At 35.2% G+C, this 72,089-nt stretch overlaps 2 protein-coding genes across 2 annotated transcripts; one reads left to right on the top strand and one right to left on the bottom strand.

Moving 5' to 3' along the window:
• Positions 1–35,803: 35,803 nt before the first annotated feature.
• Positions 35,804–36,139, bottom strand: LOC126728453 (VQ motif-containing protein 1-like). The gene has a single exon (XM_050434268.1). The coding sequence runs from the start codon at positions 36,137–36,139 to the stop codon at positions 35,804–35,806; it is 336 nt and encodes a 111-aa protein (XP_050290225.1).
• A 5,854-nt stretch (positions 36,140–41,993) lies between these two features.
• LOC126728452 (cullin-4-like) lies at positions 41,994–45,158 on the top strand. Its single transcript, XM_050434267.1, has 8 exons — positions 41,994–42,197; positions 42,728–42,842; positions 42,956–43,038; positions 43,127–43,180; positions 44,479–44,585; positions 44,684–44,774; positions 44,823–44,954; positions 45,081–45,158. The coding sequence occupies exons 1-8, from the start codon at positions 41,994–41,996 to the stop codon at positions 45,156–45,158; spliced, it is 864 nt and encodes a 287-aa protein (XP_050290224.1).
• Positions 45,159–72,089: the final 26,931 nt, after the last annotated feature.

Genomic DNA, 72,089 nt, shown 5'->3' with positions numbered 1-72,089 from the left:
TTTCTGTTTTTCCCTCGATCTTTTTGTGACTGTTCATTGTCTTTTTATTCTGCACTTTCCCTTTCTCACCGTGCCTCCATTGTCGATCTCCATTGTTTGCTTCTTCTCAGCTAAAAATCGTCGACTCACAGGTATGGTTCCTTGTCTTGCACTCTAATTTTCCTGTTGTTATGATCTTCCCTCTGGATTATTCACTTTTGAGTGTGGGTTTTGTGATGATTTTGCTGTCATAGTTGTCCTTTCTTAGCTTATGGTAACCTGTGTTTCTGGTTTTGAGCTAAGTTATTTTGTTGGCTGTGTTCTTCATCATGTGCTTAGCTAGGGTTAGCTAATTTTTGTCTGATCTGTTGTTGCTATCATATTTCACGTTGATCTTGTGTGGTATCTTGTTGATGTGGTGTTTATTTTGGTCCCTTTACAGCTGTTTTTGTGGGCATATTTGATCTCTCTTCTGTGTAGTTCTAATTTGGGCCTTTGGTGTCCCTCATTGTTACTTTCTGACCATACTCATCCAGCTGTTAGGGTTTCTTCATTGTTCCTACATTTTCACTAACCCTCTGCTGATATAGTCTGTTGGATTGTGTTTTTGTCATTTCCCTTGTTTATAATACAGACTGGTCATGTCTCCATTCAAAAAGGCTGCTGTGAAAGGAGGTTCTTCCAAAGGGAAGGAACCCGTAATTGATGTTGATGAAGACACACCTCTCCCGAAAGTGACTCGCTCTTCATCACAGCGATTCGATCCCACTAAGTTCAGATCCTATTCAGCATATCAGTCATATGAGAACTTCTTTCTTCATGCCACACCACTACTAGAGAGAGCGGTGGATCTGCCTTCACTTCATAACACTGACATCCCGATATGCTTTGCTCACAAGGATTGGAATTACCTTCTCTCGGATCCGGATATCGTGTATGAAGAGTTGGTTAAAGAATTTTATGCTAATGCAATTGTGGAGGGAGATGAACTTAAGTGCTGGGTTCGGCAAAAGAGCTTTTCTGTTTCTCCTACATACCTGGCAGAAATTCTTCACATCAACAGACCCATTTTTCGTCATTCACCAGTCTATGATGATCTATGTCCTGATGAGGAGCTTCTTAAACAAAGTCTTGGTCAAGACTTAGAGTTCTCACCCAATGGCAAATCCATCAGTGTTTCCTCCCTTTCTCCGAAACTGCGAGTGCTTACAATTGTGATGTTTCACAATTTGTACCCTTTATCAAGTACTGGGTATATGAATCTCGGACGAGCTTTGTTTCTTCATGATCTGGTCTCTGATGAAGAAATCGACATTTGTGCTCACATCTTTCATGTTCTGCGCAAAACGGTTCTTCGCAGTGAGTCTCGGATCTGCATTCCTTTCTGCAGTCTCATTTCACGGATCTTGAAGCTCAAGGGGATCTATCCAACGGCTGATGAGTCTCCTATCCCCAAACCGAGTCCGATCAACATGCGTACATACAATGCAAGTGTTGGACATAGTCGGAAGAGAGCCAAACCAGAAACTTCTGCATCTCACAGTGACTCTCAGTTCAGCAATCTCTCCCTCGATGAGAAACTTGATCGCATTGTTTCCTCTGTCCACGAGGTGAATACAAAGATGTCTGGACTCACTGCTTCTCTACACCATCAAAGCAACCGATGGGATATGAAGTTTACTTCTCTTCAGACTCAGTTGGATCAAATTCAGAGAAAACTAGAAGAGGATGACTAGTCTATTCCATGACAAAAAGGGGGAGTGATAGGCATAATCAGAGGGGGAGGATATTACCCTAAGGGGGAGTGTCACTATCTAAGGGGGAGTGTCTTTATTTTTTTAGTTTCCTTCTTCTCTTTAAGCTGATATATTATGTTTTGTAAAACTGTTATTCAGGTATTTGTTGGTTTGTACCCATATGCTTTAGTAAGCTTTGAGGGTTTATGTTTTATGCATAGTTTGTAGGCCTTGTGGTATGTACCATGCTTAAGTGCAGCCTTTATGCTATGTTGAAATCAGTACTTTAATCTAAATGTTCTGCATTGTGATTGTTGTACTGTCACTCTTGTGCCCTTGTAGGATTGTTCCTAGATGCATATGCCTTGTGTGCTATGCATTGGTTGAGTGTTGTACATACAAGTGTCTTGCCTTGTGCTTGTTAACTTGTATGTCCTTGTGTTCATTCCAAGTGTGAATGAACACTGTGATCACTACCTTGTGGTGTTCACTTGGTTGATCAAGCCATGGTTTGTTCATTAACTCCATCTTATGCTTGATCTTATATTGCCTGTTTCATATACATTTATAATTTTCTGCTTACAATGATCATGGTGTATTGTTGTGTTTCAGGAGTTTATGTTCATATGATTCAAGTGCTTCACAGCTTCTAGAATTAGGTGTGAGTGAGTTTTGATCAACTGTTCCCAACTCACATGTTAAGTCTAGAGTCTGTTTTAGGGTTTTGTCACGGAATAGCCAAAGGGGGAGATTGTAAGGTTGAGTTTATTCAACCATCTAATTGGCTTTATTCCGTGCCAAATTTGCTTGTAATTCAGCATTTAGTAACCCTGTATTTAGGTGGGATTGTTGTAAGGGTAGTGAGTGAGATAGTGTGAAGATTGCTCAAGAGTGTGCAAGAAAACAGAGTGTCGCGGCTGGGACTCGCGACTGGACTCGCGGTTTCAACCCGCCAGAAGATGCACACGTGCCAAGCATGCTGGAAGATGAACAGTCATGCTAGCTGGAGCACTACAGGACAAAACAGGACAACTGGCTATACGGTTAACTCGCGACTGGAACTCGCGACTTAGTCAAGCCGCGAGGTCAAGCCGCGAGCCACCCCTGTTTTGGAAAAACCTGACGTTTCGCATTCCACTCTTCTTTAGTATAAATACCCTTTTAACCCACGATTGAAAGAGAGCTTCCAGAGAGAATTTTGAGAGAGAAACCCTAAAGAAAAACCAGATTGTTTCACCCACAATCTCTACCTTAGAGTCTCATCAAATTCCCTCACTCTCTTCCTCTCCATTGTCAAATCCTTGAGAGGCCTTTATACCAAACCTGGTTCTCACCATTATCATCCCTGTGAGACAGTCGTTTGGAGTTCTGGGAAGCAGTTAGGAAGGAGCCAATATTCATTGGTTGATGCTACGGTGAAGTAGCGGAATCCGGAAAGCTAGAAAAGAAAAAGGTTCGGCGCAACCTCGTTGGAGCAAGAAGCTTGGAGGGCTTAGGTGCACTGGGTAGATTAGGCTTGGAGGGTCTATTGCTGTCCTTGTATCCCAACTGTATTTTCTAGTGGATTGATTACCGCTTGGAGGGCGGCGGAGAGGTTTTTCGCCGAGGTCTTCGGTTTCCTCTTCGATAACAAATCTGGTGTTATCGCTGTGTTTGCATCTTCCTTCCTCTCTATCTCTGCCTTTACATTAATCTGCTGTGGTTTATTTTGATGTGGCTTAGATAGTTGTTTAATCATTTCCTTGTTATAGCATATGTTAAGTTTCCGCACACTAGTTGTTTAACATATTGCATGTGTTGATTAAATTGGTTTTTGGGGGTCTAAACGTTCAAAAGTGTTTTTGTACACGTTTTTGAACTTTCAGATTTTAACACAAATGGGCAATTCATATATTGCATAAACAACTGGATCACGAAGAAATCACCTTTGGGAGACAACACCTATCTACAATCAAATCAAGCATGTCTTCCAAAAGGAAGGTGCACCTTCTCCTTAATCTAAGTCACTCTTCTGGCCAATTACTAAGAGTGCCCACACTTTTTTCTTAGAATAAAACCATATGCATTAAATTCTGATGATACATGAAAATCAATAGGCTAGAATGCTTCAAGCTATGATGATGGCTGTGAATCCTAAAAAGAAAAAAAGAACTATCAAAGGTGACCGGTGTTATCCAGCTAAGGATCCTCTGATGGTTAAGTCAGTTTTCTCTCTAAGACACAAGGATGGAAAATAGTGAATGGTTAGAACTTACCTTGGGTGAATGAGACTTGTTCTTTTTATAAAGAGTTAGAAGTGGGTTTACTTGTTCGGATTCATCACCATCGTGGGTGATGTGAGAAGTTAGTGGAGAAAATGGGTAAATGGAGTACGTGGGGCGTATTACAAGGAACTCCTTCCACGTTTTAAGAGTAGTACATCATGGTTAGATCATAAGGAAGTTTATGAGAAGTCCTTTTATAGATTTCACCCAGTGTTGTTTGGTCGTCCTTATGTTTGCACTATGGACGACCTACCTGGACCTATTCTTAAGGGACTTGTATTGTTTCCTAAGTGCAATGTTTTTGTTATCCTTTTCTTAAGGTATCTCTGGACATGGTCAAGTTGTAGACGCAATGACTGTGGACGATCATCATGGACGAACATCTTTAAGTTAGTCCCCATCAATTACCCCCTTGTCCTTGTGTCATCCATGTCATTATCCTTTCCTTCAGCCATCAATTATTTATTAAAGGACTAATTAGGGGATGCGCTGTGGCTTCACCAATGCATCATGATGCTTAGACATCAAGTTTTTGTAACTAGCCACCCTCAGTTCTGCATCCATCCTTCTCGAAGCTGTTTTTCATTCTCCTCGTTGTTATAATAAGCCACCTTGTATCTAGTTAGACCAACCTCCACGGGTATGACTGCGTCACTTCGATATGCCAACTTAAAAGGAGTCTCTCCAATTGGAGTCTTTACTATCATTTTGTACACCCAAAGGACGCTGGGTAGTTTGTCCAGCCATATCCTTTTTGCTCCCTCAAGCCGAGTCTTGATGATCTTTAACAAGGATCGATTTGCAACTTCAACTTGTCCATTGGCCTGTGGGTGGGAGGGTGAGGAATAATGATTTTTGATCCCCAATTGCTCACAAAAGTCTTTGAAAGGTGTATTGTCAAATTGGCGTCCGTTGTCTGAGATAAGCACCTTAGGAATTCCGGAGCAACATATTATGTTCTTTCAGACGAAGTTTCTAACATTTTGCTAAATGATTCTTGCCACGGGCTCTGCTTCCACTCATTTGGTAAAATAATGAATCCCTACCACTAAAAACTTCATTTGTTTGTCCTAATGAGAAAGGGACCAAGGATGTCAAGTCCCCAATGGACAAAGAGCCAAGGGGCCACCATTGGAGTAAGATACTCTGAGGGTTGCCTAGGTATGTTGTTGTACCTTTGACACTTATCACATACTTTAACACAAGCTTTAGCATCTGCTTGCATAGACGGCCAGTAATATCCTGCGCAGACCATCTAATAGACAAGGGATTTGGCCCTTGAATGGTTTCCACAAGCCCCTTTATAGATATCTCTTAGGACATAAAGAGACTTGTCTAGATTCAAACACCATAGGTAGGGTTAAGAAGAACCCCTTTTGTATAACTCCCCGTCCATAAGGACAAACCTCGTTGCCCTCACCCTTAGCTTCGTGTTAGGATTAGTGCCCTTAAATCCTATTGTATGATGCTATATATGACATCATGTATGACTTAATGTTGCAATTAATAAAGTTGTTTTGTTATTATCTAAAATAATGGTAACATGAATATTTGGATATTATCATTTAGTCTATGAGATGCATAGTATGTGATTTTGTTAAGTTCTAAGACTTTAGGATCTAATGTATTAGAACTTCAATTTGTATTGTATTGGCAAATCATGATCAAAATATAGAGTCTAGGTTTAGGCTTGCTCAAAGTGTGTTTACTTGTAAAATTGGAATCGAGTGATTGCAAAAATTATTGGACTTAATCTGCAAGGCTCGATCGATCGAACCACGTGCAAATTTATTTTTTTGCAGAAATTCCAATTCAGTCCAAGCCCGTTGAAGTGTAAGGTTTTGTGTTTTACTCCAAGTATAAAAGGAAAAACCCTAGCTATGTTTTAGAAGTCTTTTTTGAGTTGTGTGTTGAATTCTGTGAGATCTAGAGGTGTTTACCTTCATACACACACTTAGGGTTATCAAGATCAAGATTCATGTCAAGAACTTGGTGATCTCTTCAATTGTTGCACAAAGAATTTTAAAGAAGATCTGAAAACTTTGAGTGGAGTCTTAAAGTCACAGGTAGAAGAACTTGTGGTTGCAGTGGATAAAAAAAAAAGTAGTTTATGGACTCGGAGTTGTCACATGGTTGTGGTAGTAAGTTTTCTACTTGAGGTAGCAATAAGATGTTAGTGATCTAAGTCTTATTATACAAACTTCAATTCTTTCATAATGGATCTGTTTTACCTTGAGAATAGTTAGGTTAAATCCTCCTTAGGTTTTTTACCAGTTAGGTTTTCCTGGGTTATCATATTGTTGTGTTCTTTATATTTCCACATTATTTACATTATATGATTTTATTGTGTTAACCCAGAACTGAATAATTTATCTAAGTAATCACTTGGCTAAATAACTAGGTTAAACAACTTGCGTTAAGGGGTCTAAAAACATACAAGTGGTATCAGAGTAGATTAGCTCTTGTGTTTTTAGATCTTTTGATCTAAGAGTTGATCCTTGACCCTTGTTGTCATGGAACACGGTAACTCTCTTGTGATCCCAACACACTTTGATAGGAACAACTATGTCAACTGGAAAGTAAGGATGAAAGCACTCCTAAAATCTATTGATGAGAGAGTTTGGAATTTCGTTGAATATGGATGGGGAAAACTGACTACTCCTGTAAGTGAGTGTTCAACTTCTCAAAAAGAGGTAGTCGCTTTTAATAGCAAAGTCATGAATACTATTTTTAATGTTGTTTCTATGGAGGAATTAAAGAGAATCTCAAATGTTGAGGTTGCTCATACTACATGGAATATTCTCCAAACTGTGCATGAAGGCACAAAGGCAGTTAAGATTAATAAATTACAGCAGTTAACTACTAGATTTGAAAGCATTAGAATGTCTGATGATGAGTGTTTTGATGAATTCTATTCTAAACTTAATGATATTGTTAACTCTGCTTATAATTTGGGTGAAATCTATGATCAACCTAAGATTGTTAAGAAGATACTTAAATCATTGACTGAGAACTTTAGACCCAAAGTGACTGCCATTACTGAAAGCAAGGATGCGGACTTCATCCTTGTTGATGAGCTTGTAGGATCGCTTCAATCCTATGAGCTAGACCTACCTAAGACAAACAAATTCAAATCAATGACTCTTAAGTCAGTTGATGATGTTCATGAGAATGAATTTGATGATGAACTCTCTTCTATAGAGATTGCATATCTTGCCAAGAACTTTAGAAACTTTCTAAGAAATAACAATAGAAGGGCAAGAGGTAAAAAAAAATTGTTGAACCTAGGAATTTTAAGAGGAATGAACCCATTAAAGTGAACAATACTAATAAATCTAAAGAAAAAGTAGGTCAAACCTCTAGTAATTTACTTGGTCAACAATGTTTTGGTTGTCAAGGATATGGTCATGTGAAATTTGAATGCCCTACATTCTTGAGGTCAAAGGGTAAAGCTATGGCTATAACCCTTAGTGATGATGAAGTTTCTAATCATGAGTTTGGTAGTGATGAGGATGGAAACTTCATTGCTTTCACAGTTACAACTATAGTTGATGGAAGTGTTGTTGTTGAAGATAACCCTTCTGATGGAGAACTCTCTAAGTGTGATGATTTGCAAGAAGCTTTTAATAAGTTATGCAAGGTTGCTGCAAAGGATGCAATGAGTGTTACTTAGGTTTAAAGAAGATTGCCTCCCTTGAACTTGATAAGAAAAACTTGTTGTTCAAATTGCTTGATGCTAATACTTTGATTGATAAGGTGAAGATTAAAAACATATTGTTGCTTGATAAGATTAAGAACTTGGAACTAGAATTATCTATTGCTAAAGAACAAACAAATATGTCTGCTAGTTCTAAACTTGATCACATGTTGAGTGTTCAGAAGTCTCCCTTAGACAAATCTGGTCTAGATTTTGTAGATAGCATCTCGGTGTTTGAAACTCATTCCATAAACTTTTTTTCTTCTTCTAAGCCTCCCAAGAGTGAAATTTCAAACCAGCAGAAGTTACATCACCTCCTAGGAAGATTAGGGTTGATCTTAAAGAGTCTAAGCCTAAAAATCCTAACCTCCCTAAGGATAAGTTGCATGATAAACCTTTGTGGGTTTGTCATTTTTGTGGAAAGGCTAGGCATATTCGCCCAAACTGTTTCAAGTTGCAAGTTGCAAAGTGAGCAAATATGCCAAAAGTACCTGTGCCTCAAGCACAAGATCCTATGGTACTTATTGGTGAATTGGTAAAGGCTTCAAACCTTTATACCAATCCTAGAATTGCTCATCATTCTAATATGAATAATAACTTCAATGATAAAGTTGCATCTAAGAAGTTTTGGATGCAAAAGGCTCAATCTAATTGAGTCTTTCTGACATGGTCCTTGTGCTTTATCTCAATACTCTTTGTGACCATTCTTCTTTTGATGTTTTGTTTTCTTTTTGCTTTTAGGATTAACATTGTGTTACATTCATGGATTTCATGATAGGTTGTTTTTGCTATTCCTTTTAATAATAAAAAAAAGGAGGGAAGAGAAATATGTTTTGTATTATATATCTTGGATTTGTAATCAAGGTTAGCTTCTTATCTTTACATAACATGCTTTTGTATCTTGTTTATCTTGGATGAGCTTATTTTTACTGCACTTTGCTAGTTTTAGCTATGGAGTGTATGTTGTGTGGGAGTTGTTTATAGTTTTTAATCACATGATCTTAATTTTGAAGTCACATGCTTTTGATTGTTAGGACTTGAACTTAATGAGAAAGGAATAAATAACCATCTCATCATTGTTTACTAGTCAATCATGAACACCTTAGTGCATATCATAAGATTTTGTGCTCAATAAAGTGTAGTACATGCACAAAAAGAATATAAGGTGTAGCTTCGGATTAATAATAAAATTAGTGTGTACATTATTGAGCTATAATAAAGATGACACAAATGAATAAAATTGGTGTGTACATTATTTGGATAAAATATCAATTTCACAATGAAATAAAAATTGTGTGTACATTATGAGGCAAAATAAATAACTAAATAAATATATAAAATTTACATGATTGCAAGCTTGTTTTTTAGGAGATGTGAAAGTTATATGATGTAACTCTTTAGGTGATAGTCTTTTTCAAACTTATGTGATGAATAATTGTGATTAATTACTATCTACATATCACCTCACATGTATCTCATGTCATTACTAGCTGCACACACTACACAAGTTATTCTTTGCTAAACTTAGTATATGATATTGTGTGTGAATTTGTTTTGGCCATCCAAGATTATATGTTCCTTAATTTTGATGCAAAATATGTTTAATGTTTGAATTGTTGAGGACAAAAAGGTTGAAAAACTTGTTTTTGGAAGATCTGGGTTGAATTCATGTGTTTTTGAAAAAATTTTAAACTCATAATCATGCATTTCATTCATGATATATGTTGATTTGAGTGGTTTCTGCATAAAATTTTATCTATTTTTCAAAACTGTCACTTTTCCAGATTTTCGATCGATCGAAGCTATTGCTCAACCGATCAAAATTGTGACTAAAATATTGGTTTGAATCTGCCTGGCTTAATTGGTGCTCGATTGATGCTCGATCGATCGAATCTCAATTTCGACCAATCGAATTTCGAAAGTTGAGTGTTTTAAAAAGGTTTTCTCACGTGTTCTTCATTATTTTCAAATCTTTTCAAACACCTTTCTCATTTTCTCTCCTCTACCGATCCAAACTAAAAATAAAATAGTCGTTTTCTTCCACAAATCTCTCCAAGATTTTTGTCTTCAAGCACTAGTAAGTCATTTATACCCTTTCTTTTTTCCATTTAATCACTTGTTTCATGCATTTTCTTTGAAAAATTCGAACATAGCATCTTAGGGATTTTTGTTATGATTAATGGGTTTTTGCTCCTAGATGATTTAAACATGATCCTCATGCATTAATTTGATCAATTTTGTGATTTGAAGAAAATTGAAATTTCTAGGGCTTGGAACTTTGTGAATTTGGGGATTTTGTTCAATTGGGCTTAATTTGGTAAAATTGACTTGTGTTATTGATAGATTAATGCATTATATGATGTTTTCTAACTAGTATAATGGTTAACTGTTCAATTTGGTTGAATTTTCTAAATTGGGTTTTTTAAATTTGGGGTTTTTGGACTTAAACTCTTTGTTCAAGTCAATTGATGGTTTATAATGTATAATTGAATAAATTTCAATGCATTAGAGCATGCATCATATGTGCATTCATCACATGCATCATATAGATTGTTATTTATTGAGATTTTTGTGCTTTAACCCACTCTAATGCAGTTTGCCCTTGGTATTTTCTTTGTTTTTGTTTTTCCTTTCCTTTCCAACCCTTATCATCATGGTTAAGAAAACTAGAGCCATGAAAACCATCACTCCAAGTCACATTGGAGTTAGAGTCTTATTTGTTCCCTTTTGGTCCCACTCCAAGTCATATACTAGAGCCCAATTGGAATGGCCCAAAAGGTTAGCCCAATTAGATAATTAGTTATAAGAAGAGAAACATACAGAATTTTGTAAGAGAATGAAATGGTTTGTATGTGAGTGTAGGACACTCTCTAATTCTCCCTTGAACACATACATATAAACTAATTGAGAAACCACACTTCTTGGACACAAGTGGAAATGGAGTGAAGATTAAAAGTGTTCCCAAATACTTCCAATCTTTGCTTTTGAATTTCACTGCACCAAGGTACGCTCTCTTGTTCTTATATTCTGAAATTTACATAGTACATGTTATCAATTGTGAATGAAGTCGATCTATTAATTTTCTGCTATGTATATTTTGTATGCGATACAAACATGTATTTTTCCAACTCTTCCTTGCTTCTTCCTTATCCTCTGGGAGGAGTCCGTCTTTAAGATAAGAGATGATTGGAGTAGTCCAGTTGGATACTCCGTCTATCTGAAGTACTTTTGGAATGTCAATACTTGGGATGTACTGGATTTTGATTTGATCACTCATTTCATTTGCAGATGCCTTCTTGACTAGGACGTCGGCTTCCATATTATCCTCCCTTGGTATCTACTGAAATTGAGCTGCTATGAAGCTTTTGATGCACTGCTTAACTTTACCCAAGTACTTCTTCATCTGATCCTCCTTAGCTTTACATGTTCCATTTATTTAGCCTATTATTAATTGCGAATCTCCTTGGACGAGAACAAAGTCTGCTCCAAGTGATTTAGCTAACTCTAAGCCCTGTAGCAGACTTCATATTCAATTTCATTACTGGTTGTCTGGAACTGTAGATGAACTGCATACTCTAGATGATCCCCTTCTGGTGAGTGTAAAACTATTCCAATTCCTTCTGCATGCTGGGTGGACGAGCCATCCACATGGATGACCCACTGCTTTGCCCCCTAGTCTTCATCTTGCTTACTACTAGCAAGAGTGAATTCAACAATAAAATCTGCTAGGACCTGAGCTTTTATCGTTTTTCTTGGTTTGTATCACACATCAAACTCACTAAGTTCTACTACCTACTAGATTAGTCATCTAGCGGTCTCCAGCTTGTTCATGGTCTTCTTTAGTGGGTGATTTGTCAGGACGTTGGTTACGTGAGCTTCAAAATAAGGTCTAAGCTTCCTTGCTACTATCACTAATGAAAATGCAAGCATTTCGATGATTGGATATCGTCCTTTTGCTCCCCTTAAAGCTTTGTTGGTGTAGTAGACAGGCTTCTGTATCTTTCCTTCCTCTCTGATCAAGGCTAAACTTACTATGTGAGGGGATATTGCTAGGTAGAGATACAACTCTTTTCCTGGTTTAGACGGACTTAACAAAGAAGTTGAAGCAAGATAAGCCTTCAAGTCTTCAAATTCTTGTTGTCACTCGTCCTTCCATTCAAATGCTTTTCTTAACACTCTAAAAAATGGTAAACATTTGTCAGTAGTTTTTGAAACAAACCTATTAAGGGCAACTACTTGTCCAATAAGGCTCTAGACATCTTTGACGTTCTTTAGGGGCTCCATGCTCAGAATTGCTTGGATCTTATTAGGGTTTGCTTCGATCCCTCTCTGCGAAACCATAAAACCAAGGAATTTCCCTAACGCAACTCCGAAGGCACATTTGCTTGGATTCAACTTCATCTTGTATCGCCTAAATGTATCAAAGGTATCTTAAAGGTTGTCCAAATGCTGCATCTCCATCACGCTCTAAACCAACATTTCGTCCACATATACTTCATTATTTTGCCCAATTTGTGGATGAAACATATGGTTAACTAACCACTGGTAAGTAGCTCCTGCATTTTTCAAACCAAATGGCATCACTTTATAACAAAACAAACCTTAGCTTGTGATGAAGGATGTTTTCTCCTGATCTACCTCGTCCATCTTAATCTGATTGAACCTTGAGAACAGTCTATGAAACTTAGCAATTGGTGTCCAACTGTTGAATCCATCAACTAATCAATGCGTGGAAGAGGATAGCTATCTTTTGGACAAGCCTTGTTTAAATCTGTGAAGTCCACGCACATCCTCCATTTGCCATTAGCCTTTTTTACCATCACTACATTAGCTAGCCAATCATGGTAATAAACTTCACGTATGAACTCCGCGGTGACCAACTTATGGACTTCTTCCTTGATGGCATTATCTCGTTCTAGGGCAAACACCCTCTTCTTCTAACGAACAGGCTTGTAGGACGGGGACACATTTAGACGATGAGTAATCACACTTGGGTCAATCCCAGGCATGTCTTCATGGCTCCAAGCAAACACATCTATACTCTATTTAAGGAACCCAATGAGTTCTTGCTTCGTTTTCTCCCCCATACTTGTTCCAATCCTGGTAAACTTCTCTAGGTTGGACTCATCCAATGGTACATCCTCCAATATCTCAATTGGCTCAGCCAATATTCTTCTTTCTTCAATGCTCATTGTTTGCATCTGTTCGTCCATGGCCATCATTGCTAAATAACATTCTCTAGCTGCTAATTGATCTCCTTGTACTTCTCTAATGCCATACTTTGTTGGGAACTTAACAGACAAATGATAAGTGGATGTTGCAGCTCTCCAACTATTCAAAGTTGGTTATCCAATAGTGGCATTATATGAAGATGAACAATCTACAACAAGGAAATTCACTTCCTTATTGAATTGTTGTGGGTAAGAGCTAACCACAACCGGTAGAGAAATGGTGCCTACTGGTAAAACTTTCAACGCTACAAACCCGATCAATGGCACATTTATTGGATGAAGTAACTCTTTGTTAATCCTTATTTACTGGAAGGCTGGATAGTAGAGGATGTCTGCTGAACTCTCATTATCTATTAACACCCTTCTAGTTGTACAGTTTGCAATTGTCAAAGTAATGACAATCGCATCATCATAAGGATGGTGAAGTCGACTTGCATCTTCGTCCGTAAAAGTAATGGTTGGTTCATCTTCTCTGATCATCCTTGGTGGTCGTCTAGTTATTTGAATATTCTGGACTTCTCGTAGGTAGGTCTTGGCTTTGGATGAGCTTCCTGTTGATGTAACTCCTACAATGATCCTTATTTCTCCAAGTGGTGGACGTGTTGATTCTTCTGCTTTACCTTTCATTGGCTGTCTCTCATCCTTGTGGTCTCGCTCAAGAAAATTCTTTAACTTTCCTTGCTTAATAAGAGCTTCAATCTACTGCTTCAAGTCATAGCATTCGTCTGTATCATGTCCATGGTCACGGTGAAAACGACATTACTTGCTTTTGTTCCACTTACTAGGATCTCCTTTTATCCTCTCAAGCCACATCGAGGATGGACCGTCTTTGATCTGCATTAATACTTGATCAAGCAAAGCATTCAAAGGAGTGTAGTTAGAGTATCATCCTGAGGACGACCCTACTTTCTTGTCGTCGCGATCCCTTTTCTCCCTTATTTTGGCTTTCTTTGGACGAGGACCTTGCTCTGGATTGTGTATATAGCCATTTTCTAGTTGTTCACTTTTCTTTTTCTTTTTGGCAATAATTGCGTCTTCTGTATTCATGAAACTTTGGCCTGAATGTATCAACTCAGCCATCGTTTAAGGCTCCTAGTTGTATAGCTTGTGAATGAACAGGTCTGAACTAACTCCATTGTAGAAAGCTGCCATGAGGATCTTGTCATCCATCTCATCCACCAACAAAGCTTCTCTATTAAAACGGCTGATAAAAGTACGCAGACTTTCATTTTCTCCTTGTTCTATGTTCAACAGGCTAGACGAGGAATGCTTTTGCCTTTGTCCCCCAAAAAGGTTGTTGACGAAAAACTTACTTAACTCCTGAAACAAAGGTATGGTATTTGGCAGTAGCTTACTGAACCATACTCTGGCTGGGCCTTTCAAGGTAGTAGGAAAGGCTCTACATATGATTTCTTTTGGAACACCTTAGAGATGCATGATTGTTTTGAACGTGGCAATATGATCACAAGGGTCATGAGTTCCATCATATGAGTCTAGGGTAGGCATCTTGAACTTGGAAGGTAAGGGATGACTTATGATAGACGCAATAAAGGGGGAATCAGTCCTGTGGACGAGATCATTCACTTGGTTTGCTCTCCTCATGGAATCCTTCATCTCTTCCATGGATCTTTTCATCTGGTCCATCTCCCTCTCCAAATGTGGTACTCTATAAGTGACAGTGCCTTTGGACTAGTCTCCTTCAGCATTATTATTAGCCCCTTCATTCTCTAAATTTTGACCTCGTTCTTCAACATGCTGCTAATGACGTTGTCTATTAACTTCATTTTGTTGTTGCTGCACAACATCTGGCTGAGATGTGTTCTCTACTTCCATCTCGTACTCCAAGGAACTCTTTTCTCACTGGGAAATATGGCTTCAATGATTAGCACTTCACACAAATGGCGCCAAACTGATGATGCAAGAAATCAACAGTTAAGCTTCTTGTCGTAGCTGATGGACGATGCTATGAAATGGGTCATCTCTGTAGATAGAGAATCTGCAAAATAAAATAGGTGGAAGAGTAATACACTAGTGTGGCGTCAGCCAAACTGCCTTTGATGCTTAAGTTAGTATGGGAGCAAGATTATAAAGAGAAACAGATTGGAGAGTGATTTTTGTAGAGTACTTGTGTGTAATTGATCGTACCTTGGGTTTCTGGTGCTTTCTCTTTTATGGTTGAGTGCCTAATCAATGGGCAATGAATCACCGTATTTATGCTCAACAGCTAGTGCGTTTTAGAATCTTTGTCTGAAGTTCACAGCTCATACTGTGACCGTTGCTTCATCCATTACGATTCATTATCAGTGATCGTAATAAATGCGTAATGTCTTCTTTGGATAAATGACGATCTTCGTGTAGTGACGATCATAAATTTCTGACTCATTAGTCCCCATCAAATTCTAAGGAAAATATTTGTACAGTAAAAATGATAATATAGCTAATTAATTAGTTACAATGTTAATTGAATTGAAGTAACATTTGGTTTTGGGTATGTTCTCCCTAGGATTCAAATCAATAAGAGCAAACGCAAAAAAATAAATAACAAGCAAACATACACAGAGTAAAAACGTAGTTTGACAATTTACCTATTAACATCTATGCACAACAACAAAGAAAATTTTCACTATAAAATAGGAAGACTATAACTCTTACGCAAGACCATCTAAAATCCCAAACCCCAAATTTGCTTCAACTCTAATTCATAAAAAGGTACAAGATAAGAAGACCTATTGTTTTTTGTTTCTTCTATCCCGTACACTCTTCACTCTTCTGCGAGGGGGTTCCAATTATTGCTTGGACTTTGTCAAAGAGCCATGACCGACGACTTTTGGTCGTTGTGGCCATTCATGCCACGTTAAGAAAGCCACAAAACAGGATATATAAGAATTTTAAATTAAAGAATTGGAAGAATAATGTTTAGTATAAATGGATTGATATAGATATTAAGTAACAATCTAAGTGCTTCAATGGCATTGAATTCAACATCGGCGGAGGTTGTTGAGCAACCCCGCCGGGAGCAATGAGTCTTCTCAGTTGGAACTGCCGGGGGCTTGGGAACCTTCGGATAGTTAAAGCCTTGGAAAAGGCTATTAAGAAGGAAGATCCCATTATTGTCTTCTTGATGGAGACAAAGTCCAGTGAGGAATGGATGGAGAAGGTTAAGAAGGAGTGTAATATGAAGCAAAGTTGGGTAGTGCCAAGCAATGGAAGGAGTGGGGGCTTAGCTTTATTGTGGAAAGATGAAATAAAAATTGAGCTCTTAACATTTTCTTTGAACCACATTGATGTGTTAGTTTCTGATGGTCGAGGGTTGGGTAGATGGCATTTGACTAGCTTCTATGGCAATCCTGAAACAGTTAGGTGACCTGAGTCTTGGGCGAAGTTAAAACATTTGAAGGGGGTGGCAGCCCTTCCATGGCTAGTTATTGGGGATTTTAATGAGCTAACTAGCTTATCTGAAAAAGAAGGAGGGGGTGGGCGACCTCAACAACAGATGGATAATTCTATTGATGTTATTAATTTTTGTGATCTAAAAGATATTGGTTTTGTAGGGCCCAAGTTTACTTGGATTTATCAAAAGGCAGATGGTACTCAAATTCGAGAACGATTGGATCGTGCTTTGGCTACAGCGGAGTGGTTGGAATTATTTCCAGCTGCTAAACTATACCATCAGTCTACTTCGGCTTCTGATCATTCAATGTTACTCCTTCGTATGGTGGCTGGTTCCAAACGTAAGAGGGTGAAGCGAAGTTTTAAGTTTGAATCTATGTGGCTGAAGGAATCCAGTTGTGAGGAAGTGGTGCGGTCTGGATGGGAGGAAGGTGTAATTGCATCTTCGGGTTGGGAGTTGAATAGTTGTCTGAAGATTTTCCGTGATAGATTGGAGGCATGGAACAAAGATGTTTTCGGTAATGTTGGAAGAAACATATCAGACTTGCAACGAAGACTTGAGTGGCTGGAATCTCAACCTTCAAATCTAGAGTTGATTCAAGCATTAAAATTTACAAGAGCTGAATTGAATTGTTGGCTAGAAAAGGAGGATATGATGTGGAGACAACGAGTTAGGCTGAATTGGTTTCAAGGTGGGGATCGTAACACAAGTTTCTTTCATGCTAAAGCTTCATTGAGGCAAAGGAAGAATTTGATAGAAGGGCTAATGGATGCTGATGGCGTTTGGCAAGAGGATGAGGGTAAGATTGAGGAGGTGGTGGTGGAGTATTACAATAATCTTTTCACTTCTAGTAGCCCATCAGACTTTTCAGAGCTTCTCCAAGCTATACAGCCGAAGGTTACTCCCTCTATGAATCAGATGCTGCTCAAGCCTTTTACTGGAGAGGAAGTCAGATTGGCATTAAAGCAAATGTACTCTCTGAAGGCCCCTGGTCCGGACGGGATGCCACCTCTTTTCTTTCAGCACTTTTGGTCGACTAATGGTGAGGTGGTCACTAATACGGTACTCAATCTCCTTAATTTTGGTATTTTTCCTCCTAATTTCAATGATACTAATATTGTGCTTATCCCAAAAGTTAAAGAACCAAAGGTGGTTACTGATTATAGGCCTATTAGCCTATGTAATGTGGTTTACAAAATGGCTTCTAAGGCTATTGCTAATAGACTGAAGAAGATTTTGCCATCTATTATTAGTGATACCCAAAGTGCTTTTGTGCATGGAAGGTTAATCACTGATAATGTGATAGTTGCTTTTGAAACTATGCATCACATTAGTTAGAAAAAGGGAGGAAAGACAGGGGAAATGGCGCTTAAACTCGATATGAGTAAAGCCTATGATCGGGTGGAATGGACTTGCCTTGATAAAATTATGGAGAAATTGGGTTTTGTGGAGCATTGGAGAAGGTTAATTATGTGATGTGTGTCCACTATTTCTTATGCCATTAATATTAATGGGCGTCCTAGAGGCTGTATTATTCCTTCTAGGGGTATTCGACAAGGTGACCCCCTATCACCTTATCTTTTCTTGTTATGTGCAAAAGGTCTTTCAACTCTCATAAAATCTTCGGTGGAGAGTGGCTCTTTGGAGGGTCTTGCTGTTTCTCATGGTGGTCCAAAGCTTTCTCATCTATTTTTTGTAGATGATTGTCTGATATTTTGTAAGGCTACTCTAGATAATTGTGAAGCCTTGCAAAGAATATTGGAAGTTTATGAAAGGGCTTCGGGTCAACAATTAAATAGAGCCAAGACGTCTTTGTTCTTTAGTAGCAATACATCACATGAAGTCCAAGAGGAGATAAAGCAAAGGTTTGGTGCCCAAGTTTTTAAACAACATGAGAAGTATCTTGGTCTACCGTCTCTTGTAGGTAGGAACAAAAGGAGTACATTTAATGCCATAAAGGATAAGGTGGGGAAGAAATTGGAGGGTTGGAAGGAAAATTTTTTATCAAAGGCGGGTAAGGAGATTCTTATTAAGGCAGTGGCTCAGGCTATCCCTACATACACCATGAGTTGCTTTAAAATACCGGATGCCCTTTGTGAGGATCTGACAAGTATGATTCGTAACTTCTGGTGGGGACAAAGGAAGAATGAGAAAAAGATAGCTTGGCTTAGTTGGGAGAAGATGTGTGAACCGAAGGCCAGTGGTGGTATGGGGTTCAAAAAGCTGCAACAATTCAATTTGGCTCTTCTTGCTAAGCAAGGATGGAGACTCCAAACGAATCAAAACTCTTTGATGTACAAGGTTTTAAAGGCTAAATATTTCCCATGTTGTGACTTTGTTGAAGCAAAAATTGGCTGTAATCCTTCTTATACTTGGCGGAGTCTTATAGCTACGCAAAATATAGTTAAGGAGGGTATGAGGTGGAGGGTAGGGAATGGAGAGCGAATCCAGGTATGGAAGGATAAATGGTTGCCTTTATCTTCCACGTATAAGGTGGTGTCTTCTAATTTGTTTCTAAATGGGAACACTCGGGTTAGTGACCTCATTGATTCATCAAGTGCTAGTTGGAAAGTCTCTGTCATTGATGTTTTGTTCTTGCCTCATGAAGCTGAATTGATAAAGAGCATTCCATTAAGTTCTAGGCTGCCTAAGGACAAACTGATCTGGGCCTTGTCTTCTAATGGCCAATTCAATGTTTGAAGCGCTTATTCTTTGGCTGTGTCCATCTCCCAAGCCGTAGGAAGAGGTGCTAGTTCGGATGCAAGTCTGGTTAGGAGGTTTTGGAAGAAAGTTTGGAGTTTACCAGTTCCACATAAGACACGTCATTTTGTATGGAGGGCTTGCCGTGAGGCTCTTCCTACAAAGGTCAATCTTGCTCGACGAAAAGTGGTGCTAGATGACACTTGTGATGCATGTGGGTTGATGGCTGAGTCTACAGGTCACGTGTTATGGGGCTATATCAAGGCTCAAGAGGCGTGGTCATGTTCAAAGTTGGTGGGCTTGGCGGATCAGTATGACTGTTGTTCTTTCATGTACCTGCTGTGGAAAATGGTTATTCTTGATCGGGTTGAAGAGGATAAGGTGGTTAGGATGGTTATCATAGCTTGGGCATTGTGGTTTCATCGGAATGAGGTCAGACTCGGCGGTGCATGGAAGGCTGGCAAGGATGTGGTGAGGTGGGCGACGCAGTATTTGGAGGAGTACTGGGCAGCGAATGAGTGTGGGAGGTCTGCACCAGTAGTAGTGGAGAGGACTGGGTCTTGGCTTCCTGCTCGGGCAAATTGGTTTAAGATCAATATGGATGGGGTTGTGTTTGCATCTCAAAAGGCAGCGGGCTCGGGTGTTATAATTAGGGATGATAGAGGACGAGTAGAGGCAGCGATGAGTAAGAAGGTTTTGGCTCCGTTGGGTGCGTTGGAGACAGAGGCCAAAGCGTTTGAAGCTGGGTTTCTCCTTGCGAGGGACATTGGTATCAAAAAATATAAATTTGTATAAAATTAGAACTAGTAACTAATCCCAGCATTGAAGTATTGAAAAAACTCATATAAGCAAAAAATCTTAAATATCCTTGATCATAAGACATATAATTGTCGCTATAAATAAGAACAAGAATTCCAACAGTAGTAATTAAGATTGACATAATAGAAGTAAGTGGATCAATCAATTGTCCAAACTCTAAAGAAAAGTCATTATTGATAGTCCAAGACCATACATATTGATATATATAACTGTTATTTATTTGCTGAACAGATAGATTGGATGAAAAAATCATAACTATACTTAACAATAAAACACTAGGAAACGCCCACGTGCGATGAAGATTTCTTGTTGCCGTCAGGAAAAGTAGGAGTCCCACTCCTAGTAACATAGGAATTAGAACTGGAATGAAAGGTATGAGCCATAAATATTGATATGTATATTCCATAAAAATAAATAAAAATCTTTTTCTTCTTCTTAATTAACTGTTTCGGATTCGCCAGTTCTTTTTTTTTTTTTTTTTTCAAAGGAGTCAGTTAATAAAAAAATTAAGATATGTAAAACTAAAATTGAATTTCATAACCTTTTCTAATCTTAATTATTTGAAAAAGATTTCAACTCCTTCAAAAAAAAATATGAAATATATATAGAAAGAAAAGCGATTGTAGCCTTGTGTTATTTATTGTTCTTTATTTTCGTCGTGCTATATTTATATATGTAATATAATAAAATAATCAAAAAGTTTAATAAACCAATTGAATTTAATATAAAAAAAAACTTTAACAATTATTTCTATTAATTGGTTAGGTTAGTTAAATTGACCAAGCTCAAAAAAAGAGTTCACCTAATTGAAATTAAAATCGTCAAATTGAAATGAGACTCGTAGCTAATCTGTTAAAAAATATATCATTTTTTTTAGAGAAAAGAAGGAAAGTCATTTTACATTTTAATAATTCCTTCAATCAATTCAAAAAAGCATTGCTTAATTATTCTGAATAAACGAATTAAAATACATAACTCTTACTTTATTGGGTTAAGTTATGGGCTGTGTCTGTCTTTTATGAATCATATCAAAATAAACTACTCTTTTTGTTGTAATTATTTGTCCTTACTCGCACTAAAGATTAAAACATTGTAATACGTAAATTTTAGTAAATAATAGTAATTGAAATTTTCATTTTTTGAAGCTTCAAAAAAGTAAGTATTTACTTTTGATCAATTCTAACTTCTTGATTTGAAATGTTTTTGTTTTGAAGAGAGTATAATTTAATTTAAACAATAAATAGAGAATTAATAGTAATAATAGTAAAGAACAATTGGTTTTGAACAATAAATGTCTTTCACATTCAACTATAGAAATAAATAACTTATTATAATTTTTTAATGGCCGTTCCAAAAAAGCGCACTTCTATATCAAAAAAACGAATTCGTAAAAATATTTGGAAAAGGGAGGGGTATTGGGTAGCATTGAAAGCTTTTTCGTTTTCGAAATCTCTTTCAACAGGGAATTCAAAAAAAAAATTTGTACAACAAGAAATAAATAAATAAATAATCAAACGTTGGAATAATTGGAATCTATCTCTGACTCTAAAAAAAGTAAAAAGTATACTTTAAGTTTCATTTTTCAGTTCTTTTCTGATTTCTTATAATATTATATAAATATTATAAGAAATCATAATAAATCATTAAAAAGAAAAAAAAAATCCAAAAGGAATGATTCCCATTCCTTAATGTTTTGAATGTATCAATATGAAATTTAAGTAGAATAAAGAGTCTTTTGTCTACTTCATTTTTAAAATGATATTTTTTGGTTTGAAAAATAAAGAATAAATAGAAGATATAAAGTTTCAACTGTCTTTTTAGTATCTTTAATTATTTTATAGATGGGAATTCATATTTTACCCATCAACAGAATAATAAGATAAAAAGTTTTGAATTTTTCTATTTTTATTATACTATTTATTCTATAAGATTCTCATCTAAGAGCAGATATAAATAAGATCTTTAATCACAATTAATGAGTCGTTGAAACTAATTTATTAAGTTTAAAATTTATTTTGTAATTTTCTGAACGCTCAATCGCTTTTCTAAATCATTATCAATATATAATATATCTAAATATTAAATATATTTAATATGGTGGGATTTCAATAGAAATTGAAACTTTTTTATTCTATGATACACCCAATACTGAACCTCATCTAATTAGGTTGCTAAATACTAACACAAATCCTTTATATAGTGAAAACTCGAAGTAGTAATACAGGGATATGCAAATTAGTAGTGTCTATACTCATGAAATTATGATCGATAATAACCCTTATTTTTTATTCTTTTCTATTTTTCAACATTTTATTTCTTACTTATAGTGTCAATTTTATTTAACTTAACATTACATTAACACCGGAGTTCCTCTCGTTTATACTCTCCTAAAATGGAGCTTTTGTAACTAGATAGTTTTAAAATAGTTTTTAAGAATTCACTTTTTGTCTCATTTATCTTATTTTAGTTTCTTTTATGAATCTAAAATAAAAAAATTTATTACTGAACGAAAAAAACAATAGGATTCTTTTTGAAAATATGTTCCAATCGCTATTTTTAAAACTAGCTTTTATTCATCAATTTCAATGTTTCCTATAAAACTAAAAAGTATTGCATGATTAAGTACTTTAACCTCGACAATTGAATCAAAATGGGTTATTATGATTTCGAATAAGCCGCTATGGTGAAATCGGTAGACACGCTGCTCTTAGGAAGCAGTGCTAGAGCATCTCGGTTTGAGTTCGAGTGGCGGCATGGCATCTTATGAAAGAGTAAGTCCTAGAATAAAAGAATAAAAAAAAAAATTTTCAATTCCCGATTCCTATAATTGTGAGACCCCCTTTTTATAATTTTTATGATATCTTCAATTTTAGAGCATATATTAATTCATATATCCTTTTCGGTCGTTTCAATTGTAATTACAATTCGTTTACTAAGCTTATTAGTTAATGAAATCGCAGGACTATGTGATTCATCCAAAAAAGGCATAATAACTACTTTTGTCTGTATAACAGGATTATTAGTATATTATATATTGATAATGATTTAGAATTGCGATTGAGCGTTCAGAAAATTACAAAATAAATTTTAAACTTAATAAATTAGTTTCTGTAAGGTTGAATTTATTCAACCATCTAATTGGCTTTATTCCGTGCCAAATTTGCTTGTAATTCAGCATTTAGTAACCCTGTATTTAGGTGGGTTTGTTGTAAGGGTAGTGAGTGAGATAGAGTGAAGATTGCTCAAGAGTGTGCAAGAAAACAGAGACTCGCGGCTGGGACTCGCGGGTTACTCGCGGCTGCAAGCCGCCAGAAGCAGCACACGTGCCAAGCATGCTGGAAGATGAACAGTCATGCTAGCTGGAGCACTACAGGACAAAACAGGACAACTGGCCATACGGTTAACTCGCGACTGGATCTCGCGACTTAGTCAAGCCGCGAGGTCAAGCCGCGAGCCACCCCTGTTTTGTAAAACCTGACGTTTCACATTCCTCTCCCACTCCAGTATAAATACCCCTTTTACCCACTATTGAAAGAGAGCTTCCAGAGAGAATTTTGAGAGAGAAACCCTAAAGAAAAACCAGATTGCTTCACCCACAATCTCTACCTTAGAGTCTCTTCAAATTCCTCAACTCTCTTCCTCTCCATTGTCAAATCCTTGAGAGGCATTATACCAAACCTGGTTCTCACCATCATCATCACTGTGAGACAGTTGTTTGGATTTCTGGGAAGCAGTTAGGAAGGAACCAATCTTCATTGGTTGATGCTATGGTCTAGTAGCGGAATCCGAGAAGCTAGAAAAGAAAAAGGTTCGGCGCAACCTCGTTGGAGCAAGAAGCTTGGAGGGCTTAGGTGCACTGGGTAGATTAGGCTTGGAGGGTCTATTGCTGTCCTTGTATCCCAACTGTATTTTCTAGTAGATTGATTACCGCTTGGAGGGTGGCGGAGAGGTTTTTCGCCGAGGACTTCGGTTTCCTTTTCGTCGTGTTGTCTTTGTGTTTGCATCTTCCTTCCTCTCTATCTTTGCCTTTATATTACCTGCTGTGGTTTTATTTTGTTATGGCTTAGATAGTATTTAACCAATTTCGTATTATAGCATGTGTTAAGTTTCCGCACACTAGTTGTTTGACATATTGCTTGTATTGGTTAAGTTGTATTTTGGGGGTCTAAACGTTCAAAGGTGTTTTGTACACGTTTTTGAACTTTCAATTGGTATCAGAGCGGGTACACTTGTTGTGGTTTTATTACCTAAGTGTGATCCTTGACCCCTGAGTTGTGGTTGTTGTTTTGGATTATACCATGCTGAATTGTAGCTTAAGTGTTTGTGAAAATGACTCTATGCATATGTCTGAAAGGTGTCTTACTGATGATCTTGTAGAGTTGTTAAAAACTAAGAAACATGCTAGAGTTATTGTTCACATGCTGGAATATCTTGAAAATCAGAATCTTGTCTTACACAGTAGCATATCTGAATCTAAATCATTGATTAAGAAATATAAAAGAAAGAATAGAATGTTGTGTGAGATGATTGAGAATCTGAAAATGAAAAATCAATCTGAAAGAAGCATGAAAACTGATGATGAGTTTGTGTTTGAAGGTCAAGAATGTCTGTCACATGTGAACCTATTTGTGCATACCTCATTGAAGGTGTTTAATGCATGTTTGTGGTATCTTGACAGTGGGTGTTCTCGCCATATGACAGGGGATAAGTCACTGTTTAAGTCACTCAAAGAAAAGGTTGGTGACTATGTGACCTTTGGTGATGGAAGTCATGCTCAAGTCCTAGGCAAAGGAACCATTGAGATACCTGGTTTGCCTCTGTTGAAAGATGTGCTGTTCATAAAAGGGCTGAAGGCGAATTTGCTGAGCATCACTCAAATTTGTGATGATGATTTCCTGGTACAATTCTCTAAGAAAGGATGTTTGATCATCAATGAAGAGGGGATTTAGGTTTTGGAAGGAAATCGGACTACAGATAATTGTTATGGAATAGTTCCCACGGCACCAATATCGTGTAGAAGTGCTCGTGTGGATATGTTGGAGCTGTGGCATCACAGATTTGGGCATGCCAACTTCAAACAAGTAGCAAAAGTCTCCAAACTTGAAGCAGTCGAGGGACTTCCTAAGTTTGGAAAAGTGAAGAAGACCGTTTGTGGTGCATGTCAAATGGGGAAGCAAACTAAGGCAAGTCATCACAAGGTAAATGTGATAGCCACCTCTCGGTGCTTGGAGTTACTTCATGTTGATCTAATGGGGCCCACCAGAACTGAAAGCCTAGGGGGGAAGAGATACATTATGGTCATTGTGGACGACTACTCAAGATACACTTGGGTTGAATTCCTTAGAGAAAAATCAGAAGCTTGTGAGAGGTTGGAGATTCTGTGCAAGAAACTACAAAACGAAAAAGGGATTCCGATAGCCAAAGTTAGAAGTGATCATGGGAGGGAATTTGAGAATGCAAGATTCGAGTCCTTCTGTGAGAAGAATGGAATTAAAAGAGAGTTTTCAGCTCCCAAAACTCCACAACAAAATGGAGTGGTAGAGAGAAAAAATCGTGTGATTCAGGAGATGGCAAGAGTCATGTTGCTTAACAAGCAAATACCTCAAAAATTTTGGGGAGAAGCTGTCAACACCTCGTGCCACATTGGCAATAGGATTTTCTTTCGAGTTGGTACAAAGAAGACTGCATATGAGATATGGAATGGGAAGAAGCCTAGAGTGAAGTATTTCCGGGTATTTGGAAGTAAATGCTATATCTTAAATGATCAAGAGAATCTTGGGAAGTTTGATGCGAGAAGTGATGAGGGTATTTTTCTTGGCTACTCTGCTACAAGTCGAGCGTATAGAGTGTTTAACAAGAGAACAAAGGCTGTGATGGAGTCCATAAATGTCAAGATTGATGATGCCTTACCTAAGGTGGAAATGATTGATGATGTAGAAGGGCCGAGCACCAAAGAGCCTGATGTTGAGGTAGAAGCTTTGGATATAGAAGGTGAAGAACCTATACCAGAAGTAGAATCGACTCCCATCAACCCAAGAATGGAAACGAGGTCGATGTCTAGAATTTCAAGTCCTCTTACTCCTCTAGAAGTTCATCCTCCTATCTCTCGTAGTGATGAAGTTTCCACTTCAAAAAGGCCATCTTCAAGAGTTATCAAGAATCATCCGGAAAGTAATATCATAGGATCTCTTGATGACGGTCTTCGCCTTAGGAAAGGAAATATTCTACTAGCCAATCATGTAACATATCACTGTTATCTTGCACAGTTTGAACCAAAAAGGGTTGAAGAGGCTCTTCAAGATGAGAATTGGGTTGAGTCAATGCATGAAAAGCTGAATCAGTTTGTGAGGAATGATGTGTGGGAACTTGCTCCACGGCCTGAGAACATTCATGTTATAGGCACAAAGTGGATTTTTAAAAACAAAACTGATGAAGATGGAGAGATAATTCGAAACAAGTCTCGGTTAGTAGCTCAAGGATACACACAAGTAGAAGGAGTGGATTTTGATGAATCATTCGCTCCGGTGGCAAGACTCGAATCCATTCGAATCCTCATGTCCATTGCGTGCACTTTGAATTTCAAACTTTATCAAATGGATATTAAGTGCGCTTTTCTGAATGGATATCTAAATGAAGAAGTATTTGTTGAGCAACCAAAAGGATTTGAGGATCCTCATTTTCCAGATCATGTATTAAGATTGAAGAAAGCCCTTTATGGCTTAAAACAAGCACCTAAAGCCTGGTACGATTGTCTTACACATTATCTTCTAGATAGAGGTTTCAAGAGAGGGTATGTCGATCGAACTCTGTTTGTCAAAAATGATGAAGATTATCTCCTTGTGGCACAAGTCTATGTTGATGACATAGTGTTTGGGGCAACTATCGAAGATCGTGCTACTGAATTTTCTGAGGAGATGAAGAAGGAGTTTGAGATGAGCATGGTGGGGGAGCTCACATTCTTCTTGGGTCTTCAAGTCAAACAACAGAAGGAGGGTATATTTGTATCTCAAGAGAAGTATGCCAGAAACATTGTCAAGAAGTTTGGACTAGACTCCAAAAAACATGCCTCCACTCCCATGAGCTCTTCCACTAAACTGAATGTGGATTCGTCGGGAGTTGAAGTAAGTCCTACATTGTATAGGAGCATCATAGGTAGTTTGCTCTACCTTACAGCCAGTAGACCGGACATTGCTTTCAGTGTGGGCGTTTGTGCCAGGTACCAAGCTAATCCGAAGGAATCTCATCTGACTGCTGCTAAGCGAATTATTCGATATGTGAATGGTACTGCAAACTATGGTCTGTGGTATTCAAAAGACTCAAATGCTTGTCTTGCTGGGTATTCAGATGCTGACTGGGCTGGTAGTGTAGACGATCGGAAAAGCACTTCAGGCGGCTGTTTTCATCTTGGTAACAATCTTGTCTCGTGGATGAGCAAGAAGCAGAATTCAGTGTCTCTATCTACTGCAGAAGCAGAATACATCGCTGCTGGAAGTTGCTGCACTCAGCTTCTTTGGATGAAGAAATTACTTCATGACTATGGAATTCCTCAAGAAACGATGTGTGTCTTCTGTGACAACACCAGTGCCATCAATCTTTCCAAGAATCCTGTCCAGCATTCAAAATCCAAACACATAGAGATACGTTACCATTTCATTCGGGATTTGGTAGAGGAAAGAGTTGTGTGTCTTGAGTTCATACACACCGACAATCAAAAGGCGGATATCTTCACCAAGCCTCTCGATGGTCCACGGTTTGAATCACTCCGTAAGACCATTGGTGTTGGTACAATTCCTTGACTCTCTTGTGTGTTGTGTGCTTCACATATTTATAATATGATAAGTCTGTCTGTGTTGGGGCACACACCTCTTTGTTTAGCTCTTTGTGCAACATGTTTCTTGTTTGTTTGTCCATTTGTGAATACTGTTGCTTCTTTTTATGTTTGTTCAATCATTTTTGTTTCTTGTGTTAAAAATCCAAAAATCACATAAAAAATTAGAAAATCAAAAAGCTTGATTGACTTTGTTGAGTCTTGTCTCAAAACTTGTTTCGCCTTGTACATTTGTGCTAATGGCTTTGTGCATTTTCGAGCATTGCTTGTTTCTTTGCACTCATACCTCTGTGAGAGAAATCTTGAAATCTTTGTGATTGTTGTAAATAGATCTTCAAACTTGTCATGAATGATTAGTGAATGGTTTTGTTGATCTTAAGACATGCATAGACTTGTGTCTATATATCTTCCCACTCTTTATTTTTGTTTTGCTATAAAGAGCTCACCAAATGTAAATCTCCAAATGAAAAGAGATATTGAGCTGCAAAAGCCTGTCGCACATTCTAGTATTTGACTAGGAAAAGGGTAAGCGACCTTATATTAAAGTGAATATTTATTCAAAAAGGCCAAAGGCCTGTTCTTTAAAGTGAAATGTCATATATCACTCTCACAATGAGAGATGATTGCCTCAAAAGATCAAAAAGATCAAATGTTATGATTGAAAGTGGAGTCAAATGATAAGCTCCAAGTTAAGTTATCAAGTTGTGTGGGAAGTCATATATACATATTTCTATAATTGAGATGGGTCACATAATCTAGTGCTAATTGTGTATGCCTTAGTTGAATTGATCATTGAAGCTTCACATTAGACAAAGGACTATCTCATTGTTGATATCCACACATAACACACAAGTTTATGTTCAATAAATGCCATATTCATTTGTGTGATTGTACTTGATGAAATATGTTTTCACATGCTCAATCTTTGTTAATTCAAGCACAAAAAGATTTTTGAGTGTTTTAGGTGTTTTTGGAAAGTATTTTGTTGAAAAATCTGAAAATTTCAAAAATCCAGTTTTGCCCTGTTTTGGCGGCTCAGTCTCGGGTATGTCAAGTCGCGAGTTTCAGTCGCATCTTCGCTGGTCATTTTTGGCGACTTGTTCGCGATTGGAAGGTCCAGTCGCAAGGTTCACTCAGAGATTTTCGCGGCTCAGCTCGTGACTCACTCGCGGGTAGACCTTCCAGTCGCGAAAAACACTTAGAAAAATTTTTCAAATTTTTGTCCTTGAGTGTTTTGGCGGCTTGATCTGGCGACTTTTTGGCAACTTGTTTCAGTCGCAAAAATCGCGTGTTTTGGATATATAGGGGCAGTTTTTAAACTTTTTATTTTTCCCTCGATCTTTTTGTGACTGTTCATTGTCTTTCTCATCTGCTCTTACACATTGACACCGTGCCTCCATTTTCGATCTCCATTATTTGCCTCTTTTTAGCTCAAAATCGTCGACTAACATGTATGGTTTTCTGTCCTGCACTCTTTTTTACTTGTTGTTACGGTTTTCCCTCTGGTTTATTCACATTTGATTGTGATTTTGTGATGGGTTTTTAGCTCAACTATTACTCTTTGTCCGTGCTCAGCTTGGATGCTTGTGTTTCTGTTTTTGAGCTGGTTTATTTTGGTGGTTGTGTTCTTCATCATGTGCTTAGCTAGGGTTAGCTATTTTTGTCTGATCTGTTGTTGATGTCGTGTTTCACTATGATCCTGTGTGGTATCATGTTGATGTGTTGTTGAATGTGGGTCCTTTTTCAGCTGATTATGTGGTTCTATTTGAACTCCCTATACTGTGTAGTTCTATTTGGGCTATTTGTGTCCCTCATTGCTATTTTCTGACCATTCTCATCCAGCTATTAGGGTTTCTTCATTGTCCCTAAAATTCCACTAACCCACTGCTAATTTAGTCTGTTGGATTGTGTTCTGTCATTTCCCTTGTTCATAATGCAGACTGGTCATGTCACCATTCAAGAAAGCTGCTGTGAAAGGAGGTAGTTCCAAAGGGAAGGAACCAATAATTGATGTTGATGATTACCCACCTCAACCAAAAGGGACTCGCTCTTCATTAAAGAGATTCGATCCCAACAAGTTCAGATCATATGCAGCCTATCAGTCTTATGAGAATTTCTTTCTACATGCCACACCACTACTAGAAAGAGCTTTGGATCAATCCTCACTTCATGACACTGACATTCCGAAATGGTTTGCTCACAAGGATTGGAATTATCTTCTCTCTGATCCGGATGACGTGTATGAAGAGTTGGTAAAAGAATTTTATGCTAACGCAATTGTGGAAGGAGATGAACTTAAGTGCTGGGTTCGGCAAAAGAGCTTTTCTGTCTCTCCTACATATCTGGCAGAAATTCTTCACATCAACAGACCCATTTTCCGACATTCACCGGTTTATGATGATCTCTGTCCTGATGAGAAGCTTCTCAAAGAAAGTCTTGGTCAAGACTTGGAGTTCTCACCCAATGGCAAATCCATCAGTGTTTCCTCCCTTTCTCCAAAACTGAGAGTGCTTACAATTGTGATGTTTCACAATTTGTACCCCTTATCAAGCACTGGGTATATGAACCTCGGACGTGCTTTGTTTCTTCATGATCTAATCTCTGATGTGGAAATAGACATCTGTGCTCATATCTTTCATGTTCTGCGCAAAACGGTTCTTCGAAATGAGTCTTGGATATGCATTCCTTTCTGCAGTCTCATTTCACGGATCTTGAAGCTCAAGGGAATTTATCCAACGGCTGATGAATCTCCTATCTCCAAACCAAGTCCAATCAACATGCGTACATTCAATGCAAGCATTGGACATAGTCGGAAGAGAGCCAAACCAGAAACTTCTGCATCTCACAGTGACTCTTAGTTTAGCACTCTCTCCCTAGATGAGAAACTTGATCGCATTGTATCCTCTGTCCACGAGTTGAATACAAAGATGTCTGGACTCACAGCTTCTCTACACCATCAAAGCACTCGATGGGATATGAAGTTTACTTCTCTTCAAACTCAATTGGATCAAATTCAGAGAAAGCTGGAAGAGGATGACTAGCCTATTCCATGACAAAAAGGGGGAGTGATAGGCATGATCAGAGGGGGAGAATATTACCTAAGGGGGAGTGTCTTTACATTCTTCTTCAGTTTCAATTTTTTCTTTAAGTTGATATATTGTGTTTTGTAAACTGTTATTCAGAATGCTTTTGTGTTTGTACCCATGTGCTTTTGTAAGCTTTTAGGGTTAATGTTTTATGCATAGTTTGTAGGCTTTATGGTATGTACCTTGCTTAATGCAGCCTTTATGCTATGTTGAAATCAGTACTTTAATCTAAATGTTTTGCATTTTGGTTTATGTACTGTCACTCTTGTGCCCTTGTAGGATTGTTCCTAGATGCATATGCCTTGTGTGTTATGCATTGGTTGAGTGTTGAGCATACAAGTGTCTTGCCTTGTGCTTGTTAACTTGTATGTCCTTGTGTTCATTCCAAGTGTGAATGAGCACTGTGATCACTACCTTGTGGTGTTCACTTGGTTGATCAAGCCATAGTTTATTTATTAACTCCATCTTTGCTTGATCACATATTGCCTGTTTCATATGCATTTATAATTTTCTGCTTACAATGATCATGGTGTATTGTTGTGTTTCAGGAGTATTATGTTAATATGATTCAAGTGCTTCACAGCTTCTAGAGTTAGGTGTGAGTGAGTTTTGTTCAACTGTTCCCAACTCACATGTTAAGTCTAGAGTCTGTTTTAGGGTTTTGTCACGGAATAGCCAAAGGGGGAGATTGTAAGGTTGAATTTATTCAACCATCTAATTGGTTTTATTCCGTGCCAAATTTGCTTGTAATTCAGCATTTAGTAACCCTGTATTTAGATGGGTTTGTTGTAAGGGTAGTGAGTGAGATAGAGTGAAGATTGCTCAAGAGTGTGCAAGAAAACAGAGACTCGCGGCTGGGACTCGCGGGTTACTTGCGGCTGCAAGCCGCCAGAAGCAGCACACGTGCCAAGCATGTTGGAAGATGAACAGTCATGCTAGCTGGAGCACTACAGGACAAAACAGGACAACTGGCCATACGGTTAACTCGCGACTGGATCTCGCGACTTAGTCAAGCCGCGAGCCACCCCTGTTTTGTAAAACCTGACGTTTCACATTCCTCTCCCACTCCAGTATAAATACCCCTTTTGCCTACGATTGAAAGAGAGTTTCCAGAGAGAATTTTGAGAGAGAAACCCTAAAGAAAAACCAAATTGCTTCACCCACAATCTCTACCTTAGAGTCTCTTCAAATTCCTCAACTCTCTTCCTCTCCATTGTCAAATCCTTGAGAGGCATTATACCAAACCTGGTCTCACCATCATCATCACTGTGAGACAGTTGTTTGGATTTCTGGGAAGCAGTTAAGAAGGAACCAATCTTCATTGGTTGATGCTATGGTCTAGTAGCGGAATCCGGAAAGCTAGAAAAGAAAAAGGTTTGGCGCAACCTCGTTGGAGCAAGAAGCTTGGAGGGCTTAGGTGCACTGGAGCAACCTAGTGGATTGATTACCGCTTGGAGGGCGGTGGAGAGGTTTTTCGCCGAGGACTTCGGTTTCCTCTTCGATAACACATCGCATGTTGTCTTTGTGTTTGCATCTTCCTTCCTCTCTATCTTTGCCTTTATATTACCTGCTGTGGTTTTATTTTGTTATGGCTTAGATAGTATTTAACCAATTTCGTATTATAGCATGTGTTAAGTTTCCGCACACTAGTTGTTTGACATATTGCTTGTATTGGTTAAGTTGTATTTTGGGGGTCTAAACGTTCAAAGGTGTTTTGTACACGTTTTTGAACTTTCAGTTTCAACGACTCATTAATTGTGATTAAAGATCTTATTTATATCTGCTCTTAGATAAGAATCTTATAGAATAAATAGTATAATAAAAATAGAAAAAGACAAAACTTTTTATCTTATTATTCTGTTGATGGGTAAAATATGAATTCCCATCTATAAAATAATTAAAGATACTAAAAAGACAGTTGAAACTTTATATCTTCTATTTATTCTTTATTTTTCAAACCAAAAAATATCATTTTAAAAATGAAGTAGACAAAAGACTCTTTATTCTACTTAAATTTCATATTGATACATTCAAAACATTAAGGAATGGGAATCATTCCTTTTGGATTTTTTTTCTTTTTAATGATTTATTATGATTTCTTATAATATTTATATAATATTATAAGAAATCAGAAAAGAACCGAAAAATGAAACTTAAAGTATAATTTTTACTTTTTTTAGAGTCAGAGATAGATTCCAATTATTCCAACATTTGATTATTACCATGTGGTAGAGGATCATGAAATTCGTTCAAGAAAAGCCAAACGTGTTGTAATTTTCACTGATACTACAAAGAATACCGATACTGATACTAATAACAAAAATACTGATAATCCTGATGAAACTGGCGAGGTAGCTTTGATTCGTTATTCACAACAATCGGATTTTCATCGAGATATAATAAAGGGCTCTATGCGAGCTCAAAGGCGTAAAACAGTTATTGTGGAACTGTTTGAAGCAAATGTACATTCACCCTTTTTTTTGGATAGACTGGGCACCCCCCCCCCCCTTTTTTCTTTTGATATCCCCGAGCGGCTGAAAGGCATTTTTCCAAATTGGATTTGGAAAAAAAAATATATATATAATTTCAGATTATACAGAGGAAAATAAAAAGGAAAGTGAGAAAACAGAGGAGGACAAAAGAGAAAAATACAACAGAGATGAGAAAACTCGTATAGAAATAGCAGAGGCCTGGGATAGCCTTATAGTTGCTCAAGTAATAAGAGGTTCTTTATTAGTAACACAATCGATTCTTAGAAAATATATTCTATTACCTTCATTGATAATAGCATATTCAGGATTCCAAGAGATACCGTACGGAGTCCGTCTTTTTCGATTATTCTCGATCTGTGTAATGTAATAGAGTACTATATGTTTCAAGTAGGACATACAAAATAAAATTTAACATAGTAACCTTGATATAATACTTTTAAGATTAAAGGTATATCCCTTTCTATTTCTAACTACGATTTTGTGTAACCTCAATTACTAATTGAAATTAGTAATGCGAATTTGAAACAATTTATCTCATTCAACTTTCACACTGAATTTTTGATATATGTGCATCCTGTAATTAATCCAAGGAAATAGTATATTAATAATAGTATATTAATAAAATAAAAAGAAAGCTCAAAAAAGAAGGATCCCATCTCTCTTTCTCTCTTAGCGAGGGCTATCTCTCTTAGTGAGAGTGAGGGAATGAATAATCTTTTTTAAGTTTAAGGGTCCTGCCGAAAAAAGAACAGGGTTTTTAATGAATTTGATGGAATACTATATTTTTTTATACCCCGGCTTTCCTTATTATATATTATACTTATACTTCTTTGTTTTCCAAGAAGATTAGATCATTAAAAATTAAAGGGAGGTTCGAACTTACCTTTTTACATTTTGCTTCTATTGTTTATTTTATTGGGTTTTTTATAACCAATGTAAGTAAGTGTAAAAGAGGTCATATGATATCTCATTAGATGCTTAAGGGGGGCGTACTTTATAGAAACTGTAGTTTATAGAAACTAAAGAGTGGAATAGAATGATAAATAACGTAAAAGAATTATTGATTAGATTCATAATCCGAATTGCAATTTGGTATGGATAAAGGATCTTCCTATGTTATACTATTTAATTCTCGACGATGAATCAATTAATTTGATAGCTCAGATATTGTTATTCATAATATTGATCTGATTCGATATCATCGAGATGTAATTCATACCATTGAATATTGCATTTACAGGCGAAAGGTTTATCAGCTCTATGGGATTAAATCCCGAGTTATTTCAAATTAAATAAAAATGAAACGATGAGATTATGGAAGTAAATATTCTCGCATTTATTGCTACTGCACTGTTCATTCTAGTTCCGACTGCTTTTTTACTTATAATATACGTAAAAACGGTCAGTCAAAATGATTAATTTGACTTAAACTTGACTGTTTCGTTCTTATCAATGATTGAAAAGAAAAAATAAAAAATGAAAAGTATTCCAATTTCATGTCTTAAATGAAACAAGCGGACTAGAATTATCAGTATGGTAGAAAGATTCATATATTTCTTTTTACCATACTTATTATATTATTTTAGAATATAAAGTTTTACTGTATAAAGATAGAGGTTTAATATAGATCAATCCACAATATCAGTAGCTTCGATTGTGGATGGGATGCGGGATTTATGTAAGGTCTTTAGGCAGCTTGAATTTCTCATGTAAAAAGAAAGGGCAATAGACCAACCCATTTATTAGCTAAGTATGCAGGAGGCATAGATGATTTTATTGTATGGATGGAAGAGAATCCTTACTTTCTTGAGCAAGCTCTTTCACATGATGTTCTTTCTTAACTATTTTGAATAAAGTTTTCAGTTTTCCTATCAAAAAAAAAAAAAAAACAGTAGTAATATGATGGATTTGAAATATCATCTCCCAAACCCATCCATCAATTTTATTAATAGGAAAAAAGAAAAAGAAAAAGAAAAATATTCTATTCTATTCATTTTATTTAAACATAAATTCAAATTCAAACTTTTTTCGTTAAATACCTGTATTGAAATGAACCATAGTTTGACAAAACAATCATGTTTCCACCAGGAAAATTAATCTTTTTTTTTCCTCCTTTTACATTCTATGATGCACAAAATATTTTAAAGCAGAATTGTTAAATCATTTCAGACAGAAATTATAGAATATCCAGCGAAAGCATTTGTCCACACATACATGCACTGGCATAAGCACAGCCACTCATTACCACAACAACAACGAAGATATATCATATATGCATGAAAGTTCCTTGGCAATTATTGTCCACCATAGCTTGCAGGGCCGCTGTATATGTTTGACTTCATCAAAATGCACAAAGATTATTGACTAGATATCTCAAAACAACTAACATTGAAATTCAAACAAAAACACACATTGAGATTAAATTTTATATACATATTAGGCAACAAGCGTAAAATTGAACTGGAATCTTGTAACTCAATTGATAATCTTTAGTATTTCTAACTGATACATACAAGATTCAAATCTCTTCTCTTAATGTAACTATCAAATTATACAAAAATAAAAATAAAAATGCAAGATCTACTGAGCCCATAGCCAGTGAAATTCCTCCATTGGAGGCACCTCCGACATCAAACTATCCAATTCTTTAAACGACATGCCCTTCGACAACATCGGAACTGCACTACTACTTCCACAACCACCATTTCCGAAGTGGCCTGACCTCTCAATGCCACCATTCACCGCAACGGGTCTCTTTCTCTTTCCAGCAGCATACGAACTTTTTTCTATCCATTCAACACACGAATCCTTACCAGTAAGGCTCTGAACTACAGATTTGAAGCTGGTGGTGTCTGTTTCCACGTACTGGGTATTGATAAGCACAACTTTCACTGCATCATGACTTGTGTATGCCATTGAAAAAAATACTACTAGCTAGCTTTGGAACTTTTTCTTTGCTTCGCTAATGGGGGTTTTGGTGTGCTTTTTTTGTTGTGTGTTTGTTTGAATAAGTTGGGTATTGACTGTGTACGTGTGTGTGTGGTTTTTATATAGAAACTGGGGCTGCGAATATCTAAGGAGAAAAAGGGAACAAATGTGGGGTTTTGACAGTTAAGACTAAAGAGGGGATGAATCAATTGACCGTTAAAGTAGCAGTCTAGAAGGACCAAAATCCAAAAGTCTCGGTCAAATTAGCACGCTCCGATTTAAAAATCTGCGAAATTCGCAAAGTCATCATCACCCTATCTTTCCACTCACGTGCCAAAAAATATATATATTGAAAGGTGGCAATATTACTTGCCAATCAAGCACATCTAGAATATATAGTAAAGTAGTATATAAACAATAAAAGATAAGTAATTTTTTTAAGATAATATATTTGAACTTATTTTCTACTCTATAATTGATTCTTCTTAATCATTAGATTATGATAATAATTATTTTTTGTATAGGAAAAATTAGAATCTCAGATCATTTATTCAGGGACATTAGTCTTTTATCAAATACTTTAATTGAAACCCACAAAAATTGTATTTATATAAATATGATATGATTTAAATTTATAGCATTCATTTCATAATAACTACTATTTATCAATAAGTTAAAATATTGATTGGTTTTTAGCAGAATTTGAACCTAAGTACTTCGTTCACAAAAAATATTTTACTTGTTTAGCTTATTGAATGAAACATAGAGGGATAAGTTTAATAAAAAAAAAAAGGTTTGGCTAAAACAATGAAACGAGTTTTTCATTTCACCCTATGAGGGTCGCTTGCCTCAACTCAATGAGAGTGGTGTGTGCACATGTGCATGTGCTTTAAGGCCAATTGGTTAGGTCTTTCTCCTTCCCACTAATTAAAGTTGAGTGCTCCTTAAGGTTCAACTCATATCCAACTTCATTGTAAAGAAATCTATCTAAGGGTGTGTTTGTTTGGAGGTAAAATAGAGTGGATGGAAAACTTTGAAGAGAAAATATGAATGAAAACTTTTTTGAAGTGTATTTGGTTGGGTGAGGAGGAAGGAAAATAAATAGTGAAGCCAGGTGTTTTCTCTCTGGGCCCACCAAAAAGTTTTCTCTCCAAAATGGAGAGAAAATTAAGAGAGGAAAGCTCATGAAATGAGCTTCCAAAAATACCCTTGGAATTCACATCTCTCCAACTGTTGGTTTTTTTTTTTTTTTTTTTTTTTTTTTATTTTTTTGCTTGCTTGCTTTTGTCTGGATATGTTGGCTTCTTTTCATCTTCTTTTTTTCTTTATTTTTTTTTTTCCTGGACGTGTAGCTTTCTTCTTCTTCTTCTTCTGTTTTGTGTGTTTTTTTTTTTTTTTGGTGCTCATATGTCTTTTTTTTCTCATTAATTTTGGTTGGTATTTTTTTTGTTTTTTTGTTTTTAGAAAATAGTTTTTGGTTTATTTTTTTTTACATTTTTTTTTTTTTTTTTTTTTTTTTTTTTACTGAAGTGTCCATCTATACACAATTTTAAAAAAATATAATGTGTTACTTTTTGTTTTATTTAATAGGGACATTATGGTAAATTTATATAAAATTTATTTTCAACCAAACAAAAAATTTTTTCATCCCTTCACTTTTCCACCCTCCCAACCAAAAACAAATTAGAAAAACTAAAATTTTTTCTATCTTCTCACTTTTTGATCATCTCTCCATTTTTTATCCTCCTACTTGTCCATCCTTCCAACCAAACGAACCCTAAAGTTCAATTCCTTTATTATTATATGAGACAATTTTATGATTATGTTTAAGTCAATACTTAAGGAGTCAATTTATCATTTCCTACCACATGATTTTAGACAAATAGTAACATAACCTTAATCTTCTTACTAAAAAGAACATGTGTATGTGTGTGTGTGTATATATATATATATATATAGAGAGAGAGAGAGAGAGTGTGTGTGTGTGTGTGTATATATATATATATATATATATAGAGAGAGAGAGAGAGAGAGAGAGAGAGAGAGAGAGAGAGAGAGAGAGAGAGAGAGCTAGAGAGGTTCCATTTAACTTTGACTCAAAGATAATCACCCCAATATTTCCAAACAATATCGAGATACCATAGTAAATTACTAATTAATAATAAAACGTCATTTGAAAATTAAATCTCATTTATCCTAACAAGTTTATCATTGAAGTTGGATATAAATAAATTAATAATTACAACCTTGGTGAAAGAAAACAAGCTTATCTTTTCCCATCATATATATTATTAATTATCCAAAATATAATTTTTAGTTGAAAAAGATTATAGGAAACTCCCAGGAGGGGGGTCTCCAATCATCGCAATTCGCACATGCAAAAACTTTAAGCTTATTTTATGAGATAAGATAAGAGAGACGTGGGATCTTGGTCATTTCGCTGCTCTTCTTTTTCAAACACCCGAAATTTCTTTAACCTTTCAGCTCTTGTCTGTCTTTGCAGCTCATCAGTTACCTGGACATAATTTGGTGAAGTTACGTACTCCACAAGCTTAATCCAATTATTTCTATGGGATTATATTAGAATATTCTAGTTTTATGTGTCAAACCAATCTAGTCAATAAGTTTAATTTGGTTTATTAGCGTTTGGTAAAATATGGCATACAGCTAGCACGTGAAATCACACAATTAAGCATGATTGGTCTCAATTTTATTAGCCTATTTTGGTAGCGAAATTTCCGGATGTGACTGTCTCATGCATTCTATTTGAAATTCACATATCAGTTTCACATAAGGTGCATAAGACAGACAAGAAGTACCTTCTCCTTCTAGTATGTGATGTGAGCCAATTAGAAGATGTCTGCATCTTTAGGTTATCTTACCATGGAATTATCCTACTTATAACCATTTATATCTTAATTTATAAATTATAAATCAATTATTTTGTTAGGTACAGTTTTTTAAAGACTCTTGCTTATTATAGGTACAATTTATCAAATTAAATCTAACTTAATTTTTTATCTCATCAAAATAGATTAGTGCACCGAACACAACCATAGTGTCCAAGAAGGTACATGCGTTGCACCCATGTTCCATCCTCATCACATTTGACTGGGTGACATATAGAGCACAAGATACGTCCTGATGGTGGCTCAAATGTTAGGTTCAATAACTCTGGGAAAAAAAATAGTTAAAAACTCTTAGGCTCAATAATGAATCTATGACTTTTTTCTGAAAATCAATGAAGCAAGACTTACATAAAGGAACACACCGTTGTTAATAAATTCTAAATAAGGACTCAGGGATAAAATATTGTTCAATTTGATGCCCCATAAATTGATTTGGAGGCAAGGTATGGAAGGCCAAATTGTGTCTTGATGACATAAATTAAACCTACTGAAAATAGAAAGGACATAAGCCGAACTAGTTGGGAAGAATCCGAGTCAAATTATGTCTTGTTATTTACGTTAAAATATACAAACAAAAAGAACATAAGCCAAACCCTTCGAGAAATCCTGTGCCCCTAGGTGGATACAGCATTTGATTTTACTCTATTTGCTGCCAATACATATATACTTTAGAACCTGAATTAAGCTGACTGTGAATAGATTCGAGAAAAAGATTTTGCAAACAAAATGCTGAAAAAAAAAAACTAAGGTTAAATTGCATGTTAATTAAAAAAAGAAAAAGAAACAAGGGTTTCAATTTGAGGATCAAATATAATCAAACATGTAACCCTTGTTTCAAAATCCTCTACCTCTCCCGATTTGTTAGTAACACATGCACTACATTTGCTGATTTGGCTGTCTTGTTTTCCTATATTCAAATTTCTTTACATGTAGAGACTCCATGTTCTTTAAGTGATCGAACTCAGTTACATGAATTTCATTTACCACCTTAGTATTTTTCATCTATTAGTTGACTACAATGATCTTCTTGAAAGAATTTCAAAAGTACAAAGACTTAATTGAAACATTTCAAAAGTATAAAAAGCTAAGTTTCAGATAAGGATTAAAGGTTGAGAACAAAAATGTGCAATTTAACCAAGCATAAAACAGCTCTGCTTTTTCTTATCACTTTTTTGTGTGTCCCCTTGATAGCAGCTACTCGTGGGCCGCCTATAAAACCTCCCCACTTGTTTTACCTAAGGCTACTTGGGACCTAAACTGGACCAAGTTGCTCCACATGTGATTTGGCAAATTATGCCATATGGTGAGTATCTCATCTTCATATCTTGATAAGTCATTCATTGGTAGGTAACAACTACTAGCTTCTTATCTTATACGCATCAATAAATGTCACTTGTCCGCATAGAATACTTGAAGAAACTTGTCAAGTGCATAGAAGGCTTGAAGACACTTGTCCAGCCAAGTCCAAGATATAAGAAACTATTCCCTTATCTTATGGGATATAGTTAATTATTAGCCGGAAATAACAACCACTTTTAATTAGTTTTACCCATAAAAGAAGAGCTCCTTATGAACACAATTCTCCATTGACAAACTTATTAATATTGAGATAAATCTCTTACTGTATTTTCTTTGTAGTTTTCCCCTTATTTCGTAGGGCTATGCAATTGGTGTTCATGCCAATAAGTTTTTTCCTTGTAAATTGTTACTTTGTTAATGTTATTTATATCAAGTTTGACTTAGTTTGGTTCAAGTTCTTTTTTTTTTTGTTAACTTAACTTCATGAATACTTGATGGCATTGAATCTCACTTAGAACTTAGTTTTGGAACTTGATAACTTAGAACCTTAGAGCATTAGAGCATTAGTATTGGTGGTACCAAAAATTTAACAATTTAGCATCACAAAAAGCTATTTTATTTATTTTACTACCTCACTTTACAAAACATCTAACATCAATAGTTTTATTTTAGCATTCAATACAATAAAATAATATAAATAACACAATAAAATAATAAATCTACTATAGCAAACAACAACCACAACCACCAAAGATAGCTGTGCACTGTAGTAACTCAACAGCAAAAAAATATGATTTTTGCTGCAGCACACTTTTGTTATATTTAATTGGTAAATTTAGCATTTTACCTATTTGCCTCCCCAATACTAGGTCATATTATTTTAGAGAAAATTTTCAAAGCATATTATCTGAATCTATGGATTCCGAATCAGAAGTGGTCATCTACTACGGCTCCAGGTCAAATGAAATGAAAAAAAAAAAATATATATATATATATGTTAATAATATATATATATATATATTAATTGTAGCCTGTATCAAGTTTGGATCAGGCTTGTCTAGTGCTCTAAAAATCAGGCCTTGATTCTTAGCGGACGCCCGCAAAGATGTGTACTTCATGGGCTGGTCTCATATGCATGTGGGAATTTCATTCACTTTCTTAACATGAAAATAAAGAAGCCCATTCAAATGTAGTCCATTGTGCCACACTGCCACCAACTTACTTTGGACTTTGAACCATAAATCCAACTGTTATTGCAGCCCGCCCTCAACACAGACAAATATCCATTCGCTTCTCAAATTTAAAATTTTCAAATTTAAGCGCTATACAATGCCCTCTTCAAAGGTTTCTATCAATTCCATCAATTTATTTTAGGGTTTCTCTCTCTTTCAAGAATATCCATTTTTTGGCTGAAACTCTTTAAGTTTTAGGTTTATTTCAGCTTCGATCCTTAGATTTTGCTCTGGATTTTTATGCAATTTAGTTACTGGATGGAATTTGTTGAATCTAGATGCTGATTCAACGGCCTTATTTCTAATGCAATTTGGTTAGCATTGGTGGTTTCAATTCTGGAACTTATTAGCTGAATTTAGGGTTTTTGGAACTCTATTTCCTTAATAGTTGAAAGTTGAAACATGGTAATAGCATGCTTCTCGGTCATCTCAACCCCGGTTGCCGAAGATTACTATCAGCTAGTTCTCCAATGGCCGTCAACCTATTGTCTTACCGTCAACTACAGTTCCTCTTGTAGTTCACCACATAAGATCACTATACATGGAAGTTGGCCTAGTTACACTACTAATCGAACACCAAACTACACTGGAAATGGGAATGGGAATGTTAGGTAGATAAGACCATTCTTCTTCATAGGAATGAGGCCATTGCTAATAAGTACACAGGATCTTCGCCCTTACACCAGTTATCGAGAAACGGAGTTTACATCATAAGAATTCATAATTTTTATATTAGAAAGAGTTAGGTGTGCATGCAAACTGTCAGACAAATTAATTCAGTCACTACTCGCCAGGAAAGATACCTAATCTGACTCCAGTAATAAGCTCATCCAACTGGTACAGTGACTTGCATTATTTGCTTTTTCATAGTTGTATAGCGTTCTGCCCAACCCACATCAATCATACTGCTTTAGTTGCCAAAATATTTGAGTATCCTAAAACAAAACTAAGAGTTCTTGAAAGCCTATGGAAGTTTCTCTCTTTCATGGTGGGAGTTGTTCTCGGAAAGATTAATGATTCAGGAAATCCTTTACTTGTTAAAATCTGCATCAATCTTATGTTTGTTTTGTTTTGTTTTGTTTTTCTTTTTATCTATTAAGTCATTATTTCTGATATATTTGTGCTTCTTTTCATAGAACCAACCTGCTGAGCTGATTGCGAGATTTCTGGATGAAAAGCTTCGTGCTGGGAATAAGGGTACTTCTGAGGAAGAATTGGAGGGTACTCTTGATAAAGTTCAGGTTTATTCAGGTTAGTTTGGCTATTGGATTAACTAACAGTTCTATTGTCTGGTAATGCTTGTTCTTGCTACTATTTACGTCTCATTCTTGCTTATTAATGAAGGGGCAAGGATGTGTTTGAAGCATTTTATAAGAAGGATCTTGCGAAAAGGCTGCTTCTGGTAAAGAGCGCTTCCATTGATGCGGAGAAATCCATGATCTCTAAGGTTAAGCATTGATTTTTGGGACTTGCATATATTTGCTGCATGTTCTTCATTTATTCATTATGCTAACAAGTTTTTGTTGCTAAAGCAGCTAAAGACACAGAGTGGTAGCCAATTTACAAACAAACTTGGAGGAATGTTCAAAGTACACACATCTGTTAATCTGTATAAATTTCGGGTTTGAAAATTGTCAATTATTACTATTGCTATTAAAGATGATTTCAAATTGTGTGCTCTTTTTGTTGGGGGGTGGAGAAACCTTTATGGAAGGCTCCCTTCCAATTCAAATCCTTTCAATTTTAATCCAGATGTAAGACACATTTATGAAATCCAATGGTCCTAAAAAAACACACATGAACCACACAAAATCAAATAAATACCACATTTCTCACATTGGCTAAAAATGGAAGGGAATTGGAGGATTTGAATGGAAGGGGATCTTATCCTAACATTTAATATCATCTAGATGATATGACCTCGATAATGTGTTGATGTCATGAATGGGATGGCAGCTTTTGTCCTATTTTCTAAATCTAAAGTTTACACTAGGGTCTTACTTGGTTTGATGGAAGAACCCGTTCATTTGAGGTTTAAGCCATGCAGTCCACATATTAAATTATGGATTAGCACCTTGGTCTAGGCCTAACTTTTGGTGGATTTATTAGGGGAGCATGTGTTAGCTTGCAATTCTCTTGAGCGATGTAAGAATCATTTAGACATACAAAATTCATGTTTTCACCACTAATCCACATTTAAGATTTTCATGTGACCAAGTGTGTGTTTGGTTCTAAATTAAAAAGTCAACTTATTTTACTATTAAGTTTATTTTTGTTTTTATTCATGAGTCTTACTGCATTTTTTGGTACTACTCATGGATCCTATCGTATTATTTCAGCAAACTTTTATCTTTATCTACAATACTTTCAGTAAAAAAATTTCAATTTTAGTAAACTAAGTAGATCCCAAACAGACTCCAAGTGTTTGCATCCTGAGTACTGAATCAACTTTTTATGATGCTCTAGGAATCGAGACTTCAAATTGACAATGATATGAAGATCAAATCTAGTTAATGTTTAGTGCAGCACTGTGCTGACAAATTATTGTCTACTGTATTGTGTATAATTTGTACTTATAGAAAAAAGTACTGTGTAATTTGTATTAGTGAAGTTCAGCAAGGGGGAGATGAAGTGTCATGGGTTGACTTTCTACAGTAAGAAGTTCATCATATGAGCTTCTGTAGTCAATTTGTTAGCCTCTATATTATCCTTATCACTTCATTATCATGATTTTGCAGTGCGCATTTTGAGCTTTTATCTTTAAAAAAGCTTAGTAAATGATTTTTTTATTCCCCGTTAAGAAACACTCACCATATGAGCTTTTATAATGACTTTGCATGCGTTAGTTAATGATAGTTTCTGCGTTGTTTTTGTGAAACATTTTCAGGACATTGAATTATCAAAAGAAATAAATGAATCCTTCAAACAATCACCCCAGGCCAGGACAAAACTCCCGTCCGGGATTGAGTTGACTTTACATGTTTTAACAACAGGGTAGCTCTTACTTTGTTCATTATCTTCAAACACAATCGGATTTTTCATTCACCAAATATTCCCAAGTAGCTTCATTGGTTTTGGGTGACTAACTGCAGGTACTGGCCAACATATCCGCCCATGGATGTTAGACTTCCTCGTGAATTGAATGTCTACCATATAGCTCTTTCAATTGCAGGTTGTTTCATTGTGCTTCTGAGCAGCTGTCTCAATCTTTTCTTTTGCTTGGTGCTATAGTACATTTTCAAGGAGCTCTACTTAAGCAAGTACAGTGGGAGGCGCTTCATGTGGCAAAATTCATTAGGTCATTGTGTGTTAAAAGCTGAATATCCTAAAGGTAAAAAGGAGCTGGCAGTTTCTCTGTTTCAGGCTGGTCTCTTTTAGGCCATTATGCTTTGTTTTGTTTTTCAGTACTCTTTATTATTATTATTGATTTTGCCTACCCAAGTGGACAACTTATAGTGTTCTGGTTATACTGTATGTCTTGTGCTACAGACTGTTGTTTTGGTGCTCTTTAATGATGCTGAGAGGCTAAGCTTTCAAGATATTGAGGACTCCACTGATGGACTTTGAGTTTTGGTTGCCACTCACATGATGGAACTTGAAGCTAACATTGCATTGATGGGAGCAGGAAAATGCAATACAGATGAAGGAAAAAGTGGAGGAGAATATAAGCACTACTGAACGAGTTTTTCAGGACTGTCAATATCAGGTCAAACCTAAGTTTGTGTTACTATTTTAGGAAAAAAATTGCTAAACAGCACCTGACCAAACTTATTTAGTTATGTAGCATTTTTTTGAAATTCGAGTTTGTCAAACTCAATTTCAAGTAAAACTTGAGTTTACCAAACTCAACTTTCATTTAAAATTCGAATTTGATAAACTTGAGTTCCAAAAAAAATTCTATGTAACTAAATAAGTTTAGTCCCATGCTTTTTTCCTAATTTTTTCCTAAAAGAAAGCTATTTAGCGAAAAAGGCCTACTATTCTATGTAGATATATGCACATACTAAATATTTTTCTAAATTCCCAATTGAAACTGAACTTTTCTAATATAATTTGTTTTCTTGTTAAACCATAGGTCGATGCCGCAATTGTACGACTAATGAAGACTAGAAAAGTGCTCAGTCACACACTACGGATAACTGAACTCTTCCAACAGGTAAATGTTTTCGGCTTTATTTATCTTTTTCTTTTAATATTGAGATCTCTACAAAGTAGGGCCCAGGCAAAATCAAATATCATGGCAGGCATGTGCTATTTGGCTTCCATGTAAGAAGAGAAAATGGTTAATTTTACAGGATCATTGAATTTATGGAAGCCCCTTCTAAACTAGGATTAAACACAATGTGATTGAATTTGATTGTATCAGTGATGTGGGGATTTTTTATTTTTATTTTTTCCTTCTCTTGTGAACAGCTTAAATCAATCAATCAATCAATCAATATATATATATATATATATATTTAAAAACAGTGACCTCACGCGGGAAAGCATGAGATTCAGCCAAGTGGTATATTGTATGACATTTTTTTCATTTAAACTTCCACTTCATCTAAATTTAGCATTTTTGTCAAACTATTAAGCAATGGCAACTGCATTTATTTCAATGTATTAATAAAATTCAAAGAATTCGTATACATTTATAACTTTACAGGCTTTGAATTGATATAGATGGATCTAAAAAGTCATGGGAAATATAGGAATCAAAAAAACTTTTCAATTTTTTGCATAAGACTAACTTCAATGTAGAATTGCAAGAGTCGAATTCAATGAATTGAGTAAATATTATTTGTCTCCACATTTGTCCAATATAAATCCCCATTTCCGTTGGAATTAAAAATTAAACTTCCACAATTTTCTCACAATATCTTTGTTTTTCTTTCTGAGAGGAATGTTAATTTTTAAAATATTAGGTTCATCTTAAATATTTTGTTTAGATTTTATGTATATGTTTTTACTTATGTAACATTGTAATTTATTTAGGCTTATTTTTTTCATATTATGTGTCAATTTATATTTTGAATTTTCTGTATGATGCGTATACTTGGTAAGGATCTATTTTTGGCTGCTTTTGGTTCAATCAAAATTTGGAGGTTAAATTTCCTCCCAAAAAAAATAAAAAATTGGAGGTTAAATTGTGATATTATTGCATCACTATGGCATTATTTTTTCTATTGTTGTATCATGAAATTCTATAAGTTTTTATAGCTAATTGATATATAAAACATAAATAATACAAGAAAGACACCTAGGAACCAACAGGTTTGTAGGTGACAATGTGAACTATAATTTGGTGATATTTCTTGGTTGCATGAATTAAAGGAATTTTCCCCCCAATGTATTTAGTTTGAATTTAATTTAGCAGAAAACCTCATAGATTAAGTGTGACTAACAATAATAGTATTCATGAAATCAACAGACCAATCATAAATAATTTCTAACAAAATTTGTCAAAATGCACCGCACATCACGCAAGATATCGACTAGTTTCCAATAAAGCTAGCTGATTTGAAGAAACGGATTGAAAGCCTTATTGACAAGGAGTATCTAGAGCGTAACAAGAACAACCCGCAGATCCACAACTGCTTGGCATAATCAATCTTTTTCTAATATATTTGTAAAACCACCTTTTTGACTTCTACTTGAACTAAAAGTTTATTATTAACATTTTAAGAACAACTAATTGATAAATTAATTTTATATTATTTATTATGATAAATTTTTTCAAATTAAGAGATAACATTTCACAACTATTTAATTTAAATAAAACTAAAAGTTTATCAATAAAATTTTCTAAACTTAAATTCCACCAAACTCACGTTTTTTTCCCTCAAGTTGCATCTTATTAAATTAATATTTTATTAGAATATTAAGCCACAGGACTCTTGACTAAGGGATAAAATTTAATTTAGAAAAAACTTTGTCATCTAAGTTTTAGAAATTTAAATTTTGCTCCAACTAACCGTCTATTATTAAAAATTTCATATATATATATATATATGCACACTACTATTACTTAATTAAACAAGATTACAACTACAAAGGAAGAAATTTACAAGCATATATAGAGTCTTCTACAAGGCCTAAGAACTACTTGATCTCTTAAGACATTCTAGATCTCCAAAGAATCTAAGTACATATGATATTAGAAATTACTTTTGGTGTGTTATAAGTTGTAAGTGGTTCATTTCTTGTAGAATAAGCCACTATTTATACTTGAGACCTTGACAGTTTTGCTTAATTTCACTTTCCACATGTGGCTTCGTGGTCAATTCCCTTGGCCGCCAATTAACTCTTTGCTAACTAAGCTTGGTAACCTCTCCTAACCGCTTCGAAAAAATTGTCATCATATTGTTTTATGGCTACATGGCACGTCTACTTTGTTGATTTTTATAACCAATCTAGGTAACTATCCATATCTCTTGAGATAACTACCCTAGAATTAGGGTGGTAAATAAATCAAGTCATTCATAAATAGCTCGAACTTGGCTCAATAAAAAACTTGTTCATATTTGTTTGTTTATAAACAAGTCAATTTTGACCTTAATTTTAGGCTTGTTAATAAATGAGCCAAGCCCAAGCAAAAAAAAAAAATCATGAACAAGCTCATGAATAATATGGCTTGATAAAAAAAAAATAAGCGAAGCTTAGGTTAGTTTATGTGCTTAGTAATAAGCTTGATATGAACTTGAAAAATAAACTTATATTTACTAAGTCTTTAATTATTTGGAAGTTGAGACCACATAACTAAAACCAAATGAACTTGATAATGTGCTTAATATAAGTTTGATAATGTACTTGTATTGGATTTCAAGCTTAAGCTTGGCTTGACTAATAAATCAAGCCAAGCCAAGACAAGCTCAAGCTTTCAAACTATCTGACAAGCTCAAGCCCAAATATTTGTTTGTAAACTTGGTTTGAGCTCAAGCCAAGCTTGAAAATTTTACATTTATTGCTGAGCCGAGCTTAAACATTCAATACTTGATAAAGCTCAACTCATTTACAAACCTAATTAAAATCACCAGATTAATGCCAATTGTCATCCTTTTGTCTTTAACCCTAAATACGATTTAGTATGACCCAACAAACATGTCATTGCTTTCTTTCCACATGATCTTAACTTGTTTTATCTTCACTCCCAACAAACATATTAACCACTTTGTCCAAAAATGCTGCCTCACACTTCACAGTTTTTTTTCTTCTTTACTTCAACCTTAAACTTTTCAATAAAAGGAAATATTCCCTCTCATGCACACTCACCCCCCAACATTTCACTCTCACATCATAAGAGAAATTATGGCACAATATGTTCAATACTTCAATATTTCATTTTTTTTATTCTATCTAGAAGAATATCTAATTCAAGAAACTAATGTAACTTTAAAATCCACTTTCTTAGCTTTGGGAGCAACGGGGAGTATGCCTCGGCCGAGTGGATCATGGCGAAGAAAAGGAGTCACTTCCTAGTTTTATGGTCTAGGAACCATGTATAAAGCGCTCTTACATGGAATGATTGATCTTACTACCAAAGTATGGATTCAAAGTTTAAGTACGATTTTAGAAAGGTGTTAGGCACCCAAAACTGCCTTACCCGTGGGTCGGCTTCCACTCATTATGTTTTACATCTTAATCTCATTAAAGACACACTCAACTTTGCATTCTATACTCACACACACACACTAACATACATTTAGCAATCAACATGGCATCTATCTCACACTCATCCATAAGATAAAACTCTACCATTCATCTAGCAATATATATCCAATGGCAAAAATCACATCACAAGGCAGTTGCATCAACAAGGCATTTAATCAAACATATTCAATCATTCAAACCTAGCATCATGGTATTCATCAATTAAGGAGACCAATCATCATATTTAAAGATGCATGTTCATATTCATATGCATGACTTGCCTTCATTTACCTCGCTGCAACATAACACTTTAGCACCTATGCATTAATGCATGTTCATGTGGTTCATCAAAGTTATAAACCCTAATCATCAATTCAACAATCAAAGCATGTGAAACATGTTATTCTATTAACCCTAATGCTAAACATGTGAAAGCTAAACTCAACAAGACCTAAATAATATGGTTAAAACAAAAGAAAACAAATAAAAAAACAAGAAACCTAAATCTGCATTTCTAGGCATGAGGATGCGTACGCATACATAAGTATGCGTACATATACATAAGTATGCACACACATACATGTCCAGAAATACAGTTTTAAAGCAAGCAACAAACAACAATCAAACAAAACCTAGCATTCTTCTAATATATAACCAAACAATCTAAACTAACAACAAAGATATCAAAAATCAAAATATTTAAAAAAAAAAAAAAAACAAAAAAAAAAATCTATTTCTAAACATGCATTGGATCTAACAATAAACAAGAACAACACTTAACACATCAAAATATGTTCATCAATACATCCAATCATTCAACTCTCCAATTAAAACATGATGAGACACAACAAAACATAATTAAACAAAGAAAAACATATTTCTAACCATGTAAAACAAATAAATCAAATTAAAAGCAACAAGAGCACAAGAAAAATCTAAATCAAGGAAAAGCCATGAAGAGAGACTCACTTTGCTTATGGAACACAACTTCATTGATATTTAACTAACCGTTCAGTGCCTACACAACAAGATTTAATGAGATAATCAAGGGATTCAAAATATTCAATGATCTATTAGTATTCACAACTCAAAAATAAAAAGATGTTCTTTAAAAAGCTTTAGAAAGAATGTTTGAAAAACGTTTCTTGGAATGAGATCAATAGTTTCTGCTTTAATGAATAATAGAGAGGGGTTTTGAAGAACCAAAACCGTGCTTGGTGGCTATATGTGCAGAAAATCCAAGTTAGAAAAGAGTTTTAGAAGATTTTAGGTGCAAAATCAACTCTCTCTTGCTAGGGTTTGAGTTTGGAGGCAGAAGGTTGTATCTATATGTTTAAACTAAGGTTTTCAAGCTCATTTAGAGGGTTTTGGACGTTCCAAAGAGTCTAAGGGCTAGGCCCCATCAAAGAGGGAGGCTTTTGGCCCTAAAAAATGAAGTTCTGGGCCTCTAGAAATTGGCTTGCATATGTACCCATGCAGGCTTCCCAAGTACGCATGCGTCCCCAGAAATCCTAATTTTGATAAATGGGCTAACCTGACTTCAAATGGTCATAACTCCCTCAATATAAGACCAAATTAGGAAATATTTGTGTTCAAATTGAATCCCAAGATGTCTACTTTCCAATGAAATAAATCTTACTCAAAATTTATTTGTGGATCAAAAGTTATGGTCAAAACAGTGAAAAAATGTCATTTTTCAGCATCGTTTTCAAAGCAATTTGAGCACTTTTGAATTATGATTACTTCCAAACTATTAAAATAACTTCAATTACCTTTTGTAGACCTATCAAGATCATCATTGAGACCAAAGCTAAAGTTTATTAATCGAGTACAAAATAAGGTGTCTACATTAGTAACTTTACACGAGCCTCTTATTGTGGCACATTGGCATAGGAGAATTGACTAGATAATATTAAAGACTCAACCCATAGCAAATATATATGAACAATTCTTATCAAATTTCCCATTTGAATCAAATAGGTGAGAAGTGTTTCCACTTCTTGATATACTTCTAATTTGGGAAAGAGTTCATTATCCTTGATGAAGGGTTGACCACACAATAATGAATGTAAGTGAACAGTCTCATTTTATACTTTATAAAAAGTTACATTCTTATATTTTACAGTATTACATTGAATAATTAATAACCAATATTATTATTATTATTATTATTATTATTATTATTATTATTATTTTCTTTACCATCAACGGAAAATATCATTGAATTAACAAATTAAAAAACCTTTCATCTAATATCTGAAACTTGAATATTTCAACAACTGATATCCAAATTTATTTTGGTAAAGCAATCTTTTATTGATAAGATAACAACATTACAAACAAGAGGCCATTAAAGACCCAATAAAAAAACATCAGAGATGTAGAAAGCCTATTAACTACACAAGATAACACTAAAAACAAAGGAAAAAAAAGTATTTCAACTCCAAAAGAGAAGAAAAACATAACAAACATACTAAGAACATCTTAAAGAAACAAGAAAAAGATCAGCCATCTTTTCTTGAGACAATCATGATAGAAGTATTCATCCCCCATTTAATTATGGCAAAGATTCCAATTAAGAACTTAGTTGTGAAATTTGGTTTTGAATCCCAAACGAGCTCTAACATCCTTCTTAATACTTCTTAGGATTTGCTTCTCTGATCAAACTATCTCAATTCATGAACCGTAGCATCTTTTGTAATTAAATATAGTTTACAGAAGACCACAAAGAAAGCTCAAGCAAATGGAGGTTCTCAAGAATTTTCCTTTTTGATTAGTATATTGCTAGTTACTCTTGGCCTCTCAAGATAGCCCTATAATAGTATCCCCAATTCTTTTGATAAAAAAAATACTCAAAGAATAAGTGATTTATACTTTAAATGCATCTCATACAGAAAACACACAAACTATCACCAATATAGCCCCTTTGAATTTAAAAAACCTTCTTAAACATAAACATATACATAAACATAAAATATATTTTAAACAAGTGAAAGAAATTTATAATTTTCATTTTAATTCCACATGTGCATTTTTTAATATGCTAAGTATGTTTTTCATTTTCACCAAATTGTACCATAGGCAAATAAGTTTAGGTTAAATAATTGAAAATCATGTGTAAAACTATGTAAAGTAATGAGTGTGTAATATATATTGCTAAAAGAGTTTAAATTTGCAAAAGGTGACTTCCTTAATGTAATATTCTTTTCTTAGAAAACAATTTACTCAAATTTTTTTTTTCCTTAACTATGGAGAACTCTATCCAACTAATGACACATTCAATTTCCTAACACCATTTGAAAATACAAATATTGTGAACATTTCTAGTCACATATGTTGTCTTTGTTAATCCTTAGTATCTGCTCTAGATTGGATCACAAACATTCCAACTGTATAATAGTTTCTACACGTTTTCAAGTGAAAATATTCTTTAAAACTTGACATATTGTTTAGTACCTTATTTTGTACCTAACATTTTTTTATGAATATTATGCACAAATAAGGACTAGAATAAGAAAAATAGATAGAAAAAAAAAAACATTTAAATTCAATAAGTATAAAGAGCTTTAATATAAGCTTTCGTTCACTTGTGCGCCAATTCCTCAATCTTATTCCTATAAAATATTTAATATAAAATAATCTATCATTTGTCCATAAAAATTTGAAAAACGTACCATATTTATTATAAATGTGAAGCGAGCATAAAACTAATCATCTTTTTATATGTTTAAAATTTATGTTTAGATTTGTCAAGAACCATGTAAATCAACTAACAACTTCTGGTGTTTCCCATAAAAATGACTAGGGTTCAAATCTTCACACCCCTATGGTTGTAACAATTATTTTAAAAAATTATGTTTACATTTAAGTATAAGTTTATGTTTAGAAAAATAAAAAGGTTGGGCCATGTAATGTAAGATAGATCTTTTAAAACCAATGTCCTAAATCTATATATATATATATATATATATATATATTTTATATAAAATAATAGATGAAGCTAAGAGAAACTCAAATTTGAATTCCAAATTAGAGTTCCAATTTTGCGCCATGTATCTTAAATTATTTATTCTTAAAGAATTTTGTAAGGACTCAATTTGTAACGACCCCAAACTAGTATTGGGTTCGCACGTTAAAGGCCCAAACAATAAAATTTGTAGAGCGTGGGTTGAAAAACTAGGACATGGTCACAGGACGGCGGTTAGTCATGGAGTCCATGGTAATCACACGAGGGTGAACTTAGTATATCTAATAAGTCTTTTTCCCCGGCACGGCCTGAGCGGCTACGGTCCTTAGACCTCGTCCAAGGAGTTTCATGTTCTTATTATTCTCCCTTTTTTCGGATTCAATGGCCTGGGAGACGGTATGTCCCCCTCCCTCCTAAATTGCTTCTCTTTCCTTTTTATACTAGCCTTTACCCTCCCTCCAACGTCCACGTGTAGGTTCAACTTTCTAGGGTTGATACTTGTCCTATCAGCCCATACCTAAAGTGGTTGGGAGTGGTTGTAAAAGCTGAAAAGCATTGCTCTATCAGGCGCAAAGTACTTAATTGTAGTAATGGTAGCCTTTTCCTTGTCCTCTGTCGCCACACTATTCAAGGGTCCTTTCCACATTAATGCGAAAGTGTTTGGCTTTTCCATGCACCGCTCCTATACCATACTCGCCCTTTTTTCTAGGAGCGCCTTGGGATGTCAAGGATAGCATCGTCCTCAGCTTTATCTCTAGGCCATTTGGACTTTCATTGCATGTCCTCGGCAATGTCTTTCCTTGGCTCGGGCCTTGGGCCCTAATGTAAAGTGGGCCGGGGTCACAAGTTCTCTGACCCCACAAGTTTTATTTCTTAATTTTAGAATCAAATGTGGGACCATATCATAAATATTCATCCAAGTAAGTTATTAAGTACAAAAACCAAAGAGTCTAGAATAAATGAATTGTAAAAATAAAAAATAAAAAATAAAAAAAAAGGTGCTTCACAATAATTAAAAAAATGGACAATTTACATTTTATACCTAATAATATCTTTAAATATTTTTTTAAAGAGTTAAAAAAATATAAAAATGACTATCAATATTATTTAAATTATATATATATATATATATATTATATTATGCATCTTATTGTATATCTTTAAGTATATTCATGCATATGCATAAGATTACAAGCTAATTCTCATAATATATATATGACTATGCATGAGGTTACATGCTAGTTCTCATAATATATGTATATATGACTATGCATGGGGTTACAAGCTAGTTTTTTATATTTTTTGTGTTCAAAATCTATAACTTCATCAAATCTTGTGTTGGTACCTTGGTGTCCTTGTAACAAATTATATATACCACAAATTGTAATTCTTCAATAATCGATATATCCTTGATAACATTACTAGATTTTTTAATGGCATTACCAAAATCAATGTAATGTAATAACACATTATTAATTATTTGTAGGCTAAAATGCAAAAACCCACCCTCGAAGTTCTCCAAAGTTTATTTTAGTTCTTTAACTTTTCTTTCGTTCATTTCTGTCTTCTGAGTTTCAAATTTATTCAATTATGGCATCTCTGTCAACTTTCGTTAAATATTTTTTATAAAAATAAATTGTGGAAAATATTTTTCAATCATTAATTGAATTTTTTTAATTTGAAAAATATGAAGAAAAAAATTTAAAAATTTAATAATTAATTGCAACATATAACAAAAGTTGATGAAAATGCCATAATTGAATAAATTTAAAACTTAGATGACTGAACTAAACAAAAATAGAGTTAGAAGACTAAAATGAGTTATGATGAAATATAGAGGATAAGTTTTGCATTTTAGCCATATTTCTATTATCAATGATTGCTTTAATAAGTGTTGTAAAATTTTAAAGTACTCGCAAGTGCATGAATCATACCAAAGTATAGTGACAAGAACGAGATCAAATCCACAGGGGCTTATTTGAATGTAGAAAAATTAATCAAATCTTAACTAGATTAATCCTAATTTAGTTTAATAAAAATTGGTTGTTTTGAAATCTATATATATATATATATATATAATAATAATAGGTGAAGCTGAGAGAAACTCGAATTAGAATTCCAAATTAAAGTTCCAATTTTGCGCCATATGTCCTAAATTATTTATTCTTAAAGAGTTTTATTTCTAATTTTAGAATAAAATGTGGGATCACGTCATAAATATTCATTCAAGTGAGTTATTAAGTACAAAAACCAAAGAGTTTAGAATAAATTAATCGTAACAAAAAAAAAAAAAAAAAAAAAACATGGACAATTTACATTTTATACCTAATAATATCCTTAAAAAAAATTTAAAGAGTTAACAAAATATAAAAATGACTATCAATAATATTTAAGTTATATATATAGGAATTATATTATGCACCTTATTATATATTTTTAAGTGTATTCATGCATATGCATGGGGGTTATAAGCTAGTTAAAATAAACTAAGCAAATAATTAAACTAAACAAAAGATATAATATAAAGTGATAAAGAGATGTAAACAATCAAGAGAAATGAATTAAAGTTTTGGAATTCACCTTATTAATTCATATCAGCATATATTCATGATCATTAATTTTTCCTAACCACTAGTTGATAATCTAGAAATCAATCTTGCTATCATGGAAAATTTTATTATTAAAACTTATGTATAAAATATAAAGTATAAGTCTTCTTCTCTTCTTAGATATAAAATCAAATTTTCAATTGTATCCATTGCTAAACAAATCACAAAAGGTATCCAATTTTAAAATCAAACAACTATAAAACCAAGTACTCAATTAATTAAGATAAATCCTAAATCATGAGAAAAACATGATTGAGCTCATATCTAGAACCTTATCTTAGTCAATTTAGATAAAGCAAAAACAATATAAATCATTAAAAAACAATTGTTGTGGGAAAAATTAGATCACATAAATAATACTAATAATCTTTAACAAGATTTCATCCTCAACCTTAATTGAAAATTTAGCTACTCATAATAATTGAAATAAAACACAAAAATAAAATACTAAACATTAAACAAGATAAATAAAATAAAACTAGAATAAAAGAGAAAAGCAACAGAGGAAGCCACATGCAGCTGCCTACGCTCCAGCCCTAGTACACTTTTATTTTTCTGTTTTGCTCTTCTATTTAATATTTATAATCACCACAAACCACTTGACAGTGACGCACACACACCTAATACAAGTCGGTTTGGCATTGTTCACTGTTACTTTGTTTTGCTCCACACCTGGACGCTTAAATGAAGTGTGGATCAATAAAGGTTCACTCCGTTAGGGCAAAAATGGCCCATTACCATCAATTTTGGAAATAATTTGCCCAGAAACACTGTTTTTGAACTATATAGCAATGTACCACTTTTTCTGGTACTCGAGCTTGGTGAGCTCGAGTACCATGTTTTCATTGGTCAAACATCTTCTCAAAAAAAACAAAATACTAAACATTAAACAAGATAAATAAAATAAAACTAGAATAAAAGAGAAAAGCAACAGAGGAAGCCACATGCAGCTGCCTACGCTCCAGCCCTAGTACACTTTTATTTTTCTGTTTTGCTCTTCTATTTAATATTTATAATCACCACAAACCACTTGACAGTGACGCACACACACCTAATACAAGTCGGTTTGGCATTGTTCACTGTTACTTTGTTTTGCTCCACACCTGGACGCTTAAATGAAGTGTGGATCAATAAAGGTTCACTCCGTTAGGGCAAAAATGGCCCATTACCATCAATTTTGGAAATAATTTGCCCAGAAACACTGTTTTTGAACTATATAGCAATGTACCATTTTTTCTGGTACTCGAGCTTGGTGAGCTCGAGTACCATGTTTTCATTGGTCAAACATCTTCTCAAAAAAAACAAAACGCCGCTATAGGGCCCGAAAACGTCACTATAGGGCTTAAAAACGACACTATAGGGCCCCTTGAACCTGTTATGGGGACTTATAAAAAAATTTTGCAGGAAAACGCCGCTATAGGGCCCAAAAACGTCACTATAGGGGTTCAAAACGCCACTATAGGGCCCCTTAACCTGTTATGGGGACTTATAAAAAAATTTTTGCAGGAAAACGCCGCTATAGGGCCCGAAAACGTCACTATAGGGCCCCTTAACCTGGTATGGGGCCTTAAAAACGCCGCTATAGGGCCAGAAAACGTCACTATAGGGCTTAAAAACGCCACTATAGGGGTCCTTGAATATGGGGCGACAGTGGATTAAAAAAACATGGTACTCGAGCTTGGTGAGCTCGAGTACCAAAAAAAGTGGTACATTACTATATAGTTCAGAAACAGTGTTTCTGGGCAAATTATTTCCAAAATTGATGGTAATGGGCCATTTTTGCCCTCCGTTAGGCTTTAAGGTCGGTGTATTCACACAACACACTGACCTTAAAGCCTTTCTTCACAAAACCAAAACAAAAGCGGCCCATTAAGAACTCTTTTCAATTTCGTTGGATTAATGGATAGCCCATCAAATTAGGACCTTCAAGCCCTGTAGATTTCTTATCCCATGAAACTTCCTTAGTTCCTTTTATTTATTTTTTTTCTTTCTTTCCTTTGCTTTCACGTATGCATCCTGGAGCTCACTCCTTATTCTTTTCCTTTGTGATTTTTTTCTTCTTCTTTTCTTCACTTCAAGCTTCACTAGTTCACATTGCTTCACATATGCCTGAGCTGAGGCCCATCATGTAGCATGTCCACCTAAATAGCCTTTAATATAAGACAAGGATAACTTATAATCAATCTCAAAATAGCATAAAAGTAAGGCTAAATATGTAGATATGAGCGTACTTTATTATCTATATTTGATGCACATCAATAAGTTATCTCAAGGATATAAACTAAGCTGCTTTGATATAGGATATTAAAGTATTTCTATTATATCTCAGAGAAAGTTTCAATGAGATTGCTTTGTATTTGTGATTTTCATCTTAGTTTTTCCTTCACCATTACAAACTTAGTGAATAATTCACTGGGCTCTGTTTTATTTGTTAGTGAGAGTGAGCCTTGATGCTACTTAAAAATATTTCAACTATTGATACTCACCAATTTTTAAGGTATATTGTGGGTGTATGTCCAATTATTGGAAGGCAAAGAATATGCATTTTTTGCCAATGAACTTAATGGTCTAATGTCACCTCCCTAGGAGTAGGCGCTCTTAAGTTCGAGACCTGGGGGCAGGGGTGGGGGTCGATTTTAGATATTTCTAACCATGGTAAAAAAAGTAAAAAATAAAAAGTAATGTACATTTTGTATGCATTTTACTATTATTATTGGCTCCATTACCTTTTTGATAGGTCAAGAATGTATCGACCCCTTGAGTAAATTAACCGATTAATTAGCCAAGTAAATTAATTAAGTCAATTAACATGCAATACGCTTAATAGTACAAACAAATCACCGAATAACTAAATGCAGCGGAAATTAAATTTGACACGAGTGATTTGTTTACGAATGGAGAAAACCACAGAGGCAAAACCTCACCGGGTGAATTTAAGATCACCACTCCTGAGAATCCACTATTATCAAAACAAGCGGTTACAAGTAGTAAAGGAATCCCAGTACCTTATACCAACCTACAATTGAACCCTTACCCCAGTACCCAATTGGACTTATGATGTAGTGATAATCTCTTTTTTCAATGCACGGCTCCAAGTACGTGACTAATCAATCAATGCACGGATCCCAATATGTAACTAACACACCAATTTGAAAGGGATGTTGGCTGCAAAGTTCTTCAGTTTATCCACATGATGAAGATCAAGAAGCTCATTGGTTACAAAACCCATAACGTACAAACGCAGCAACTTCTTCAAGAGAAAGATGAACTAGGGCAAATTTCCTCTGGTCACAATATGCATCAATAAAACATTTGCATCAAGTTGCATCAATTGAGACAACCCTTAAAATAATCCTTATATATGTCTAGGTTTGTGAGAAAGAAACCCTACACAAATAACTTGGATATGCGTGAAAAACATATTTGAAAATCTGAATTTTGTAATTCTCGATAGACACAACTGTCATGTTTCGAATATTAAATCTTGATAGATACATCTGTCAAGCTATCTGTCAAACTTTAATGAACAACACTTCTTCACTTGATTCTTGGACAGATTTGCATGGCTTCAACACTTGGACTTGAACTCTTGTTCCTTGAAATATTAAACACATTCTAGATCTACCCAATTACATGTAAAGTGCATTTTGTCAAAGGATTAACCAATTCTAAATGACATATGTTCATAACTTGTTCCACATATGTCCTAACACTTTTAACCATTTGTGATAAATAAGTATATGGATACGGATAAACTTTCATAGCCCAACTATAGTAGATAATGATATGTTGCTCAAATGAAGATGTAGCATTTAATTAAAGTGTCCTAATGTGCACTTGCATAGTCCTCCTAGAATTATTTTTTGTTCTTGTGTAGTCATTAATGTAATTTCTTTCAAAAAAAAAAAAATTGTAGAGCATAGTTTTTGTTAATTGTAGTTTTTATATACACACACACGTACACACACAAAATGTTGGGTTCAAGTTATACCTGATATAACTCTAAACAATGTTACACAACCTAATAACTTGTTATATAATTCAAAATTTGAAAATCTCGCTATTAAATTACATATTCTATATATTCTTAACATTCATGTTAATTTTCATGTCAATTAGATGTTATTTACCATTCAATCCATAAATTCATCTTTTATACATTATTTTAAACTACAAAAATTTGAATTTAAACAATTGATTAATAACATAGCTATTTATCTTTGTTCACCTTGAAATTTTGCAAGCATGGAGAATATATGAAGATAATATAATTTAATGGTGGATTTGTCAAAATTCACATCCAAATAAAAAATATTGGATGGTGTAATATTGTTTAAAGTTACACCAGATGTAACTTGAACCCAACCCCTATATATATATATAATTTGATATTCGTATTAGGGTAGTTAAGTTGGGATTGCAGGTGCTGATTTTCTTATTGATAACTTTGAGGACTCTCCTCAATGTGGGTGTGGATTGAATTGCAATGATGGGATGCAGGTAAAGGAGGTTAGAAGTAGACAAACCCGTTCATCTCTTCTTATTGAAAATATTTGAGGAAGAGATTGTTGTATTGAGAATTTCTATATTATGTATACTAGTTTCTTACCTATGCGATGCACGGAAATTTTTTTGGTTATTTATTAATATGTACATGTCTTAATATTTTTTAAATTCCTATTATTTGAAAGTTGAACTGACTCCAAAATAAGATGAAAATTGCAATTTAAAACTTTCTTATAAAAAAATTTCCAAAATTTTACACATAAGATCCTTAAAAATGAGAAAGATACAAATATTATAAAGTAATATATTATAGTTACTATAACATGCTCTTACATTTGGTTTAATAGTATTACCAAAAAAAAAAAATTAGAAAACAAAATAAATATACAATTTTGCTTACATTTTCAATCTTTATACAATACTTTCAAGAATCTATTTCTTCTCATAGGTTCTTCCCTTTTCTCGACTTCTTCAAACTACTTAATTTTTCACCAAATTTGTATAAGTATAACAAAATTCAGGATTTTGTTATATTTCATTGTTCAAATACAATTTCACACATTTTATCAGGGAAAGAACAACACAAAAGAGCCTAGTCATTATTATCGATCACCCACCTAATCTAAAGGAAGAATAGCATCAAATTTGTCCACTCCAACCATGCACAAAATTGGATAAAGTGGAGGTCTTGCAAATAATTCAAGCATAACTAAGTGTTATATGTTCTAAAAAAATTTAAGCATAACCAATCATTTCAGCAGCATCGTGACAAAGATTTCGCGACCTCAAGTTTTAATTTTTCTTGATTTCTTTCTTTTTCCCAAAATGGATTTCAAGATTTCTCTTAGAACTGGGAAACATTCAATTGTTAGCTCTGCAACACAAGCCACCGGCTTCACTGTTGGATCCTACTTTTGACGATCTCAAGGTTTATTTCTCTTGATTTTTTTTTCCCCAAAATGGATTTCGAGATAGTGATTTTTCATGTAATTTTGAAATTTTTCTTTCAACTCTTGTCATTTAGATTTATGTATCTACTCTATTGCATGATGAGTTCACTAGATAGACCTTCATAAAGTTGTACTGGTTTAATGGACATAGCTTTGTACTGTAAAATGCTATTTTGGTTTTTCAACTTGATTATTTGAGTTCTTCCAATCTTTTCATTTGTTGTGTGTGTATTGCTATTGATCTATTACAATTTTGAGTTCTATGAAGCATATATTAGTATGGAACAAGAGACAAACTATGGATGGTAAAATCTTACCTTTTGGACAAAGATAGATTGAACATTGGCCTGAATTAGTGTTCATTGAAACAATGAACCCATTCACACATATATATGTCACTCCCATAGTGCAAGAATTTTAATATCAATCAAAAGATAGGCTAGTAAATTAAGAAGCCAAATTTCTTACATTGTTGAGATGACTATGAGCATGCCTCTTACCAAACTTGTCTAGCTAGTTGAGCATTGTGAGTCTCTTATGGAGCTTAGATTAACAGTATTTAGGACATGGACTCAAGACAACTGGCCATAATTGGCCTTAGGTTTATTGATTAATTGGAGCTGTTATTTGGGATCCAAAGTCCAAGAATCGGCCATTTAATCTTACTCTGTGTCAAACACCTTACCAAACTCATTGAAAAGCTGTACTAGCATTTTTAGCATGTGCAATGATCTCTTTGTAAATTATAACATCATATTTATTGTGGGTAAAGAAAATGCAATAGGTATGTTGATAACTGATGGAGTTTCAAAATTTTGGAAATTTTCCCTGTCATCTCTTTTCCTTAGAAACCCAAATTCTATGGATAAGTAACATAGAAGACATTATTTGTTATTTTCCCACTCAACAATATGTGGCTCATTCTTTTTTTCATTTTTTGATAATTCAGGTATTTTTATGAAAAATACACAGAGTCTAAAAATTCATGTCTAGACATTACACCTGTAAGGGCACAATATGAGTCCTAAGCCTAAAAGGCAAAAGGATCTGAGCCCAAAGAGCCCAATACAATGAATTTATAGAGAGTGGGTTGGAAACTAGGCTCTAATAAGTTAGGTAGCAATTATAGTGGATGCAAATGACAATAAAGTAAAAAGAGATTGGTTTTATCTAAAGAAAATCGTCCTCAACACAGCCCGAGGAGATCAGTTCTTGTATATAATTCTTGAAGTTGATTACAAGTACAGCTCTTATTACTATAGTATTTCTCTCTCAATTCTCCAATCCCTTTCTCTCAGTACCTCCCTTCTATTTTATATTATCTTCCTCCTTTCATCTCTGCCCTCCATGTGTAGATTAGGTTGTTGGTATTGATCCTTATCATATTAGCACCTTCCTGAAGTCTTTGGGGAGTAGTTGTAAGGTTGAAAACTACTGTTCAAGTATCACTTCCTCATTAATGCGGCCAGAGAGTTAGCTGCATAGCATTCAATATGGTGGTAGCAGCTTTCCCTTAGATATTTCATAGCCTCCCTCTGTCCTGTTCCTTCCTGATACTTATCCTCATCAGTGGAATTGTCTAGAACGTTGCTCTTGATGGCAGATCGTACTTTCTGGCCTCGGCTTTGCTCATCTGAGGAAGCATTCCTCCTCGAACCGCCCTTTTGGACAATCATGATCAGACCTCACCTCTTCACTCACTAACACGGATTCTTCTGACAGTGTTTACCCGTCCTCGAACTACTTAATGTCCTCGAATTGGGCCCTCGGCCCAATATATACATAGATATATACTACTGGGCCTATCACCCCTACAACACCCTTTGCTACAACTCACTAGCCAGTCTAATGAACAAGTTATTTATTAGTTTTGGCATTTAATTTGTAATTTTCGAAATTTTAGGTTTAGGGTTATTATTTCCTTGTTTTTAGGTGCTTTTAATACTTTTTAGGTTAAATTTGGTTCCTATTATGGTTATGTATTAATTAATATTTATTTTAGAATAAATTTTCTTGCCTTTCAAGTTTTATGGAGCCCTTAAATAAGCCTCCAAGTTTGTAAACTTTTTTTCATTTTTATTGATTTTAATAAAAATATAGACTTTTGTCTATTGTTTTTTTGGTGAATTCCAGAATCCATTATCCTTGTGAATTCAAGGAACCCTTGTGGATTCAAGGTTATTTTTCAAAAGCAAACATGTTTTGTTTCTTGTTTTCATGGATTAGATGTGTTCTGCATTTTATCGCTTCTACATCCCACATTAGTTGGTATCAAAGCCTTGTCCATCCCCTAGTTTGATAGCTACTAAATGTGACTGTAGCATTTTTAGTAACCGAAAGGTTAAAGCAGAAGTTATTAGGAAGGAATTCCTTCAATCTCAACATGATGTCCAGCAAGTATTACATGAACTATAGCTAGCAGTCACTACCCCTCTTACTAGGAAATCATCCCAGAGCAACACCAATAGACACACTCCTAAATATAAGAAATTTCCATTTTTTGATGGAGAGATGAGTAAGTTGGATTCTATTGATTGGCTTCTTGATTTGGTAGAGTATTTTGATTATTGGGAAATTTTTTTATGAAGAAATAGTACTGCTTGCATTCAATAAATTCAATGGTGAAGCAGAGGAATGATGAGAAGACATACAAATTGATAGGAAGCATTGAGGTAAGCATCCAATTCGCTCTTGGCAAATAATGAAAAAGGTGTTGATTGATTTATGATTTCCTCATGATTATTATTATTATTATTATTATTACTTAGAGGAAAATAATTTCATTAAACCAGAAAAGGGCTACAACAAAGAGCCACCAGCATGAGGCTCTAAATCAGATACAACCAAATGAGAAACAAAAGGTGAGGTAACACCTTTCCATACATGAGAACAATGATTAGAATTGGCGAACTGAGCAAGCTTGTGAGCAACCATGCTGTAGTCCCTTTTCAAGTAGGAAAAGGAGCAGCAAGAGAACAAAGCTTTGGCCTGCAAAATGCCTTCCACCAAATGACCAGCTTCACCTTCAATGTTGCCATGATTAATAGCAAGAATTGCTGAAAGTGCATCTAATTCCATCATGACTTGAGGGAGGTCCATTTCTTGCGCTAACAAAAAGCCTTGCTCAATAGCAAATAGCTCCGTCCACTCAGCAGGGAAATTTGAAGGCAACAGCTTGCAGAGAGCTGCAATAACCATGCCGAACTCATCCCTAATAACAACACCAACCCCTGAACTCCCCACAGGATCTATAGAGCAAGCCCCATCTACATTTACCTTAAACACACCAGGAGGAGGCGCAGACCAGCCCCTAGGAGTGGACTGCATAGGGGGAAAATCCATTTTAATGGCACCATGGTAGTCATCTATCAATCTTTGAGCCATCTCCCAAGTTTGGAGGGGCAAAAGACAATCTTCATCATGAACACGCAAGTTCCTATTATGCCAAATTGCCCAGGAAATGGCAAAGAAAATCAGCAGGTGCCGAGGAGGAGAATTTGCAAGAAAATGAAGAGCAAGGGCCTTAACATCGCGGGTTTCTAGCAGCAAACCAAGCAGACAGTCTTGCCAAAGGGCCTAAACAGAGAGGGCAAAGTCACAAGTGATTAGGTAATGATTTAAGCATTCAACCTCCTCATCACAAGCCGGACATAATATGTTGGCATTCAGGCCTCTCATATGCATATTAACCATTGTTGGTAGGCCATTTAAGCAAGCTCTCCAAGCGAAAATTTTTACTTTTTCAGGGAGATCAAACTTCCAAAGGTTCTTCCAAAGAGGCAAAAAGGGGTCCCTCGAAGAGCATTTCACTATCTCAGCAAAAAGGGGTCCCCCGAATAGCATTTAACAGTAAACTCTCCTTTTTTATTTCCTATCCAAATGATTCTATCATCAGGTAGATTGAAGCTCAAGGGAATCTTGAGAATAGCTTCTGCATCTACCACAAGGAAGAGAGCTCTAATAGAATCGATTTTCCACCATCTAGTATCCGGGTCAATTAGAGAGGAAACCATGGGGTAGTCTTTAGTGATTCGAGGAGGGGGGGGGGGGGGTAATGACTTTGAAAGTCGAGGGGGATGGAAGCCACTTGTCATCCCAAATATGAATCCTTCAACCATTCCCAACTCTCCATCAAGTGCCTCTTTTAAGTACCTCAAGGCTATTATGAATACTCCTCCATGTCTAGGAGGGGTTGCTATCCAAGCTAGCATTAAGCACATCTCCATAGGGAAAATATTTTTCCTTGAGAATACGAGCTGCTAGAGAACTAGGATTTGTGAGAATTCTCCAAGCTTGCTTAGCAGGAAGGGCAAGATTGAAAGCTTGAAGGTTTCGGAACCCTAAACCTCCAAGTGATTTTGGTTTACACATCTTCCTCTAGCTAATCCAGGCAACTTTCGACTCTTGGTTTTTCTGCCCCCACCAAAAGTTCCTCATCATTTTTTCAAGCTCATCACAAAGGCTTTTTGGAAGAAGAAAGCAGCTCATTGTGTAGGTGGGGATAGCTTGGGCCACTGCTTTGATGAGAATTTCCTTCCCACCCGAAGAGAGCAACTTCCCCTTCCAACCCGCCAATTTCAAACCCACCCTCTCTTTAATCTCTACAAAGACTTGCTTTTTGGATCTGCCAATGATGGAAAGGAGACCCAGATATTTATTGTGCCTTGAATCTTGCATAGGCCCCAAGATGTTAAAGATTGTCTCCTTTAGTTCAGGGGTTGTGTTTGGGCTAAAATAAATAGAGGATTTATCTGAGTTGACCTTTTGCCCAGAGGCTACCTCATATTTCTCAAGGATCTCCTTAAGCTTCTCACATTCTTCACTTTTGGCTTTACAGAAGAGGAGGCTGTCATAGGCAAAGAAAAGATCAGTGATCCTAGGGCATTCTCTACATAAAGATATGCCATTTAATAGCTGGTTTCTTACTGCTTCATGGAGGAGAGCCGAGAGACCTTCGGCATATAGAAGAAAAAGGTAGGGTGAGAGGGGGTCTCCTTGTCTTAGTCCTCTAGAGGGGACAATATTTCCAAAGGTATCACCATTGATAATAACAGAATATGAAACAAAGGAGATACATCTCATAACTAAGCTAATCCACCCCTCATTGAACCCCATTTTCCTCATGACCCTTTCAATAAAGCCCCATTCAACCCTATCAAAGGCTTTGCTCATATCAAGCCTCGTTGCCATAAAGCAGTCTTTCCCTTCTTTTTTATGCTTTAGGTAGTGCATTAACTCATAAGCTATAAGAACATTATTAGTAATAAGTCTATCTGCAGTAAATGCACTTTGATTTTCAGTAATAATAAGAGGAAGAAAAGCTTTAAGACTATTAGCTAAAATTTTAGAAATGAGCTTGTAAATTACATTACATGGACTGATAGGCCTAAAGTCAGTCATTCTTTTGGGGTTGCTTGTTTTAGGGATGAGGACAATATTGGTTTTGTTGATAACATCTAATGACATGCCATAATTAAGAACATTTAAGATCATGTTTGAAACATTAGAACCAACAATATCCCAATATTTTTGAAAGAAGATAGCGGACATACCATCTGGCCCTAGAGATTTTGTGGGGTGGATCTGTTTGAGGGCAGTCACAATTTCTTCCCTGGTGAAGTTTCTAGACAGCTCCATGTTCATTTCCTCAGTTACCATGGTGGGAATTGCTGCTGTAACCTCATCAACCAGACTCGGATTAGAAGTGGAATAGATGCCTTCAAAGTAAGTGACTGCAGCATTGGCAATGCTATCCTTGTCTTCACACCATCGTCCAAACTTATCCCAGCTTCCAAAGATCATGTTTTGCTTCCTTCTTTCGAACGCTCGAGCATGAAAAAATTTTGTATTTCTGTCCCCCTCTTTTAGCCAGTGAACCTTAGAACGTTTCCCCCAAAAAATTTCTTCATCATCCAAGAGCCCATTAAGCTCTCTCCTAACATTGTTAATTTCCATCCCAAGAAAACCTTCTTTGTCTTGCTCGGTCAATTTGGATAGTATTTTCCTCTCTTCCTGGATCAGCTTTGGAATCTGCCCAAGGGTAGAGGAATTCCAAGAAGCCAGCTCAGAAGCACAAAGCTTTAGCCCACAAGCCATGCCCTCAGGAGTGTTCATATCACTCGTAGAACCCCACACCGATTCAATGATTCCTCTGCAGTCCTCTTTCTTTGTCCAAAAGGCCTTAAAGTGGAAACGTCGCGATCTGGGTCTTTTAATAACTTGGGAGTTAGAGATGAAAAGAGCACAGTGGTCCAAAGTAGAGTCAACCAGGTGATGGACTTTAACTTCGCTGAATTTCTCTATCCAATCACACGTGGCTAAAGCTCTATCTAGCCTTAGATAAATTCTTCCAGCCCCTTCTTGCATATTGCACCAAGTATAGTCAGGTCCACTGTAACCCAAATCTTTGAATCCACATGAGTTGATGACATTACGAAAACCATCCATCTGAATTTGCGTTCTGTTTGCACCTCCCCATTTTTCTTCCATAGAAACAATCTCATTAAAATCTCCAAAACAGAACCAAGGGAGTTGCATTTGACTACAGAGGAGAGAAAGTAAAATCCATGAATTGTGGCGTAAATGAGTTTGAGGATGACCATAAAAACCAGTAATTCTCCATTCTAGGCTAGAGCTTACCTCTGTAACAGTTGCATCAATATGGAAATTGCTGAAGCTTTTTACGTTCAGGTTTACTTCCCTTTTCCAAAGAAGGGTCAAACCTCCACTACAGCCTCGGCACAAGAAGACCGTTTGCAAAGCCCAATCTGTCTCTAACTCTCTCCATACATTTTTTTCTTAAGCTTAGTCTCTAAAAGAAACACTATTTTGGGATCCAAACGTCGCACCATATCGTGCAACGCACGAACTGACCGAGGGTTCCCAAGCCCCCGGCAGTTCTAACATAACGAATTCATGGCTCCCGGCAGTGCTGCCTAGCAGCCACCGCTGATATATTTAATTCATTCAAGCTTTCAAAGAAGCCATCACACTGCTTTTTGTGAGTTATACTTTCTTCATTCTCAGCAAAGATAACAGAGCCCAGACGTTTAACCCCCAAAATTTGGTTTTTATTCTCAGCCCCTTGGGTTTGGGCCTACCCTTTCTCCCTAGCAACCCTTTTTAACCGCCCATTCCTTTTTTGTATTTTACTTACCTCATGGGCCGGATTGTGATCCTCATGATTATTATGATATACTAGATTATACAAGTGTTAATTATAAAACTGTATATTGATATGATTCAAGAAAAGAAAAATGTTTAAGGGTCGACAAGATGAAGCCAATTTCTAAAGAAATTAGTGAAGAGATTGAAGAAAATAAAGTTTTATTATCACAAGTTGAAAAAATTATCACAAGTTGAAGACTTATTTAAGGGCTCCATAAAACTTGACAGACAAGAAATTTTATTTTAAAATAAATCCTAATTAATATCTAACCATAATGGGAACCAAATTTGACCTAAAAAGCATTAAAAGCACCTAAAAACAAAGAAATAATCCTAAACCTAAAATTACAAAAATTACAAATTAAATACCAAAATTAATAAATAACAAAAGTCTAATTGTAGACTCCGTCCAACGTTAGACCCCTTCACTTGAAAAAAACTCATCCTCAAGTTGATAGTTGAGATTTGAAATCTTCCATGCCAAGCAAACAAATAATTGGAATGCTTGAGTCCCTTGGTCTTCTTTCCTAACTTGCAACTCATCAATTGAGGAAAGAAATTAACTTGAGATTCTCTTTCTTTAGCCTTCATGCAATTGAAAATATTCACCAAATGAGAGTTGATGATTGAATCAAATCTTTCAACCTAACAAAATCAATAAATTTTAGTGTATTGCCTACCATAGAAATAACATGAGTGCCGGACTTGCAATCACCTGATTTGGGTTCATCAAGAAGTTGGACGATGTTCTCTACAATTTCTGCCTCACAATGACAAGGGAAACTTCAGTCCTCAACAGAAGGAAGAATGCCCCTTTGTCTGTCTGCACAGTAGTTTGTAGCTTTCATTTTTGTTGTGTTTAACACTATAACTGTAAAGCATATTTAGTTGCTATTTTGAAATTCTCTTCCTTCAGAGGACTTGGTATTCTTGATAATAATCGGCAATTTTTGGCAATTGGGTTACTGGAATGAAAAATCCGATTGTGTGGTCAATTTCATTTTCCCATTTCAATATTATTTTCTACATATCCCTGAATCAATCTTTTTCATTTGGAATAGCGCTGGCGTCCACACTAGAGCACTCAACATAAGTGGGCATACAATACTGTATATGCCCACTATAATAATGTATATTTACTCGAAAACTACCCATTCAGTTTATTTATAATATTGTATGTTTGTTATAGTAATTGTGTGAATATACACGATTACTTTAACTTTGTATTTGAATATTTTATTAATTTCTTCAATTTTTAATTATTTTCTCATTATTTCACCTTTCTCTCTCTCCCTCTCCCTCTCTTCTTTGCTTCACTATTTGTACCAAATTAGCTGTATAATGTAGAGTCTTGTTAACGGATGCTCTTAGGGTATCTGTTAATCAGTCATTTTATGAAAGTTTTGATATCACTTTCAAGAGAATTATAAAATTGTACCAAAAAAATTAGTTGCTTTTTTATTTTCCCATAAAAACTTACTAAAAATATTTCCTAAACCAATACCTTCAAGGTATCTGTTATCTTTTTCCTAAAACAAAGTTTTAGGGTAAATTAATCATGTCCTACACATTTTTGGAGAATCACATGGTTAGGAATCAAAGTTAGCCGTGAGCCCCGTATGAGTATTTTTGTCATGGAAATTGTTCCTATCTTTGCTACACAAAACAACTGTTAAGATTTATGAAAGTTTTCCTCTTAGGCAAATTTTGTTTTGGCCAATTTTAGAACATTTGAGTTATTGATCATCTTCAGTTAAAGCGGCTATAAATGGCTATCATCAATAAGGATGGAAATTTTGCCCCACCCCGCTTGACCCGCCCCTCCCGGCCTCCCCACTTTGCTCCATGCGGTTTTTTCCCACCCTACAAAGGTGATGGGGCAAGGATGGGACAAAATTTTAACCCCGCACTACAGGGCTAGACAGAGATGGATTTAGACTTTTTAGACCCAACCCACCTCGCCCCGCCCCATCCCCACCCTGCCCCACATTGATAAGGGTTAAATTGTAAATTTTTCATACTCAAAACCCTACTATTTAAACAAACATATCATCAGCTTATTTTATTCTACCTAACAAGGATTTTTGCCTCTCTTTTTTCTCTAGCAAGGTTGGAAATAAGATACCAATTTTAACATTTTCTTTTGTCTTTATTATGAACAAATTTATATATTATTGAATCATTGATTTTGTATTATGAGATTTTTGTTTTTGTTGTGATATTGTCTTATTAAACATTTTAATAATATTATTTAATTTTTGCTAAAAATGATTTTGATGTGTTGGGATAAATTTATTTTTAATTTCAAATATATTTTATTAATGAAACATGTTTTATTAAAAAAATTGCAACAGTTGTAGGTAAATTAATAAGAAGTAGAGTTTTACGGAATGGGGTAGGGCTTCGCAGGACCCAAGGGGTGGGGATGGGGCAAGAAAATTTTCCCATCATGCGGGACGAGACATGAATGAGGTAGAACAAAACCATTTGGAGCGAGGGTAAAGACCTCATCCTTCGGACCCACCCCGCCCCATTGCCATCCCTCGTCAAGGCATCAAGGAGAACAAATTACAAGAGAAAGTTTCATTCTTCATCCATTAAATCTCTTCCAAATGAATTGTTGATGGAAGTTCTTGGTCATGTTGCCTCAACTTCGTTTACTGACCTATTTAATGTCGAGTTGCAAATACTTTCTTGAAGTAGCAAAGGATGATTATATATTTCAACGCATATCACTTGAGAAATTTCCAGTAGTTCTTCTTCGTATAAGTAATGAAGCATCATCTTTTTTTAAACGTTGTGAGGAGTTTGGAAACCCTGAGTCCTTTTTTAGACAAGGGATGATTGATTATTTTAGTTTGGCGATGATAGAATCAGGACTAAAGTACTTGAAAAGAGTGGCAGAGAAAGGTCATTCAGAAGAAACATACGTAAATGGGATTATCTTGCTATGTTCTGAAGGTCAATTAAAGCAAGAGGGCATAAAGATTTTATCTTCTTAGAAAATCACTAAATCAATTGGCATGAAAAAATGTCAAAAGAGAATGAGGACTGTTATGCGTGATATGTGGATTAGGAATTCTATTGTTAGACAACAAGTATTGTGTTCCCTTAAAGAACCATGCCAAGTTCTAAAAAAAAAAAAGAGAGAGAGGATGGGAATCAAGTGACAACGAGCTAGAGCTAGATGAAGATGACAACACACTCTGTGAAGCTTGTAGCTGCAATAGTGAAGTTACTTGGTTTTCTAACAATACACTCTGTGAAGCTTGTAGCTACAATTGTGAAGTCACTTGGTTTTCTAATATGCTAGGTCGAAGAGTATATTAACCATTAGAAATTGTACTAAAAATTAAAAATATTACCGACAGAAATTGTAATTTTGTATAAGAGAGTTTTCCTCAAAAAAAAAAAAAAAAAAAAAAAAAAAAAAAAAAAAAAAAAAAGGAAGAAGAAGATAATCGTGTATTCCAGATTATATTTTTCTCAAGCTGCTGCAAGTGAGCTCACTTATGGATTGAACAAGCACAGTTACAGGTCTCATCAAGAGCACCTAGTTATAGGCTTAAAGCGTCTCAAGAAAATAATCTTAACCCCATCTTCAAGTGAAAGTACACATTTCAATTTTCTCCAAGCATGGATTTCAATCAAGTCTCACCTAGTA

The sequence above is a fragment of the Quercus robur genome, chromosome 5, assembly GCF_932294415.1.
Source record: "Quercus robur chromosome 5, dhQueRobu3.1, whole genome shotgun sequence".
In the NCBI taxonomy this organism is placed as follows: domain Eukaryota; kingdom Viridiplantae; phylum Streptophyta; class Magnoliopsida; order Fagales; family Fagaceae; genus Quercus; species Quercus robur.
Note: the sequence above shows the minus strand (reverse complement) of the source record. Positions and strands in the feature narration are given on the sequence as shown.

Coding starts and splice junctions, on each gene's coding strand:
- LOC126728453 (XM_050434268.1), bottom strand. CDS start 36,139: ATGGCATACACAAGTCATGATGCAGTGAAAGTTGTGCTTATCAATACC.
- LOC126728452 (XM_050434267.1), top strand. CDS start 41,994: ATGGTAATAGCATGCTTCTCGGTCATCTCAACCCCGGTTGCCGAAGAT. Junction 42,843..42,955: donor TAAAGTTCAGGTTTATTCAG/GTTAGTTTGGCT, acceptor ATGTGTTTGAAG/CATTTTATAAGAAGGATCTT. Junction 44,586..44,683: donor TTACATGTTTTAACAACAGG/GTAGCTCTTACT, acceptor GACTAACTGCAG/GTACTGGCCAACATATCCGC.